General features: G+C 36.2%; 3 protein-coding genes across 3 annotated transcripts in view; 1 reads left to right on the top strand and 2 right to left on the bottom strand.

Annotated features, from left to right (window-relative positions):
- Window positions 1-9,872, top strand: part of LOC129256920 (protein rolling stone-like) — a 15,093-nt gene extending 5,221 nt beyond the window's left edge. The window contains exon 3 of the mRNA XM_054895137.2: window positions 1-9,872. This exon is cut by the window's left edge and continues 925 nt beyond it. The gene's annotated coding sequence lies outside the window, so the exon portion shown is untranslated.
- Window positions 9,873-21,088: 11,216 nt separating this feature from the next.
- LOC129256919 (transmembrane reductase CYB561D2-like) lies at window positions 21,089-39,607 on the bottom strand. The gene is made up of 3 exons (XM_054895136.2): window positions 39,419-39,607; window positions 25,269-25,306; window positions 21,089-24,836 (listed from the first exon to the last, which is right to left on the bottom strand). Exons 1-3 carry the CDS (start codon window positions 39,579-39,581, stop codon window positions 24,318-24,320), a joined length of 720 nt encoding a protein of 239 aa, XP_054751111.1. The 5' UTR covers window positions 39,582-39,607; the 3' UTR covers window positions 21,089-24,317.
- Window positions 39,608-46,944: 7,337 nt separating this feature from the next.
- Window positions 46,945-66,331, bottom strand: LOC129256921 (adhesion G-protein coupled receptor G6-like). Its single transcript, XM_054895139.2, has 11 exons — window positions 66,072-66,331; window positions 65,601-65,714; window positions 59,364-59,494; window positions 58,359-58,505; window positions 57,306-57,693; window positions 56,734-56,930; window positions 55,066-55,230; window positions 54,461-54,570; window positions 49,358-49,620; window positions 48,851-48,920; window positions 46,945-48,466 (listed from the first exon to the last, which is right to left on the bottom strand). Exons 1-11 carry the CDS (start codon window positions 66,286-66,288, stop codon window positions 47,920-47,922), a joined length of 2,349 nt encoding a protein of 782 aa, XP_054751114.2. The 5' UTR covers window positions 66,289-66,331; the 3' UTR covers window positions 46,945-47,919.
- Between the last annotated feature and the right edge of the window lie 1,074 nt (window positions 66,332-67,405).

The following is a 67,405-nucleotide window of genomic DNA, read 5'->3' as shown; positions in this document are numbered from 1 at the left end:
TGGGCGAAATGCTTGTAAATTAAGTGGATATTAGACTAGGTGGTATTAGACTAAATGGTTACCAGGATGTTGGTGGACAGAATGGCATTATACTAAATTAAGGTAGACCATGTGATGAGTGGACGAATTGGCAATAGACGAATACCATTAACCATTCAATATATAAATCTATATGGGTGTATGTATGTATGTATGAATGTAGGTATATATATATATATATATATATATGTATATATATATATGTATATATATGTATATATATGTATATATATATATATATATATATATATATACAGTGCGTCCCAGAAACTTAATCACAAATACAATAGACAAATGACCTACCAATGTAAAGCTTAGAATCTTCTCTTTCATCTGATATTACCTAGATTATTCCCCATTCACGCATGAGTGAGCAAAACAATTTGAAGAAAGGATACCAAAAACTCATTTGAATTTCAAAAAGAAAATCACATTTTAAAAAAGTTCAATATCTGCTCTTTTATTTGATACCTTAATCACAAAAATTGGTCAAAAAGTAAAAAAGTTATGTTCCCTCGAAACAATGCTTGTATTTCCATAATTTCATTAAATAAACGTGTTTTCACCGGTTTCCCACAGAAGCTATCGTATGGTCAACAAAAGACTTAATGCATGGCTGATCGTCAACAAAACGGAGTGTCAAGTGAGTTTGAACCCTAGCCTGTAGAACCTCTCAATTTTATGAAATTATTGAAATTCAAGCCTTATTTCAAATAACCAGAACTTGTAATTTCTTGACCATTTTCTGTAATTGAGGTATCAAATTAAAGAGCAGATATTGAACTTTTTAGTAATTTGGTTTTCTTTTTGAAACCCAGGTACAGCCCGACAAATGACTTTTTGGTATCCCCTCTTAAAATTGTTTTTGCTCACTCATGCGTGAATGAGAAATAATCTAAGTAATTTCAAATGAAAGAGGAGATTCTAAGCTTTATAATGGTAGGTCATTTGTCTATTGTATTTGTGATTAAGTTATGATAAATCATCGATTAATCTCGGTTTCGTTTTTTGTGGGACGCACTGTATATTATATATATATATATATATATATATATTATATATAATTATGTATATATATATGAAAGTGTCGCTATATTGAAAAACTTAAGGGAAAACAAAGTCGAAAATATCTTCTATTTAAACTTTTGTTTGAGTGTGATGTTATTATATATTATATTAGGCACATTCGTCATTGTTCTGTGCTTATATCTGTGAATTATTTCAACATGCATCTTGATAAATAAGAATTATCATAATCACTTCATATCAAGTGTGCATTTTATACATAAAACACCATCTTTTCCAATGATTGATCTTTGAATACCATTGCTCAAAGTATCATCCTTGTTTCCTTTAAGTGTAAAGCCCGAGGCCTTTAAATATCTATTATACGCTTACCCAAAGTTGGCATGGTATTTTTTCAGAAAAAAACACACACTATAACTTGAGGTGGTGGGGAGGCACACTATAGACCATTACTGACAAAGTTGATTGTATGTTATTCAGTAATACATTTTCTTTTCTTAGCAGAAGTATCCGATTAGCATAACAATGCTTGCGTGAGGAGTGTCTGAATTCCTAAACGATTCGGAATTCACTGACCGAGTTCGACACAGCACAGTACGGACGTCTTATTTCAACGCTTCTTCCACGTGTTAAACTCTATAGGCCTTATCGTAATAGATCTACGTTTGGATTCGATGTTAAATATAAAATAATGGCGAATCAAGAAATTAACCTCGGGTTATGCCACAAATTAAAGGCAGTTTCAGAAAATTTTACTCAATAATCTGGAGTCTCTTCGCCTTCTTGTAAGCAATGCTACAAAGGAAGCATTGGCTCGTTTAAAGATTGGGCTGGCTGTTTGATTATGTTGATTCTCGATACATTGCCCGGGTCAGCGGAGCTTCTACAACTAAAAAAGGGCGTCGGAGATGTCTTTCGAAAGGTAATAAGGTTCAATATGAATATAATTCTAGACGCCAGGAGGAGTTGGATAAGAAATTTGCCTTATTAGAGTAAGGTAAGCAGCGGGCGCAGCCCTTGCTTTGCTGAAGTAAGGTATTGCAGATATAATTAAAAGGAAGAAACATATCAGAAAAGCAGATGAATCTGAAGCAGGTTAGTGAGATAAAGATGAATGAAAATTCCAAACTAGGCTATTGCTTTTGAAATTTATGAACGGTTGTACATAATAGATATGGCCTTATGTTGTTAATGGAAGCTGTTCGTTTTTCAGCGGAATTACTTTATGACTTAATTATGGGAGATTAATCAAATAAATATATAGAGATCATTTTTATATTTTAGGTTGGTCCGCATTGGATGAATACTGATGAGGGAGAAAAGAATGAGGCAAGCTCAGGCTTGTGTAAATAGAAAGCGTAAGTTATTTCGTTCAACAAACAAAGGTTATATTGGGCAAGAATGTTGGAAATTTTCAAGGTTCTTTTACTACTTCCGACAACTTATTTCGTATACCCTTTGGGTCAAGAAATCGATATTCGCTTGGCAGTGTCGCCAACTTATATGTACAAAATAGTTGGCGCGGGTATGCAAGTTGCCTCAGACCACCGACGAACGTTTTGCCTGTGGTAGACATGGGCACTGGAGAAGTTGCCCAGGTATCAGGAAGCAAGATCCCAGCAAGATTCATCCTTCAGAGATAATGAGATAAATGATCCATTGATCATGGTCAAACTGAGCAAGGTAAATGTCAGTTTTGTTCTGTATTTGACGAAGTGTGGTATTTGAGAACTGAAGAGTAGAATGATCAGAAGGGCGTAGCAAAGGAATCTATTCTTGATTCTACCTAGTCCATAATTATATGTTAAGAAAAGATGTGTTATTTTGGTTGAATTCCACCTCTTACTAATGAACCTAGACATAGATATGACACAGATCAAACAATCTGGAATATATTGACTACTCCTGGTCCGTCAGCGGGCCCTTCTAAAGTAAGAAATACAGAAACAGAGCATTGTTGAATTTGTTTCGGTTGGGAAACATCGAGTAACGTTAGTGTTGATTCGACAAGATGTGCAGGGTAGGAGGAAGAATTTTATTTGAGAAATTATGAGTATGATCAATGAAATTCAGAACCTTTGGTTAAAGGTAGATTGAATGCTTCCTTACAATTTGGAAATCAACTGATGCATCTCAATTTGTTGTAGATGTCAATGAACATGGTTACAAATTACCTTACAATAAGATGATAAGTCAGCATTGACATCGATCCCGATTTCGTTTCTGAAGCCATTAACGAATTATTATTAAAAAGGGTTTGGTTGTTGAATCCACCACTGCACCCCATGATGTTACCCCCTTTCAGATTCAATTCAGAGTTCAGATATAAAAAGAGACTGATTCTTGGTTAACGTTATGTCAACTAACACTTGTGGAAGAACACTATTATACTTGAAGACTGGAATGTAGTCATGTCTTATTTAAAACAGGGAGATTTTATGCTTACCTTTGAACTTAAGCAAGGTTATCATCATTATTACATTTTTCAAGTGCATGAAAAATTGTAGGCTTTAGTTGGGATTTTGGTAGTGGTACAAGGTTTTTCTCCTTTTAGGTGTTGTCATTGGGTTGGCAACAGCTACCTTTGTTTTCATTACACGATTAAGCCTATCGTTAATCATTGGCGTATAGAAATGGTATTTTCATTTTTTTTTGTATATAGATGATTGGGTCGTGCTGCTTCCTTTGATTCGTATGATACTATGGTCAAGAAGGTGAAAAATGACTTACTTGAAGCAGGTTTGATACCAAATGTTGAGAAATATCTCAATGGACTCCTGTCCAGTGTTTGGATTGGTTAGGAATACCACGGGAAAGCAGAGTAGCTTATATAAAGATTACTGAAAGAAGGATGAAGGATCTTGAGTTATGTTCAGATTCATTTCAAGCAGAATTGCCTGAGGTTTCAGAACGAAGGATCGTAGTTATAGTTGGAAAGATACATTGTATCCAGTGTTTGGCACAGTTACTCAAATTAAAACCAGATTTATGCATCACGAAATCATCCGGAGGGTACATTGGGATAGGACATAATGTGATCAATAGTGATGAATTAATATTCGTGTTCTTCTTCTGGAGAAGAATTTGCATATTCTTAACGTAAACATTATTTCTGCTTATTCAGTTCCACAGACTTTCATCTATTCTGATGCAAGTCCATCAGGCTGCGGGGCCTGGGTTTCTGAGTGCGCAGGCATGAAATGGGATGAGATTGGTTTGAGTTTGAAATGGTTAAAAGCTCCACTTGGAGAGAACTCAAGTCAGTAAGTATGACACTGCAAACAGTTGTATCTCACATGAGACATAAAACTGTCAAGGTCCTCTGTGATAATAAAGGAGTAGGATCGATTGTAAATAAAGGAAGTATGATTGCAGAATTGCATGAGATGAGTTTACACATCTTTGATTTGTGTAAAAGAAACAACATTAGTCTTCACGTTCATTGGGCTCCCAGAGAGGAGAACCGTTTTGCAGATGCATTAAGTCGCATGATAGATTTTGATGATTGGGGTGTGTCAGATGAATTTGTCGGATTTTTGGACAAAATCTGGGGCCCTCACACTGTGGACAGACTTGCGGACGATTTTAATTTCAAAATTAAGAAGTTCAATTCTAAATATTGGTGTCCCCTAATAGATCATGTTGATCCATTCTCATGTGATTGGTCGGGCGAGAATAATTGGTTGGTTCCACCTATCGAATGTATAGCATGTATAGGGCAAGTACTTAAGCATCTGAAGGTTTTGTTCTGCTAGGGGGACTTTGGTTGTTCCCTTCTGGCCGTCTGCACCCTTCTGGCCGATTCTTTTCTCTGAACAAAGTGATTTTCGTTCCTTATTCTCTGAATACTTCAAAATTGATAATCCTCAAGGAATTTTCGTTCAAGGCAGAAATAATAATAATAAAAAAAAAAAAAAAAAAAAAAAAAAACGGTTTGTGAGAGATGGCTGACATGAATGCTGGTATGTAATAAATCCATTTGATGGAGGTTAATTCAAAATTATACTGTTGGAATGCAACATGTAATTTTTACACGGCCGCATGGCAGATAGCTGCATAGCTAGGATCCACTTATGCTGCAGAGCAAAGAAGTGGTGATGGAAATTGGAGAATGTTATGATTATGTAAAAGGATAACCATCGTAAAGGTTGATAAGGAATTGATATGAGATTTCATTCTCAAATTAGTTATAATTTACTGGCGGCGGAGCTCAGAATGAAGAAATTGGTGATGATTGAAAACATTCAAAGTCTCAAAATTACAGAATTCTTGTGAATGAAATGTTTCAGAAAGTTTTTTGCAAGTGTTTTAAGGCAAAAATAAACATTTTCGCAAAGGAAATGAATCCCAAAGCTATTGTTTTGCTAAGCCTTCAAGACGATTGAAACGAATTATGATATGGAATTGTGATCTAATGAATTTCATACTGAAATTTTAGTGAAAATATAAAACCACCTGGTTTGAGGATAGCTGCATAGTTAATGTTTAATTTTGCTGTCATGGCTGTAAAACGTATTAGAAGTGATTAAATTTTGAGAATTTGATAAGAATGACTGAACTTGAGAATTTATCACAATTTGAATATATTGTGTTGAGATAAATATATACCAGCTTATAAGTTTTGTTTAAATTTTCTTAAATCCAGAAATTCTCTCCATGAAGGATATGATATAACTTTGAACAAGGTCTTGACAGCTTCGAGAGCTGATAACACTATGAGTAAATACAACAGAGCGTTGAATACCTGGAGAGATTAGTGTAAGCAAAATAAAGTAAATTCTGACACAGCAGAACCAGAAGATATTAGTCGCTATCTTATTCATTTGTATCAAAGAGAAGCTCCTTATTCGAGGATAGAATCGGCTTTTTACGCCATTAAGTGGCATTTTGACTGCAAGCCAAGGATGAATGTTAATCCCTGTGATCGCAAGTTCATACATATTGTTTTACAATGTTTAAAGAAATTACGAAACAAACCGATCGTTAAGAAAGAAGTTATAACCCCAGACATTTTGAAAGCAGTTGTTGAGAAGTATGGATCTTCAACGAGTCTATTAGATATTCGATTATGTGCTATGGTTTTGATTTCCTACGCAGGCATTCTACGATTTGATGAAATGATACATATTCGTAAATGTGATTTAGACTTGTATTTGTCTCATGTGAATACTTTCATCATGAAAAGCTAAACCGATATTTACAGGCAAGGAGCATGGGTTCTTATAGGTGCTACAAATTCCCCACCTGCCCCGTATTAGCTTTGAGGAAATATTTGATTGCAGCGGGGCTTAACGATGCCTCTGATGAAGTATTTCTTTTTAGGCCTCTAAATTACTGTAAATCCAGTAATAGTTACAAGTTAAGACGTGGACAGTTGTCTTATACTAGATGTTTAGAATTATTGAGAGAGGCGTTGGCGAAAGTAGGGTTGAATCCAAAGAGTTTTGGCATGCATAGCCTCCGAAGTGGCGGAGCCACAGCAGCAGCGAACTTTGGTGTTCCAGACAGGTTGTTTAAGAAACAAGGTAGGTGGAGGTCGGAGACTGCTAAGGATGGATATATTAAAGACAATATGAAGGATTGTCTTTCAATTTCTATGAATTTGGGGCTTTAGAATTATTTTTATACCGGGTAAATTAGCCTCAGCCTAGTATGATTATACGTATAACTTTGTTAAAGATGGATTGTAGGCGTTCGATGAGATTGTTGAATGAGACATGTATTATTATCATTATACAATTAAAGTTGGTTAAATTGAAATGATTGCGTCGTGTAACTCATTTTCTTGTTTACCCGTTCTTTGATTGACTGAGAGGGGGAGCTATAAGTTTAGCTTGTCTTGCCGTCGAAGCTTGGTGCTCCCCTCGAAACAGGTATGTTTTTTGTAAAGTATATAAATGTTTTATATTTCAGGTGTTGATGTTGTTGCACTGGTTGTGCTTAAGGATAGTGAGGCGTGACTGAAAATAATTTATTCACGATTGAGAGTCGAATTAGGGAATAAATACATTTTCTTTTCTTAGCAGAAGTATCCGATTAGCATAACAATGCTTGCGTGAGGAGTGTCTGAATTCCTAAACGATTCGGAATTCACTGACCGAGTTCGACACAGCACAGTACGGACGTCTTATTCGGGATGGATATGTGGACGATTGACTGGATGCAAGAAGATAGAGCAAAGAGAATTCTGATGGATGAATAGGCCTTACAGCATGTAAAGTACATTGATGAGTTCTTCGAGATCTGAACTCAGAGGGAGGCCTCAGTACATTCGTCAGTAAGTACCGTTCGTGCTGTCTTGCCGTCGAAGCTTGGTGCTCCCCTCGAAACAGGTATGTTTTTTGTAAAGTATATAAATGTTTTATATTTCAGGTGTTGATGTTGTTGCACTGGTTGTGCTTAAGGATAGTGAGGCGTGACTGGAAATAATTTATTCACGATTGAGAGTCGAATTAGGGAATAAATGGACAGATATCGCCTTCACAACGAAAAGGTCTCATAACTTTGATTTATACAGTATCAAATGAAACAGGGACGAGTTAAAGAACCGGAGACCATATTACACTTCTACAAAATAATTGCAACAGTTCTAGCTTTAATGTTTGAGATTACAAAGGATTTTAACGACTAATATAATGGAAACACAAGTTTAGGAGGGTTGAAAAGAATGTTGAAGGTGCAAATATGATGACTGATTTCACCAAAGCCTTTGATTGTATTAAATATATCTTTAATAATGAGATGCCTAGAAAAGAATTTCGCAATTGGATCTTTGTACTGTGAGTTCAGTCATTGTAATTGGCAGGATAACAAAAGAGTTTCAAGTGCAAAGAGGAATACGTCAAGGCTTCCCTCGTTCGGCACTCATGTTTGTGATTGCAGCTGAATTCTTTGCAAACAAGACATGTAAAATAATTATAGAAGAGGTGTTTGTTCTGATGAAATCAATGGCCATTTTGAGTTAAAGGTATTACGGTATGCTGATGATACAACTTTTTTTTATTGGGGACGATAGATCATTTGAAATTGATTTAACTGAATTAGAAGGTTTTGGACTTTTGGTAGAGAATTAATCCTAAAATTAACAGAAATAACTGCATTAGGTAGAAAAGAAAATCGATGGGTGCTACATGACATTTATCTGACATTTACAAATGTAAAACAAATCGGGAAAATAAGTTGGAAAATGCAACGTATCCTAGATAATTGGCGTAAAAGAAACTTGACATTATTTGGTAGAGTGACGACTGTGAAATGTTTTTGCGCAAGTAGTCTATTTGTTTATGTTTAATTCAGTTCCATCAATAATTGTTAAGAAACTGAATGCCATGTTTTTCAAATTCCTTTGGAACTCACGAATAAAAAAGGTTAGGAGATGTGATGTTATCAAAGATTACAGACAAGGTTGTATGAAAATGGTTGATATACATAAAAAAGTAGTCAGTTTTAGATTAAAGTGATTAGGAAGGTTAACAAACGAGGCAAATTCTATATAGAAAACACTTGGGAATTATTGGTTTGAGCATTTTGGAAGTCTTAATCTAACCTTAAATAGTGACTTTCGGGTTCACAATGTTACCCCATTGTTTGATAAGAAAATACCGTCATTTCATGTTAAAATAATTCGAGCTCGGACTCTGATTGATAAAGAAATTCAGAAAAGAACATAGGGTAGAAAATAATATTTCATGGTTTAATCATATTGTTTTTAATGAATCGCCAATATTTTCCAGGGAATGGTACAATAATCTACATGGAAGACATTTTGAATGTGAATGTGAGGTTTTAAAGATGTATCAGAAATTTCATTTTTGTAGAAATTTATAGATCTGTTATGTTTCTGTTTTTCAAAACTGAAACAAGCTATACTTAGAAAAACTTTGATTTTAATTTTTTTTTAGAGAACCTAAACCTAAAAAAAATAAAAATAGGTACTCAGTAAAATGTCTAGATCAAGTACCTTCAAAATACTTTTTCAATAATGTTATACGTCCTTGAAGTGTCAAATTCACGTTGTTTCTTTGGGGAAAATATTTCGAAAATGATTACAGTCTGGAATATTTGTTTCGAAAGAAACTCGTTAACAGTAAAAGAAAATAAACTGAGATCAATTAATTTCAAAATACGGTATAATTTATTGCCTGTGAAAAGAAACTTATGTAAATGGCGTATAAGTGAAGATGCAAATTGTAATAGTTGCCATAGAAGAGGACATAACACATGCTTTGATCACAAGTAAATTGAATAAAAGTTTTTAGTCACATAATTTGGTTAAAGTCTTTAATAAACACATTATTATTGATGTCGATCCTTTGATAAAAAACAAGAAACAAAAAGAAGACGATGTCATTAATATAGCGTTTTGGACTGCGTATAAATCAATGTTGTTACGTAACTACAAAGGAGTAGACAATATGCCAGATTTGGGTAAGATGCTGGAAATGAACAAAAACTATAATGGGAAATATTTGTATCGTTTTCATTTTGTCTATTATTTGATTATGTTCAATGTTTTCTTTTTATGTTAAAGTGATATGTATATGCAAATAATTAAATAAATGCTTTTGAAAGAAAAAAAAAAGTTCCAAGCGCTCCATCAAAAGCCCAACACAATTTTGAATTGTATTATTATGCATGATCAGTATATTGTTTCACTTTTCCATTCAATTGTAACTTATATAACATCGAATAATACTGACCATTATGTAAGAGACAAACTCTTTGACTTAGGTGATGAGAAAATATTTTTTTAAATAATTGTAATAAAAATTACATTTTGAAATAAATACCTTTTTTAGTTTTGAGAATTTGACTTTCCTGCTTATTCATTTTTGTCTCGCCTGCCTAGCAGAGCCGCAATTCCGAAGGCGACGACGTCATCACGGGGGGGGGGGGGGGGGGGCTGTCGAATATATTGCTGTACACCTGTATGACCCCAAAACGCGTTTAAAGGACAAGTCCAACCAAACAAAAAGTTGTTTGAATAAAACGAGAAAAATCCAACAAGCATAACGCTGGAAATTTCATCAAAATCGGATGTAAAATAAGAAAATTATGACATATTCAAGTTTTGCTTAATTTTACCATAGACCTATCACAAATAATTTTACAAAACAGTGAAATTCACATCCTGGTCGGTATGCAAGTGAGGAGACTTATGACGTCATCCACTCACTATTTCTTTTGTATCAGCATCGTTTAATACTATATGGTTCAGTCAAGTTGGTCCTTACTGTCAAATATGTAAAATATTGAAAAATTGTATAATTCAAACAATAAAAAAAAGAAAAGTAGTGAGTGAAGGACATCACCGACTGTCTCATTTGCATGTTACTGAATCGTGCATATCACTGTTTTGTGAAAAATTGTGAAAATAAGCGAAACTTTAAAATGTCATATCTTTCTTATTTTACATCCGATTTTGATGAAATTTTCAACGTTATGCTAGTTTGGTTTTTCTCTATTTATTCAAATCAACATTTTTCCGGGGTGCATGGACTTGACCTTTAAAGGGGTGTTTTTTAGTTTTGGACGCTGGCCGCGCGTGCACTCGTTAAGGGATCAAAATAACTGATTTTTTTTAAAAGGTGGTTTTAAAAGACTGGTCAATGGTCAATCGCGGGGTCAAACGTATTTAGGGTATGTTTTTTTCCAAAGCTTTTTTTAAGACTAGCCAAACGTGTTTAGGGTATGTCCCCCCAGCATGCCCAGGCTTTTCCCCCAGGGCTTTTTCCTCCTCGTTTCTGAAAAGTGTTCGGGTTCTTCCCGATTGTGGTATTTTATCCCTAACTGCACGAGGGGGGGGGGGGGGGTATGCAATTCCCATGATCCAATACCCATGAATATAGCTTTGTCGATTCAAGCTTATTCTTATAAGTAGACGAAATTTGTTTGAGGGTCATATTCTGGCGACAACTTGTTTAGGGGCCAAAATGTGTAAATGATGCCCGCGAAAAACTTATTTAGGGGGTTATTTTGCACACAGAGAAAAAAATCGTTTAGGGGGTGTTTGGAAATACTTTGGTCACGCATATGTACAGCAATGCATTTGACTGACTCCCCCCCCCCCCCTGGCGTCGTCAACATTGAAATCTGGACCAAGGTTAAGTTTTTTTTTAATGTCTTCATAACTTACGAAGTATATAGACCAGCCATTCTCAATTAATTTTTTTGAAGCGCCAAATTTCTTTTTGAGAATCTGGACTGCTCCACTATCCAACACGCGACGAGCGAAATATTGTGGTATTGGGGGGATGCAGGATCACCTGAAGAGCTTAACGGTCAAGTATTCCAGAAAAATGTTGATTTGAATAAATAGAGAAAAATCAAACTAGCAAAACGCTTAAAATTTCATAAAAATCGGATGTAAAATAAGAAAGTTATTACATTTTAAAGTTTTGCTTATTTTTCACAAAACAATGATATGGCATATGCACAACTCAAAAATGAGACATTCGATGATGTCCCTCACTATTTATTTTGTTTTTTATTGTTTGAATTATACAATATTTTTATTTTTTATAGATTTGACAATAAGGACCGACTTGACTGAATCATATAGTATGAAACAATGCTCATTCCACATGTTCAGGGAGGAATTAATCGTTGTCTCGCTTGACAATGAGGAGAAAATTGAATATTCTCTATTTCATATAATGAAATACAAAAGAAATAGTGAGTGGATGACGTCATTAGTCTCCTCATTTGCATACCCACCAGGATGTGCATATAACTACTGTTTTCTGAAATTAAGCAAAATTTTAAAATGTCATACTTTCTTATTTCACATCCGATTTCGATGAAATTTTCAGTGTTATGCTTGTTGGATTTTTCCCTTTTTATTCACATCAAATTTTTGTTGGGGTGGACGTGTCCTATAAGTAGAAAGCCTTTTAAATGGCCGACAGGGGTTCTCAATCAACAGAAGATATAAAAATACCAACATACTACACAATTTATTAAAAAAAATGATAAGTGACTTGCTCAAATTAGTGTTAATTATTATGTTTCTGTATTAAATTTTCTTCTTGATGAGGGTCGTGTTTGAAAAGCAAACCGGGTATGTTGATTAGTGGTAGAGCGTCAGCCTCATGAACGGGAGGCCGTGGGTTCGATCCCCAACAGAGTCATAAAAAAAAAATATATAGGAATGGAACCTTCTGCCTTCTTGCTTGGCGCTCAGCATTTAGATTGGAGAAGGGTAGTAATAACATACATGGAAATGCAGGGCCCGCTGCAAGTCCCTAACCGAAATGGCTACCCTGAGTAAATAAAATGTAATTATGATTATTGTTATTATTAAAATCACTGTTCACAAATCTATGTTCACATATTATGTACATGCATTGGCGGCGGAAGCCAAACAATTTAGGGGGGGACCACCAAATTTTTTTGACAAGCAAAAAAAAAGATTATATATCAACCAAAATTTTATGGGGGACCGACAAAAAAATTTGACAAGCAAAAAAAAAAAGAAAAAAAAAAAGGTCATCAACGAAAAATTTAGGGGGGGGGATCGTCCCACCCACCTCAAATTTAGGGGGGGGACACGTCCCCCCCGTCCCCCCCGCTTCCGCCGCCTATTTGTACATAGTCTTTGACTCTTCGTACCAATCGTAAATGAATACATTAAATAGATCCTCCATAATAGGCGTTATCGAATGCTAGATTACACAAATCAGAGGAAATCAAATAGCATTTAGATTTCAAAAGAGCTGAGTTTTTATTTTCCCTTTGTAATTAAATGATCAAACCTCAATTCCAGATTAATAGTAGATCAACCTTTTATTTTCTAATGCTTTTTCTTTTTCTATACCGGCTCCCACGCGCCACTCCGAAAGGCTCGGTGCGCCACAAGTTCAAAAGGCATCTAGGGTCAATGATCTTAAAATATGTTGGGGGAATCAACATCGAAATCTTAACCAATGTATCGTCACAATACTTTAATAGTTTATGGATTCAGTTCATGAAACTTGGATTTAAGGGTAACGGTGTGTCACTAAACATCCTTGCTGAGTATACGGCCACATGATTGAGGTCCGCAAATGTCATTTAGGGTCAACGAACTTTTGCCACGTTGAGATATTTTTTAAATCCATATACTGAAAGTTTATGGATCTATTATATAGTCCATGAAACCTGGACATATGAGCAATCAAGTATCACCGAAAATCCTGTGCGAGTTTAAGGTCAAATATCATTTAGGGTCAATGAACATGGTATTTTATTATTACAAGAATGATGTTTTAAAAATAATTATTCAATAGTTGTTTTCAAAGTCAGGACTGCTGCTATATTGAATCGCGTAATGCAGGCGAGACTGCCAGAGACATTCCACTTGTTTAATATTTATTGTGAGAACGATGTATTAAAAAAAACGTTAAACAAATTTAAGCGAGTTGTTTAAGCCAGTCAATCTAACAAATATTGTTTAAAGTTTTGAACAAGTTGTTAAAAGTTTTGAACTAGTTGTTTAAAAGTTTTAAACAAGTTCTTGTAAAGGAAATTAAATGAAAGTTTAAGCAATTTCAAAAAGTTTAAACAATTTGTTTTTTTACCGTGAGATAGGATTGAGTAAGTGTCATTTTTCAATAAAAGCAGAGGAAAATTTCATAATATGCATGATTTGCGTAGAAAACTATTGTAGTAGAACCCCCCCCCCCCCCGATATCATTTCTTCTGATGGTAAATTCCCTGAGCAAATCTCTACTGTATGATATGGCTTGTGGAGCGTTGTGGCCCAGTGGATAAGTCTTCTTATTTTGAAACAGAGGGTCGTGGGTTCGAATCCCAGCCATGGCGTAATTTCTTTCAGCAAGAAATTTATCCACATTTTGCTGCACTCGACCCAGGTGAGGTGAATGGGTACCCGGCAGGATTAATTCCTTGAATGCATGAGCGCTGAAAGGCAGCTCGAGCTAAAGCTAGTCTACAACTGTAGACCCACATCTGCAGTGTGTGTATCACAGCTGATTCAAGGAGTCTGCATAGCAGACTAGGTCTACTAGAGCCTGCAGATCTGGCTCGCTTCGCTCGCCCTTTCAGGCTGGTTTGCTTCGCAAACCAGCTGCAGATCCCACTTCACGAGCCATTCAGAGTCTGCATAGCAGACTAAGCTAAAGCCGGGGTAATAATAATAACAACGCGCCTTGGAATAGAATGTTTCTAGATAGACGGCGCTATATAAATGCCTATTTTTATTATTATTATTATTATGGCTTTCGAAGGTCCGTCAAGTTAGCTATTTCTTTTTCCTTTTTAAAAATTATTGTGAAGGAAAGATGCAGTTTGAATCAGGAAAGACGTATTTCGAAAAAGGTAAAGTGTATTTTGATTGAGGAAAAGTGCATTTTGAATAAGGAAAAGCGTATTTTGTATATGGAAAATGATTAAGTATAGCTACCTTCACATTTTGAATAAGGAAAAGGAATAAGTAGCTAACTTCACATTTTGAATAAGGAAAAGGAAATAAGTAGCTAACTTCACATTTTGAATAAGGAATAAGTAGTCAACTTCAAGGGCCCTTTCTCCCTAGAGGAAACATACTCCTTTAATTTATTTGAAGACGACTAAAAAGACAGCTAAAACGTTGAATTAAAAAAAAGTTGAATAGCACTTGTTGGCCCTTAACCTTCGCCTTCTGGAACCAAATATTCCAAGCACAAGTCTTTGAGAATTGATTTTGAAAGGAACAAGGTGGTTCACGAGTCTCGCCTAATTTCGCGATCAATAAACATGAGCTTTTGGCCCCTAGATGACCTTTGACCTTATTATCCTCAAGAACAATGTGATATTACCCAATGATTATTTGTACCAATTATAAAACACAATTGATGCAGATATGAAGATAATGAGAGCAAGTTGAACAATACTTGAAAAACGGATGGACACAACGTCATATCTGTTGACCCCTACATGACCATTGACCACACACTGTAAAAACGCTGTTTAAACTTTTAAGCGAGTTGTTTAAAAGTTTAAACGATGTGTTGTTATAGTGACTGGCTTAAACAACGTGCTATTTTTTTCTACATGCAGCATCATCCTCATGAACACACATGTTGTATTACCAATGCAAGTATTCTAGGGGGGCCTCGGGCCAGTGCCCTTGGATAGGCGAAAATGGGACGCCAAAAAGGGGAAAAACAAAAAAGGGAGAAAAAACAGAGGGAAAGTAGAAGAGAAAGAGAAAAAAAGGGAAAGAAAAAGAGAGAGAAAAAGGAAGAGGGAATGGAAAGAAAATGAAAGAGCAATAGAGCAAGAAAAAAGGCCAGGGGGAGGGGAAAAGGAAAGGAGAGGGGGAAAGAGAGGGGAAAGGTAAACGAGCGGGACGCCAAATTGATCGACCTTTGGGGCGCCTTCATGTTTCACATGGGGGGGGGGGGGTGGCACCAAATTCATGTTTGACCTGGGTTTCCAAACTCGTGTTTCACATGGGGGGGGGGGGCGCCAAATTGACCTTAAACTCGGGAAGGGAACGCCAAATTGGTGTTTGACCGGAGCGCCAAATAATTTCTCATTAGGGGGCGAGGGTGCAAAATTCATATTCAACTTTAGGGGAGGGGGCGCCAAAATGATGTACGAATCAGAGCCGTAGCTAAAGAGGATGTATGGGCTGTGATAACCCCCCCACACACACACACAATCTGGACATCGTCGGTATATCTGCGCTCCCGTCGGGAAAAATTGGCAATAGGAAAATCGAGATAAATATGTCCGATTGTAAGTACCTATAGGTGCAATACTCGATGATAATTTGTCACATGAAAGGCACATAATATATAGATCACACTGCTAAAGATATTTCAAGATATCTACGTCGATCCGCAAAGCCATGTATCCTAGATATTTTAAACTATTCTGTAATGCTCTGATCATGCCCAAATTTGATTATTTTGACGTAATTCGGTCTAATTTGTCTCTCGGTCTCCTTGATAGACTTACTTAATTGCATAACAGAATGGAAAAAGATGGTCTTGGTGCCCACTCCACACTCACATTTTCTGTTCTAAAATGGAAAGGTTTCCAGACGGCATTTTCATCGGATGTGTGAAGTATTTACGGGTAAAGTCCACCAAGAAAAGAGTTGATTTGAATAAATAGAAAAAAAAATCAAAGAAGCATAACACTGAAAATTTCATCAAAATCGGGGCATTTTAAAGTGTTGCTTATTTTTCACAGGAGAGCTATTATTATGCACAACTCAGTGATATGCAAATGAGAGAAATCGATGACGTCCCTCACTTTCTATTTCTTTTGTTTATTGTTTAAACAATATTTCAATTTCCTTAAGACAATAAGGACCAACTTGACTAGACTATTAATGTTGAACAATGGTAATTCTACATGTTCAGGGAGGAACAAAACTTTCACAGGATGAGAAAATTTAAATATCTCATATAATAAAATACAAAAGAAATAGTGAGTGGGTGATGTCATCAGCCGCCTCATTTGCATACAACTGTGTGATTTTATGATGTCATAACTTTCATATTTTACATCCGATTTTTAAGAGATTCAGTGCAATGCTTGTTGGACTTTTCTCTCTTTATTCAAATCAACATTTTGTTGAGGTGAACTTGTCCTTTCACATCTATCTCTAAGTTGAGAAACATTATGAATGGGGTTCTATAATTACTTTTATCCATTCACTGTCTAAGTACAGGTGTTGAAAAGCTAAAAAGAATAGAAGTTCCCTGTTAATAACAATGCATTGCCAACCTAATCTCTCTTAAACTTACAATGTATGAAATGACCAAGACACAAGAGATCTTAACATAGCTTACATAACAATCCTTTGACATTTGATTTATTTCAATAAAATATCTTTGTTGGTTCTACAAAAGACAAAAAACATGGTTTTAAGTATCATAATGAACACAGAAGGCAAACAATGATAAATACAACAGTGAAACAGAAGTATAATTCTTTCTTGAAGTGTCAAAGAATTTTAACTACAGAGCCACTATACTATACGCACAGTTTGATAAAGCCAGTGATGAGGAATATTCATCACTATTTTGTGATAATCGTTGTAAAAATAACAATACATTTTTTAATGATAGCATTATAAGCTTTGAACGATCTATATGGTAATGCTGCGTATTAGGTACAAGCTATACTATGTCCAAAAGAGCATTCATGGCAAGTGTTGACAATGCACAAGGTATTTTTAAGAATCATAGATCTTCTAGCATGTTTTTTTTTTTGAATAATATTTTATTTTCTTCCTCTTTCAAATCAATAAGTTTACAATCACAATTCATATAAATCAAGATTCTGTACATGTATACGATACAAATAAATATATCAATATCAATGAGATTACAAATATTTTTAGAATGATTACAAATAAAGTTAATTGCCCAATTTCTCTTCCATAACAATGTGAAAGCAGAGGGGGAAAAACCATATCAATCGACAAATAAAAAAAACATACTTTGTAAAAGATGACTTTTTCTCTGAATAGAAATAATCCCTTTTGCACAGTCATATTAATTGTACAAGAAAAAAGATTTCAAAGGTTAATTAGAGGAAGGTTATTAGTCTAAAACGTCCCTACGCACTCACCTTACCCCCCTCCCCCTCATCTCTCTCCCCAGACACTCACACAAGCTCACTTCAACTCAACACCACCCACAGCCCCCCCCCCCCCCCGTCACAAAACTCACACATCCATCTACACACGTACACCCATACACGATACATCTTGCTCTGGCATAACTATCTGTATTTGAATGAATAAACAAAACAAAACAGAAACAAAAAGAAGCAACCAATACATCCATAGTATTAAGAAAGCTATGCATTGATTTGTTCCCATTTTGTTAAGTGCACCCCCAGCTTCCCCCTTTTAAACGCTATTTGATATTCCGTATCTCGATACTGTTTAACCAAATGTGTCACTTTCTGTACGGTTGGCAATATTCCCTGTTTTCTTGAACTAAAAACAATATACTTAAGAATATAATACAGTTTATTAAAGTTACTCTTGTATTTCCAGGCATCCCCATGACATTTTTTTTCCACCTGTCACTGCCAAGTTCATTCAGTTGAAATATTTTACTCATCTCTTCCCATAATGGCTTAACTTCAGGACAATTAAAAAAAATGTTGGTAAGACCCAACTTCTTTTTTTACAAAAGGAACACAAATTATCTGTCTCAAAACCAAATTTCAAAAGACCCCTCCCTCCAATATTGACTTGCGCCCTCTCACGACATTATCATGCAAATGTTAATCGTATTTCCGTAAATCTCACTGTACAATCATTTGTATTTAATACAAAAAATGCTTATATTTCATTACCAACATTCAGGAAAAAGCGGAATTACAAAAGAAATGCATGTACTATACAGTGCGTCCCAGAAAAAACGAAACCGAGATTTAGCGATGATTTATCATAACTTAATCATAAATCAAATAGACAAATGACCTACCAATGTAAAGCTTAGAATCTCCTCTTTCATCTGGTATTACTTCGATTATTCTTCATTCACGCATGATTGAGCAAAAACAATTCGAAGAAAGGATGCCAAAAACTCATTTGGCGGGGGGTATCTGAATTTCAAACAGAAAATCACATGACTAAAAAGTTCAATATCTTCTCTTTTCTTTGATACCTAAATCACAGAAAATGGTCAAGTAGTAAAAAAGTTATGATCCCTCGAAACAATGCTTGTATTTCCATAATTTCATTAAATAAACGTGTTTACACCGGTTTCCCACTGAAGCTATCGCACGGTAACAAAAGACTTAATGCATGGCTGATCGTCAACAAAACGGAGTGTCGAGTGAGTTTGAACGCTAACCTGTAAAACCTCTTCATTTTATGAAATTATTGAAATTCAAGCCTTATTTCAAATAATCAGAACTTTGTTATTTCTTGACCATTTTCTGTAATTGAGGTATCAAATTAAAGAGCAGATATTGAACTTTTTAAAAATGTGGTTTTCTTTTTAAAACCCAGATACGGCCCGCCAAGTGACTTTTTGGTATCCCCTTTTCAAATTGTTTTTGCTCACTCATGCTTGAATGAGAAATAATCTTATTAATTTCAGATGAAAGAGGAGATTCTAAGCTTTAAAATGGTAGGTCATTTGTCTATTGTATTTGTGATTAAGTTATGATAAATCATCGATAAATCTCGGTTTCGTTTTTTGTGGGACGCACTGTATAATAGCTTAAGGGATAAAAATAAGATTAAAATCATTAATACATTTTCCATATTTCATGATTGAATATTAGCTGGAAAATTTAATTCAGCTGGCAAGCAAATCAATAAACACTACAAAGATTGGAACTGCATTCTCATCTTTAACCAAACTTAAAGAGGAAGAGGGTCAGAAAGAATAAGGGGGGGGGGGGAGAAGGCACAATAGGAAGATAAAGGAGGGAAATGAACAGGGCCCTGGTAACGATTTTTTTACAGGGGGTGCTGATGTAAATTTGACTAGCAAAAAAAAAAAATGGGTTTCAAACACTACAAAATTAAGATCATTTTATTCCCAAGAAATTTGACCATATAAAAAAAATAATTTTCACTACAAATAAAGGACATTTGGGTTACATTAATCCACTTTGCCACAACTACCAGAATTCCAGGGGAGACTGCCTATGGAGTATAAAACACGCAGGAAAAATCTTGTGGGTGTTTTAGCAACCCCGCTTCCCAGGACCATGGAAGTGAGGAGAAATAAAAGGGAGGGGGAGAAGAGGCCAAGGGGGGAGGGGAAGCATATGATGTCGTACTGAATTTAAAACAATTGGAATGCCTCTGGCGGTCTCACCTGCAGTGCATTGATACTTGATTACCCCTATATCCACATTTTATACACTATATCTATAGGCTTTAAAAGTTATGACAGCAATCTAATAATTACCTCTAAAATGGCCAAAGTTCAATGACCTTAAATGACCTTTGACTTTCATCATGTGACCTGAAAATCGCATGAGATGTTCAGTGATAATTGATGACTCTTATGTCCAAGTTTTATGAACTAGGCCAATATACTTACAGAGTTATGATGGTAATTCAACAAATACCCCCAACATGGCCAAAGTTCATTGACCTTAAATGACCTTTGACCTTGGTCATGTGACCTGAAACTCGGACGGGATGTTTAAAAATACTTGATTACTCTTATGGCCAAGTTTTAAGAATTAGATCAATAAACGTTCGAAGTTATGATGGTAATTCAACAGATACCCCCATTATGGCCAAAGTTCATTGACCTTTGACGTTGGTCATGTGACCTGAAATTCGCACAGGATGTTTAGTGATGCCTGATTACTCTTATGTCCAAGTTTTATGAACTAGATCAATAAACTTTCAAATTTATGGTAATTCAACAAATACCCCCATTATGGCCAAAGTTTTTATTTATTTTTTTTTATTTATGTTTTTATTGAATTATGGCCAAAGTTAATTGACCTTTGACGTAGATCATGTGACCTGAAATTCGCACAGGATGTTCAGTGATACCTGATTACTATTATGTCCAAGTTTCATGAATCAGATCGATAAACTTTCAAAGTAATGATGGTAATTCAACAGATACCCCCAATTTGGCCAAAGTTCATTGACCCTAAATGACCTTTGACCCTGGTCATGTGACGTGAAACTTGGGCAGGATGTTCAGTAATACTTGATTAACCTTATGTCCAAGTTTCATGCTCCAGGTCCATATATTTTTAAGTTATGATGACATTTCAAAAACTTAACCTTAGGTTAAGATTTTGATGTTGATTCCCCCAACATTGTCTAAGTTCATTGACCCTAAATGACCTTTGACCTTGGTCATGTGACCTGAAACTAAAGCAGGATGTTTAGTAATACTTGATTAACCTTATGGCTAAGTTTCATGAACTAGGTCTATATACTTTCTAAGTTATGCTGTCATTTCAAAAACTTAACCTTCGGTTAAGATTTGGTGTTGACGCCGCCGTCGGAAAAGCGGCACCTATAGTCTCACTCTGCTTCGCAGGTGAGACAAAAACCCCAGCATATAAAGTAAAAACAGTGTACTAACTGAACAAGTGAATTAGGTGCAGTAGTTAGTTTATTTCATAAATACTTGAGTTGTAATGAAACACTCGAGGGGAGAGACAGATTCTTAACGAGTGGAATGCCTCTGGCGGTCTCACCTGCATCACGTGATTCAATATAGCAGCAGTGCTGACTTTGAAAACTACTATAAAATAATTATTAAACAAAAAACACCATTCATATAATGATACAATACTACGTTCATTGATATTTGACCTTGATCATGTGACCTAAAACTTGTTAGTGATACTTGATTACCCCTATATCCACATTTTATACACTATATCTATAGACTTTGAAAGTTATGACAGCAATCTAATAATTACCTCTAAAATGGCCAAAGTTAAATGACCTAAAATGACCTTTGACTTTTGTCATGTGACCTGAAACTCGCAAAAGATGTTCAGTGATACTTGGTTACTCTTATGTCCACGTTTTATGAACTAGACCAATACACTTACACGGATATGATGGTAATTCAACAAATACCCCCAACATGGCCAAAGTACATTGACCTTAAATGACCTTTGACCATGGTCATGTGACCTGAACCTCGGACCGGATGTTCAAAGATACTTGATTACTCTTATGTCCAAGTTTCATGTATCTGATCCATAAACTTTCGAAGTTATGATGGTAATTCAACAGATACCCCCATTATGGCCAAAGTTCATTGACCTTTGATGTTGGTCATGTGATCTGAAATTCGCACAGGATGTTCAGTGATACTTGATTACTCTTATGTCCAAGTTTTATGAACTAGACCAATAAACTTTCAAAGTTATGACGGTAATTCAACAACAAATACCCCCAACTTAGCCAAAGTTCATTGACCCTAAATGACCTTTAACCTTTAATCATGTGACCTGAAACTTGCACAGGATGTTCAGTGATACTTCATTACTATTATTTCAACGTTATGATGGTAATTCAACAGATACCCCCAATTTGGCCAAAGTTCATTGACCCTAAATGACCGTTGACCTTGGTCATGTGACGTGAAACTCAAGAAGGATGTTCAGTAATACTTGAATGTCCAAGTTTCGTGAACTAGGTCCATTTATTTTCTAAGTTATGATGACATTTCAAAAACTTAACCTTAGGTTAAGATTTGGATGTTGATTCCCCCAACATGGTCTTAATTCATTGACCCTAAATGACCTTTTGACCTTGGTCATGTGACCTGAAACTAAGGCAGGATGTTTAGTAATACTTGATTAACCTTATGGCTAAGTTTCATGAACTAGGTCCATATACTTTCTAAGTTATGCTGTCATTTCAAAAACTTAACCTTCGGTTAAGATTTGGTGTTGACGCTGCAGTCGGAAAAGCGGCGCCTATAGTCTCACTCTGCTTCGCAGGTGAGACAAAAAAATCAATTACTTCACATACATTGATAAAGAATAAATCAAATGGAAATATAGGAAAACATTGAATAATTCAGATTTCCTTCAAGTAGTGATATAAGAAATTTCAATGGTTGTACGCACATTCACATTTATCCTAAGGATTCCTAACCACTCACATCAAACCTTGTATCTTTATCTACATGTATGTGCAGAATGTTCTAACCAAGTAACTCTACTAATAATACTCTATCTTGAATAAAGATAGATTACAAGGAGAAAACTTGCCTGTTCTGAATGTCATTTATACAAGACTTAATATTTTCAATTAGAGGATTATCTTCATCCACTGATATTAGTCAGGCAGGATATGTCATCTACTTCGAAAAATTGGCTAAGTCTGATTTTTCACTTTTATGTGATTGCTGACATCACGAGGAACAACTTTCAATTTGGTGACAAATGACCATTAGAAATTTGTCACCAAGTTGAAAGTTGTTCCTTGTAATGTCACCAATCACATAAAAGTGAAAAATCAGACTTAGCCAATTTTTCGAAGTAGCCGGTAAATCATGAAATATGCTGCCTGACTATATGTTGATGATGATAATGATGGTGATGAAGATGGTGATGATGGTAATGATGATGGTAAGGATGATGATGATGATGGAGATGACGATCGTGAAGATGATGATAATCACAATGGTAACAAATGATAACAATAATCACACCTTTGCATATAGCACTTTATGTTATTTTGTCCATCTGTATTCACTTATAAGACAAAGGAATGAAAAAGCTACGTTACTGGCTTTATTTTGTTGAACATTTGAACAAAGACTCCCAAGACTCCCTAAATACAATACATTAACAGTTATTTGCTCAGTCAATTGGCACATATATATCACTTAAAAATGGCTTCAGTGATATGTACATCAAGCATTTCAGTCTACAAGAACACAGCTTCAATTACATAAATAGTTCATCTATGCAACTAAACTACTCTTTAAATGTACATGTTTTATGCATCTAACTAGGATGTAAATTTGTAGTACAACATGATCCTGTTGAATAACAAACTTGATATGATTGAGCGGGATTTTACTTCTTGCATGTGTGTTACACTCTTTTACCACATAATATTCCAGAAGATCATTTCAAAGTTAAAAGAAGGCCTAGAGGTATACAGGCTATCCTTTCAAAATGAAAAAAAAAGATTAACTATCACATCTTAATTGAAATTATAAATCATAAATGATAAAATAGGAAAACTTTGCATTTTTAAAATTTTCTTTGCTGTTACTCAAATGATACATTATTTCACAAGTGAATAAGGACTAAAATACAATCTAAACAAGGACATAATGACAACATAGGGGGCAGCTGCTCGTATATGCTCGTCACAAATCCAAATTTTCTTAATCTTTAACGGATATTCCTCAAAACTTAACCAATATTTTTTCTGCTATATTTACAACAAACTTTTCTTCAGGGTGAACTCCCCCTTTAAAGACCCTGGCTAGACCAAAACATGAAACTGAAAAAGCATATACTATCTAAAGTTATTACTAAACACGTAAGTACAAAGTTTATGCATTTTCATCGCTTCTCAGCTGACTATTTTGATTAAGAATAGATTCAATTAATAGGCTAAAAAAATAAATTATATTTTGCTTTCCACCGGACTGAAGACTGATGTCATGTAGTGAGACTGAGAACGTTGTGATTCTATAGGTTTTTACATAGAAAAACTGGGTGATACTTAGAATATGCATAAAACTTACATTGTTGTACTATGTAGCTTTCACTTTTAGCTGGATCTGGGTCTTTCAGTTAACGATATAATGCAAATCAATATATCAATATTGAGAGGAAGGCTTCTTTAATGCCCTAGGAAGGTATTCTGTCGTCACCTGGTTTGTAATAACTGTAGTCAACCACATCAGACATCCGAGTAGGAAGTACCATCCTGTTTCTCCTGCCTTCTGCTGCATCCAGTTGGAGTAAAGTGCCAGTACAAGCGTTGTTATTACAAGAATAAACAGGCAGAGACCAGATGTAGCATGATACAGTTTCAAGTCCGCCAGCTTCACAAACTTGCTGGTAAACTTGGGGAAAAGGTGGAACGCTCCGCCAAAAGCTTGTATGCACATGTAAATTATGACAATCAATCCCATGGTACCATGCCATGATTTGAAATGAGGCTTGTCATGAAGGACTTTGTTTATGAAGATGATAGCGAATCCGATCAGGGCACAGGCTATGGCTGTTGTCATGGTGATCCAATGATAGCTGACCTTACTTTTACGATTGATCTTAGGGATAAGAGTACTCTCTGATGAAAAAAACATGATGGACTCTGACATCAAGAAGGCAAACTGAAAAAAAAAATATATAAAAATGTACAAAAGCACAACTTTTAATTTAAGAAGGAAAAGGTAATTTCACCAAACTCTAAAGGATTAACAAATTATTTTTTCATTGTATAGATTTAATAAAACAGAAACACTTTATAATACTCAGCAAAGCATATTATTCATCCAACCACACCCATGTTAATTAAAGTTAAGGAATACTTTTAACAATGAAAAAAAGTTTGATCATATATGTTACAATCATCATACAATATCATATTGGCAATATGATGTAAAACATGAATATGATGTGGGTTTTTCATTATTTATTTATTTCAAGTTTCAATTTTAATGATTCTATGCAATTTTATGAGTTGATGAGTTATTTATATCTATTGTCATTCACTAATAAAATTAATATAAAAATCATAAATCAATCAAAGCATAGCTACTTACAGCGATTGACATTAAGATGGGGTGCCATGAAAAAAGATCTGAGAGAAAAAGAGAAAATTAGACAACTCGGGTTACTCAGCCTCACTCCAACATGAAAGGTGGTGCACTGCATGCGATGGTGCACTGCGGTGCTATCAATACAACAATGCATAGTCAGAGCAGTGTGGCTAGACTACTCATTTTTCAATGAAATTTCAGCTAAATTTTAATTTATAATATTGCTACAGTATTCCTGATATAGCAGATATGTAAAAAAAAGGTACATGCTGTCTTTGTTTTTAAGGGGAATTGTTTTCCAAAGATATCATTTACTTATTGATTTAAATTAAAATTACATTTAAATTTCATTTTAGAAAATCATGACAACTTCTTCTTTATTGAAAAATATAAATGTGAAGAATACTGTAATTATTCTTCCACAAGATATTTTGTAAGGCCTTTGACTGAGGCTTTGTGCCAGTGATCAGTCCCCTCTGCTCTGCTATGAATATATTTTAAGGGAGTAGCAGACTAGCAGAAAATAATTCTTTATTCATTCTAACAATATTATTACTATTTTAATTAAACAGCATTTTAGATAAGGAATTTGGCATCCCGTTTCATTCCTCCATAGACATCTAGTAGATTAGAGTGGGCAGTATGCCGGAGGATTGGAGATACAACTCCTTGAACACATTGAAACCTTTTTTAAGGGGGGGGGGGGGGTCTTATTTCGTCTCTCACTCACCCTGCCTTTGGGGAATCTACATGAAGATCTATGCAGTACACAACACACATTTTAGAATTCTTTAGAATATCAGTTTTGTAAACCAAAAATACTGATTTCCATATAGACTGGTTGTGATTCATTTTTCGTCAGTAACTTGGCCTGGGGATTATATTTTTTTAAATCACAAAAACGCTCAAAAATTGTATTTTTTTGTGTGTAGGCCCTATAATGTACTGGTGGAAAGTAAAGTTGCAAGAACATTGTCATTCAACAATCTCTTTTTCTAATTTATAAAAATATAATAAAAAAATCTTATTCACTTCAGAGCCAAGTTATATATGGTTGTACTGGTATTGGAAACTAACAGTGTAAAAAATAAAGCATTTGTCCCCAAGAACAAGAGAAAATAGACCAAACTGGCATTATCCTGGCTTAGGTCACCAGTCCATGTCCATTCACTGCAGTTTATTTCATCAGCGCTGGTCACTTGCTCACTGCAACCATCTTGCCTGTGGGGAATCGACAGGTAGAACTACGGCATGGCAATGCAGTACACATCACACACTTTAAACAATCATTAAAATATCACTTTTGTGACCAAAAATACTATATTCCATACAGTTGCAATTTATTTTTCATTAGTAATTAGGGAATATTTTTTTGTATTCACCAAAGTGCTCAAAAACTTGAATTTTGGGAATATTTTTGTGTACACCCTCTATTGGTGGAAAGTGACATGGCAAGAAAATTGTAATTTTTCAATCTCTATTTTTAATCTAGAAAAAATAATTAAAAGAATCAAATTTACTTAAGAGCCAAGCAATATGATGATCAGCTGTACAGTGCTTAAAAATCAAGCATTTGTCCAAAAGAAAAAGAGAAAATAAGCCAAACATTGCCAACCTTATTTTGCCACACATAAGGTTTATCATAACCTTGTTCATTGAATGAGTGGCACTGGTGACTTCTTTCCCCTCCCATCGGCTTTGTAGTGTACACAACGAGTGCACACATACACTGACACACACGAGAAGAGAGGTGACAAAGGGCGTGTTTATGCTTCCACTTTTCAGGCCAGAATCAGCATTTTCATTACGTGATTACTAGTCCAAAACACGGTTGCATCCATTCTTACTTTCATTTAAACGACGTTTCAGAACGCTGATCGTAAACTTTCAAAAAGGTGCGTTTCTAAACATTGTTTGACCAGAATCAGGGTTTATGGGGAAGTACTTAATAGGACCAAGATCGTAAACATGTTTAAATGACGTCAATTGATAAATGTTTCCGGTGAGATGAAAATCCACAGGCAAATACCATGATTATGAATACAGTTGCATGGTTCTATTACAGACAGGTACCTCAACTGAATTACCTCTTAACTCCTCTGGTTTTAATAATGACCAATGTACATTTGCATATGTGATACTAGGCTTATGTGATACTATCACTATCACGATGAATGTTGAGGGATTAAAACAAAACGGAACATGAGTTATGATGAGGAGACATTGCTGAGCCAGAAGCCCCAGTAGCATAAACAAATTGATGTCTCATTATTTTCTTATGTTATAAATGTTATTTTGTCTTACTATAATCTACCTCAAGTGATTCGTGCAGGCTCCACTCCACTTCACTACCGCTACACTACGCTCCACCTACCCGAACCTCAAGGTCCAAAACTCGCTCTGATACTCCGAGTGCCAAAGAGGGGAAAAAATGCATATTTGTTGTAAAGATCCTACACCGAAACTTACTTTCTTACTTTTCATCTTAATTTCACTCCATATCCATCCTCCGATTAGCCTCAAATTGGTGATTTAGAGCCAACATCGAGTTCCTCACACGTTTAAATAATTTGCTGCCGATTTCAAACCATCGCATGCGAATGCGTGAGGGTCTGAGCTCGGACCCTCGCGCATATCTCATGTCCCTGAGTAGCTGGAGTAATAATTTGAATGTAAATATACCTTCGTTACTAGTTAATAAAGTGAACCTTGCTTTATACTCTGATACTAAGTTTTTCTATGTAACCACATTTTTTTACGCATCAGCAAGAAAAAAATGTGTCGGTTACTGACGTTACGCAAAAAGGACATGCAATTTCAGGGTGTTCAGTAAAATTGAAATATCTCACGTCCCTGAGTAGATAGAGTAATAATTTGAATATAAATATACCTCTGTTACTAGGTTAAGATGTGTCAAAATATTAAATAATTTGTTTTTGTCTTTTGGGGGCTATGAAAATTTTTCCACGACCATGCTGGTAACTTACGTTACACTTAATTTCCCATAGAGATAACACATGGAAGTCAAATGTGTGGAATCATTGCATTGTATCTTCTGTGCAGGGCTTCATATGAAAGTGAGCTTGATGTGGAAGTATACCTGAGTTACTAAGAACATTTCAGTGAAATTTTTTCTTCTTTTTCTTGATTCCTTTTCTTTGACTTGAACATTTTATTATTACTTGTCGGTAACTGACATTACACATTAACATTTACCAGTGCTATATAATTTCCAAAGGCATAATTTTCTTGGTACTTATATGTAAGGCTTTTTAAAATCATAAAAGTTTCATAATACTTTACATTTTAAATTACCAAAAGAAAAGGAAATGTATGTTTTACTTAATCGGGGGGAGGGGGGGGGGGGGTCATAGCAGCTACATGTATTCCTATATAGTAATTTAATATTGCATTGACTGTACACATGGATTTTTCTGACTATACACCCATTTACATATATTCATCAATTTTATATTGACTTTTTAAACCTTTGCCTTCTTCAACCTCCCCCGCCCCTAAAAAAAAAGGCAAAAATGAATAAGGGTCACCTCCCCTAGGCTACCCCTCCCAGAATCTCATGCAGCCATGCAGTTTTATTGATTTATATTCTGGTCAGTACAAGCAATGCTTGTTCATATCTGCCGGATTTCAATTTTCTTCATAATTTGTTTAATCATTCTCTTTGCTAATTTTTTTTAAAGCTGTCAACAAAAAATAAACTCCAGCTTCTAAACTGAAACTGAACTATTTGAGAATTAGAAAAAATACACAGTTTTAGTAGATCAATGTAACATTGATCAGAACTGTCAAATTTCACTTTTCATCTATACTTGTAAACCAAAAACAAAAATTGTATCACACATCTACACTACTAACAGGTTTAAAAACCAGGAATTTACTTTTAGCGTGGCAATGCTCAAAATAATCCTAGAAACTAAACTAGGGGCCCTGGAAACTCCCATTCATTAAAATGTTATTGTTAAGCTCATCAAATGTTGCAGATTTAGGCAATAGGTTGGGAAAAGTACCCCCCCCCCCCCGAAAACCGAAAAAAAAACTTTTTGTCTGATACAAACAATTAGGTACTTGGTATTGTCCATGTGCATATGCAATTTCACAGTAATTTTTTTTTTTGCACGATGGGAATGCAACTTTCTTCATAATTTTATATGGTATTCCTTGTGGACTATAGGCCTACCTTTTAAAAGTCAATAGCAAGCTCCTTCTGGTGTGATTTAACTAAGTGAAAGACTTAAAGGGGAATCCAGTCTTGGCCACAAAATGTTGGGTTGGGAAGGAGAAAAATAAACCAAACAGAATAGTGAAAGTTTGAAAGAAATCGGACAAGCAATAAGAAAGTTATAGCTGCTTTAAAATTGAGATCACTAATACTATGTAGATTTCAAATTGGCAACTGGGTAAGTAAATTATGACAAGGGGCAAGGACAACTTTCCCATAGACCATGTACTTTATTATCAGGGATTTGTGGTTTTCTCCTAAGTACCCATTCCCCTGGGGCAGTAATCTAAATATAACCCAGGTAGTATTTTGTTTTATGTCCTCACGAAACAAAAATATAATTTGAAATAAAACTTTTGGGAAAAATGACATTTTAGCCATATTATGTATTGGAGTACATGGAAGAGTAGTCCTTGCCTAAAATCACTATGACATCCCATATGTGGCCAATTTGAAGTCTCCATGGGTATAGTGATTACCAATATAAACAACTTTTAAAAATTCATAACTTTTTTATTGTTTGTCCAATATTCTTCAAACTTTCACCTATCAACTTGTTTGATTTTTCTTTTCCTTATAAAAACAAGTTTTTATTTGGGTTGGATTCCCCTTTAAATAACAAGTATGAAATATTTCTTCACCATAAAATTGACCACATTTGCATTTCACTATTGGTAACCAACGTTTTAACTGACATTACATCTCGGTAACTGACATTATATTTTCCACTTGATAACTGACGTTACACATATTTAATGGTACCCTATGGCTTGATTGTTAATTAATTAACTTTAATTTTGGTGTAGAAGGGAGGGGTGTTAAAGGAGGAAATCTACCAAGTTTCATATAACATATCCTCTTTTCTGGGAAATGAGAAAAAAAAGTTCATGTTTTTGGTAACTGACGTTACATACCATACCACATACTTCATCAATATTTTTTTATCAGATAAATTAATTTTTTTTTTTTTACTGGTGTTTCTTTCTATGGGATTTTATAAAGTGTTATAATAGCAAGCTAAATCACAGGGGGAAACATCATGATCAAACCTGTTCTTTAACAATCTGTCAAAACAAAATATATATCAATATACCATTTTTAACACTAATTTGTATCCATACTTTGGCGGCCATTTTGAAATAAAAATGGCTGCCAGAGTCGGAAAAAAAATTGTCCCAGAAAGTTCAGGTCTTGTATTAATTAAAAAACAAAAAGCATTTGACATAAATATCAATATGACACACAAATCCTGACATCGAGGCACAGACTGGAACCTCAAACAAGTGGAATGCCTCTGGCGGTCTCACCTGCATCACGCGATTCAATATAGCAGCAGTGCTGACTTTGAAAAACAACCTTTTAATAATCATTCCCCAAAAATCCATTCATATGATGCAATACTACGTTCATTGACATTTGACCTTGATAGTGTGACCTAAAACTTGTCACTATACACTATATCTATAAACTTTGAAAGTTATGACAGCAATCTAATAATTACCTCTAAAATGGCCAAGGTTCGATGACCTTAAATGACCTTTGACTTTGGTCATGTGACCTGAAACTCGCATGAGATGTTCAGTGATACTTGGTTACTCTTATGTCCACGTTTTATGATCTAGACCAATACACTTACAGAGATATGATGGTAATTCAACAAAAAAAAACAACATGGCAAAAGTTCATTGACCCTACATGACCTTTGACCTTGATCATGTGACCTGAAACTTGCACAGGATGTTCAGTGATACTTGATTACTCTTATGTTTAAGTTTCATGAGTCAGATCCATAAACTTTCAAAGTTATGATGGTAATTCAACAAATACCCCCATTATGGCCAAAGTTAATTGACCTTTGACGTAGGTCATGTGACCTGAAACTCGCATGAGATGTTCAGTGATACTTGGTTACTCTTATGTCCACGTTTTATGATCTAGACCAATACACTTACAGAGATATGATGGTAATTCAACAAAAAACAACATGGCAAAAGTTCATTGACCCTACATGACCTTTGACCTTGATCATGTGACCTGAAACTCGCACGGGATGTTCAGTGATACTTGATTACTCTTATGTCTAAGTTTCATGAGTCAGATCCATAAACTTTCAAAGTTATGATGGTAATTCAACAAATACCCCCATTCTGGCCAAAGTTAATTGACCTTTGACGTAGGTCATGTGACCTGAAATTCGCACAGGATGTTCAGTGATACCTGATTACTATTATGTCCAAGTTTCATGAATCAGATCGATAAACTTTCAAAGTAATGATGGTAATTCAACAGATACCCCCAATTTGGCCAAAGTTCATTTACCCTAAATGACCTTTGACCTTGGTCATGTGACATGAAACTTATGCAGGATGTTCAGTAATACTTGATTAATCTTATGTCTAAGTTTCATGAACTAGGTCCATATATTTTCTTAGTTATTATGACATTTCAAAAACTTAACCTTAGGTTAAAATTTTGATGTTGATTCCCCCAACATGGTCTAAGTTCATTGACCCTAAATAACCTTTGACCTTGGTCATGTGACATGAAACTCAGGCAGGATGTTCAGTAATACTTGATTAACCTTATGGCCAAGTTTCATGAACTAGGACCATATACTTTCTAAGTTATGCTGTCATTTCAAAAACTTAACCTTATGTTAAGATTTGGTGTTGACGCCGCCGCCGCCGCTGTCGGAAAAGCGGCGCCTATAGCCTGGGGGGGGGGGGGGGGGGCACTTCCATTCACGAGTTGATACCATGCGCGACCATGGGGTCTTGAAAAGCACCCTAAACACGTAATTTCCATATTCTGAAAATGCACCCCTTAACAAGTATTGGCGTGTGAAACCCTACCCTTAACAAGTATTGGAAACAAAACGATCCTCTTGGCAAATATTCCCTGAAATGAACCCCTAAACAAGTACAGGAATGTTTTATTGTTCCTTCGGGTTCCTTCGGGTCCTTCGGTCGTCGGCTTTACCTTATTTGGTTTAGTACGACCCCACCTTCTACACCTCGCGCAAATCGGACTCTGTAAACACGAAGTGTTGGGGCAAAAAGGACATCCTTTATAAAACATTTTAATTTTGTTTTATCATCCCCGCAAATTCGACCCTAAACACGTAATTTTCTTAGCGAAATAGATACCCTTTTTTCATTATTTTTGTGTTTTTGACACCCTTATCAGCTAAAGCCCGGGTAATAAAAGCAGGGCCCGCTGGGAGAACAGTTTTCAGAACTGAAGTGGTTACCCTGGGTAAATATACATCTATTTGTTATTATTATTATTATTTTTCAGTGACAACCTTTTTTTTATTTGCCAAATTTTATGCGAGACAAAATGACCTTCAATCCTTATTATAGTTAGAACTTTTTTTTTGGGGGGGGGGGGGGGGGGCTTGCCAAATTTTATGCGGGACAAAATGAAATTCATTTTTTAGTGGAGACCTTTTTTTTTTATTTGTCAAAGTTTACGAGACAAAATGACCTTTGATCGTTATTAGTTAAAAACCATTTTCCATTTTTTTTTTTTTGGGGGGGGGGCTTGCCAAATTTTACGTGGGACAAAATTACCTTCATTTTTTTAGTGACAATCTTTTTTTTCATTTGTCAAATTTTACGCGAGACAAAATTACCTCTGATCATTGCTATAGTTAAAACCTTTTTTTTTTTTGGGGGGGGGAGGTTGCCAAATATCACGTGGACAAAATGACTTTCCCTTTTCTTATTTTTTTGTTTTTGTGGGGGGGGGGGGGGGCTTGCCGAATATTACGCAGACAAAATAACTTTCATTTTGAGTGACCATTTTTTTGTTAACTTGTCAAACTTTACGCGAGACCATAATGACCGTTTTTTTTTTTAGGAAGAACCTTTTTTGGGAGTTGTCAAATTTTACTTGAGAAAATTCACCCCGGGCCACCCCCCTCCTACTTAATTTGGAAAATCTTGGATGCGACTCTATATAGTTTGAATCATAATGAAGATTAAGATCATGCGTATCTATAGCTTACATCCACGGCAGAGGCGTAAACCGCCGGGGGCATGCAGGCTGGCCCTTGATCCCCAGTGGATTTCACCGAAAAAAAATGGGATAAGAGAAAAGGAATGAAGGAAGGAAGGAAAAGAAAGACAGAAAGAAAGAAAGAGAAAAGGAAAAGAAATAAAAGGCCATAAAAAAGCAAAAGGAAAAAAAAATGCATGCGAGAATCATCCTGAATGTTATGTCAAAATCTATCGCAAAATTGATATTTGTAAAAAAGTGACAAAAGTTTTGCTCGCTCGCCTCTTCATCTGGTAGGCGCGTAGCTAGGGGCGGTGCCCCCCGAAAAGGTCCCTCCCCCCCAAAAAAAAAAATAAGGAGGGAAAAGAGAAAAGAAAAAGCGAAATGAGAAAAGGAGGGTGTATAACTTAGTTTATAATTGTTTTTCCTTTTTTTGGGGGGAAGGGGTCAAAACCTTAACGTTATGTTTTTCTATAATTAGGTCTAATTGCTAAATATCCAGAGGTATCGAGACCCACCTGCTGATATTGCACTGGGGGTACACGATGGAAGGGTTAGGCTCAGGGGCCCCCGAATGTTCTACAACCAAGATAAAAAAGAAATGAAGGGAATTAATGAAAAGAAAAGGAAAAGTGTAAGGTAAGATATCTATCTCAAATTTAGATTTGCACGAAAAGGTTTTTTCTCGCTTGCTTCACTCGCTTGGAACATATAAATCAACTTTATTCCCACGCGCCATGTAGGCCTACATTGGCCCTCTTTCTTTCTTTTATTTTATTTTTTTTACTCATCACGCTACTGCCACACACAGGTTTGCCCTAATGATCGTGGACAATCATAAAATATATCATTTTCATACCATGTGACTGGGAAATTTTTGGCTCCACCCCCCCCCCCTCTCGATCCCTGTATCAATTTTGACTTGATAGGGGCATATACCTGATGTAATTTGCTTCAATATAAAATCATAACGGATAAGCGCCTTGAATACAGGCCAAACAGCCTAACGACATTGCCGTGTCACGTGACAACCAGTATTAAACGAGGATGTGCACAACCCTATGGCGACAAGGTTAGTCGCAAAAGTTGAGCAAGTTCTGGACAAAAAGGCTTCAATACCCCAAGAAAAGACCAGGCGAGTACTATGTATACATTATGTTCAATTAGTAATATCTAGGGTCTAATTTAAAGAAAGATTTCGTCATGGAGCTCCATGGTAAGATCTAGTAATTTAAGAAATTAAGTCCAACTTTTAATTTGCGTGCACTCACTTTTTTAACACAGGAATTAATAATACTAGGCATGGTGCCTAGATAGACCAAAAGCTTCGGTCTCTGTTATGTTGGTTGTTCAGCTGAACTCCGTTGGCTTCACTCACCAAATAGACCAAAAGCTTTGGTCTCTGTTATGTTGGTTGTTCAGCTGAACTCCGTTGGCTTCACTCACCAAATACAGAGACCGAAGTTCTAGCGCGATCTGTACAGGGGACTCAATGGCCATATGTTTATGTGTATTAAGTTCGGATAAAACAGGGCAGTGAAGTTGGGCGACAGCCGAGGTAAGTCACTGTTTTTGTTCCTTTTAACTTGATTTTCCCCGTTTTTTGGCAATTAATGCCAAGAGGGAATATTAATTTGCATTTTGGTCGCATTAATTTTCAAAAGTTTTATTCATTAAAGACAAAAATTGAAGAGCCCCGACGGGGGGATTTTGCATTGTAAGTCCCCTAATGGTGGCTGCACGATAGCGAGCCGTCTGTGTATGAGGAGAAATTTAAAAAATAAAAAAATGTTAAAAAACTCCTCGAAACAGACGGCTGCCAGCTGTACTGTCAGTAGCGGTGCCTAGACTGAGTGCACTCCTAGTACCAATGAGGTCCAAACATTACATGTATGGACCTCATAGGCGACATCTGTAGTATTTTGTGTCAGAAATCTTTGTGAAGATGATTATTTGTGTATTATAACACAAGTACGAGCTATCGTACTGTCTATTCATTAAATTTTTGTTTAAGAAAGTTAAAGCATTGTTAGCAATAAAAAAAAATTGAAAGAAATGAAGGGGAACTTACATTTTGACGACTTTTTCCAGATTTTATTGCCAGTTGCTCTTCACTTCTGACTCGCGATCGAAGCTGATATGCAGATCACGTGATACGCGTTCTCGTCAGCTGATCGGTTGGTTATTCTTTTCGCCAGACGTTGATAATTATATATTTCATAATGCTAGCATTCATCGCAAATTTAGGTAAAAGAGATTGAATTTAAACAGCGCAAGCTTTAATTTTCTCAAAAATAACATTTAATTGATTGCACAAGTTTCGCCTTGGAACAAGTAGGATCATTTGGTCCCATGTTTGCGTAACTACGGGGGGGGGGGGGGGGGGGGGGGTGGGGGCGGGGTGTCCCTACCACTATACACCCACTAGCCAGCAATTATCGTTTTTTCTCTTTTTTTTTAACCAAAATACCCCCCCCCCCCAAAAAAAAAAAAAAAAAAAAAAAAAAAATAGGGTTAAAGAGAAAGAGAATTGAGGAACACAATATGCTTTATTTTTTCCTCTTTTACTGTTTAACGAGACTTGTAATCAAATATTAAATGGGGCTTAATTAGAACAGCCTTTTTTAAGTCAATTAATAAAAAATATTCCTCCTCGGGATTTGAGCTTTCATGAAATATGAATCTTTTTCATGACTACCGAAAGCGCTAAAAATGTCCAAATTTTTAATTGGTATATAAAGCTTTAGCTCATGCGTTGCGCCCGTCTTATTTTAATGTTATACAATTTTATGCTTTTAATGAATTTCTAATTCTCAGATCTTGTCGCAATCCGATTGGTTACTATAATGAATGATTATTATGTTTCATGAATTGTTCAAAATGTGTCTCTCTATCAGTTTTGAATATTAAAAAAAATGTCAGCTCATGCTTTTTGCTCGCAATATTTTGATTAGTAAGAATTTCTTCTCTTGTATATGCGAGTTTGAGTAAATAACTAGAGAGAGAGGGGGGGGGGGTCCCTCACCTACTTGTCCTCGCTTATTCCCAATTTTTTTATATATTATACTCGTGTTCAGAGTGTTTCAAAGTCTTTTCTGATTTTTTTTAACACTTTTTATTGTCTCGGAGCTTCCCTCTATTTCTTTTAACTATGATGTAGCCCTTTTTACTTGTTTCAATTCTTTTATGTCTCATTTCATTGAAAACATAATTATTAAACTGACTGACTTTATTACAAAATTTTGATATTATTTTGTCTTGTTTGTTTGGCTTTCTTTTTTTCTTCTTATCCTTCTTCTTACTTTTTCCATTTCCTTATTTTCTCTTTTATTTCATTTCATGAGGCATCCGCCAACTTATATACAACAACAACAAACATATTTATTTGGTGGTGTGCCCCTCTAAAAAGGGAGGAAAATAGGAAGGAAAAAAAGAAGAAGGGAAGGGAAAAAAAAAGAAAAAAAAAGAAAGATGATGATGATGAAAATTATCTTGGTGATGATGATGGTGGTGGTGATGGTGGCGGTGATGATGATGATGATGATGATGATGATGATAATGATGGTGGTAGTGGTGATGATGATGAGAATGAAGTTGGTGATGATGGTGATGATGAAGACTAGATGTAATTTTGTTATTTTGTCTTTGAAAAAATTAAGTAGTGCATAGGTGAATTTATTTAAAGTTAATTATGAAAATAGCAGAAAAAATAATTTGAAAAATTGGTATGCGTTCAGGAAAAATCCATCCCCCACCAAAAAAAAATTAAAGGTGAGATTTTTTAAATAATTATTTGTGACGGCGTAGGCCTTTGCGAGCAGCTATATCGGATATAATTATGGTAAAAAGTAAATGAAATGTCAAGAAATACGTGATAATGACTTTTATTGTACATTCAGTATATCAATAGATAACTTCATACTCTCTCCAAAAAGAAAAAAGTGGGTCATTACGGACCATTAAAAATTGAAAATTTTTGCATTTTGTATTACATAGAATATTGAGCAACTGCTCGTTTATGACGTCACAAATCAAGCATTCGAAATTCTACTAACTCCATTTTTTTTTTAATAACACCTTCACCGATGTTTTGAAATTATTTTTCTTTGGCCTATATTTTCACAATCTTTTTATCAAGGTGAAATTCCCCTTTACAAAACAGTATCCGCATGATCAGTGTGTAGCAGTAAATTATTCACCTGATAACTATAGACCTATCTATAATTCATGCGGCTATGTTTAATAATATATTGCTGTGAATAGAATGAATGTCATTAAAAACATAATCTCACTGATCACTAATGCCAGCTCGACGCGCGAACTGAAAAAATATATTTTCTGCCCCGATAATTTGATAACCCTAACCTAACCCAATTTCTAAGTATTTTTATCATAAACAGGATAATTATAGACAATTAATTGAAAACTTGATATTCTTTTGCGAAAATGAATATGAAGGACAACTTTTTAATAAAGAACACAGTTTTAGAGCGTGATTTATATATACAACCGCTTAATCCTGTCACTGTCGGTATGACATGAAGCAGTTAGAACTTTCTGATTCCATCAGCTTAATAATTTTTGCAACAGGCGCCAGTCCAACAAACAGACAGACATTTGCCCAAACAGACAACATCTCAACCTCTGCTCATTTCTTTTTGCATGGACACATAAAATCTCGACCTACCCATCACTTTTCTCACTATTTTCTCCTCCCTTTTATTTTCCATTAATTTTTCTTTCGTTCACTTTTTTTCTGTCCTCTTTTTCCTTCTATTTTTTTTTCTCGTCTCACCGCTTTTCCTCATCCCCCAGCCCCCGACGCCCACGCAGATTCGCAAACAATATCAAGTGTACTGTTAGGCAAGGGCGGAAATCTCTCCCCAAAGGTAGCCGGGACCAGGGGCTGGAAAATTTGACAAGAAAAAAACAAACAAACAAAAACAAAAAAGAAGGTTTATCACCCCAAAAAGAAGGTCATCTTGACCAAAAGAAATTTGATAAGCAAACAAGCAAAAAAAAGGGCACCCCAAAAGTAAGATCGTCTCTTCCAAAATACATATTTTATTTCGATTTTGAATGAAAAGACCCAAAATAGTAGGGGGATGACATTTCATAATGTGTCCCCCTATACTATTCTAGGTGAGGGGGACATGTCCCCTGGAATTTGCGCCCCTGTGGGTGGGGGGTGTTGCGCCTCCCTTTCGGAATCATTATGGAAGAGTGTAAATACTCGCTGTGATTTCGATCTCATACCTATAAAAAAAAAATAGAACAGCTACGCCTTGAACACAGGCCAAAATGCCTAACGATTTCTCCGCGGCATTAACAACTATCGTAAAGGGCGCTCCATTTATCAATAAAGATGGATGTTAAGCTGTCTATGGCGACAAAATTTGCCGCAAATATTTACGAAGAATTGTGAGAAATGGTCTGAAAATGCAACAAAAGAACCGGTGAGTACCGATTAAACATTATCAATTTATTTAATAGAACATATTTCATGACTACAATTCAACAATTTCTAGATAATATTGCTTAGTTCTAAGCTAGGGCGGCCCAAATGCGCGTGAGTGGAGTCCCAGTTTATTAGCACGGGTAAGTACTATTGGGGTGTCGCCTAGAGTGGACTGAGTGGTGGGGGGTGCATATGGAACTCTTGGCTTGCCGTAATTTTGGTCACAAAAATGATATTTACGGTAATGATTTTTAAAGTGTGTGCTATGTACAGCATTGGCATACCATAGTCCTACCTGTAGATTCCCCACACCAAAGCCAAAGGCAAAGCCAGGCAGGATGGTTGCAGTGAGCAGCATAGGTCAATAGCCAACATGAATCTCAACGTGTGGGTCTGAAATTTTGAAAAGTCAGTTGAGTTATCTGCGACTTTTTAATTAACTATAGTAATACTCACTTGTCAAGGGCCACGCTAGGTATATCATAAACCCTGTAAATGAAATTGCAACTAGATGGGAAACCATGCCTATTATCTCACAAAATCTGCCCCAACAACTCCGTTTTCGATCCAAAATGATTGGTGGCAGTCGCTGTGACGTGTTCTTACTTCGATCTTCCATTTGTAATCACAAGTGGCCGAGGCCGGCGCGGCCGTGCGCTAGTGCGCGCTCTTAGCATGCTTAGTCCGTCCGGTGTAATTTCGTACAACCCACACCACCACAGAAAAGATTTGACACCACATTAGTCATATGGACCATAGAGATATATACTAAGCGTAATTAGTATACATCTCTATGATACTAATATATCTCTATGGTATGGACCCTCTAGATCACCATTCCATTCCTTGTTTTTATTTGGCAATAAGTCATGATTGACTATTATTGCCACACACTGTATGAAAAGTACCGTATATAGGGTAGCAATTTTATTTAGTAGTATATTGGGTTTTTTTCTTTTATATTCATTCCTTTTTTTTTTCTATGAAAGAAAGAAAAAAAAATTGAATACATATAAAACAAAATATTGAGGAATAAGATATCAGCAAACAATAGGGGGATTAATTCCCCAAAACGATAGGGCTGTTGATCGAAGATCTATGAGATACATGATATAAAAGTTCCTAGATAAGTGTAATATTTTGGGTATAGCTATCAGCACTAGCGTACCTACGGGGGGGGGGGGGGGGGGGGGGGGGGGGCAGGGGGGGGGGGGGCACTCTGCCCCCCCCCTGACGAGTCACAACCCATGCAAAAACGTATCTTTGCCCCCCCCCCCCCCCTGACGGGCTTGAGAAACATTTTTTTTTTTTTTTTTTTTTTTTTGCTTGTCAATTTTTTTTCTGGTACGAAATCCTTTATTTGTGATCGAAGACAAATATTCAACAAGTATGGCTCTATATCGTAAACAAGATTGTAGACGCGTTTGAACGTAATTCTTTTCTTGTTGGTGTTTTTGTTGATTTGTCAAAGGCTTTTGACACTATAAATCATGAGATCATGTTATCTAAATTAAAGCACTACGGGATTCGAGGAATAGCACATAGTTGGTTTACTAGCTACCTCTCCAATCGGTTTCAATATACTAAATATAATTCCTGCTTGTCAGAACCTAAGAAATTAGTGTGTGGAGTTCCGCAAGGGTCCTTGTTAGGGCCTTTGTTAATTATATTGTACATAAATGATATTGCAAATGTGTCAAATATCCCATCATTCATACTATATGCTGATGATACAAATATACTGTTTAGTGGTTAAGATCTAACTTCCTTGCAAGAACAAGTAAATGATAATCTCTCTAAAATGTGCATGTTGTTCCAGGCAAATAGGCTATCTGTCAACCCCCGTAAGTGTAACTTCATTGTTTTCAGTAATCGTAACAAGCAATATGACACTGATTGTTTTAAATTACATTTGAATAGCATTGAGATTCCTAAGGTTGAAAAAACAAAAATTCTTGGTGTAATCATTGATTCAAAATTAACTTGGAAATTTCACATACAAAATATAGAGAAGAAAATATCAAAGAATATTGGTATTATATCAAAATTACGTTACTTTTTACCAGCTTATGTATTGCGAATGTTGTATTCCACACTCATATTGCCATATTTGTCTTATTGTAACTTAGTTTTGGGTAGTACTTTTCCGTCTAACCTAAAGAAACTAGTTACAAAACAAAATAAAATAGTTAGAATCATAGCTGGAGCAAGCCCAAGATCTAAATTTAGCACATTATACTCTGAGTTTAAACTGCTTACTTTAGAAGAAATTACAACCTACCAGCAATGTATTTTTATTTATCAGTGTATCAATTGGCTTATGCCTGTTAATTTTTCTGAATTGTTTGATACAAATCACAATTTATATGAATACAATACACGCTCCACTTCTTTAATTCATTTGCCAAGACACAGGACCTATCTGTTCTTATCAGCATAATATTCGTTTTATAGGTCCAAAAAAGTGGAACAATTTACCTGCAGACATCAGAAATGCATCAACTTTAAATAACTCTAAGACAAATCTTAAGAAAAAACTTACGTCTGGTCCCTAAATTTTGTGATTGGCTTTATATATTTAGTTGTGGGATTATTGGTTTGACGATTTATTTTCTGTTTCAAATGACATACTAGTATTTTATATAAAGTTGCCCTGACCCCCCTTTTCCCCCTTGTTTTGTATTGTACTCTGTTTAGATAAGTTTCTTTCATGTACTATGTGTATTTATTGTTTATGTCACGGTGCACTCATCACCAGCTGTGCTTTCTGAGTTGCTACCTCCATTTTTTTTTCAAATTCATAAAATGTATTGTTGCTTTTATTCTTTGGAAATAAATGTACTTCATTCATTCAAAGAAAACATTCTATCTTGGGGGGATAACGTTTTAACAATTTTTTTCGGTACTAAGTGTCAGTTAAGCACCATTTGTGGTAAATTCAGCATTTTATTATTTTTTTATAGATTAGTTACAATTCCAATAATCTCAGTGGCCTAAGATATATTATCTGGGGTTATATTGACCAGTAAAGTAAGACAGAGAGAGAAAGGATTTATATGATCAAGAAGTAATAAGATGAAAAAAAAATGCTATAGGTAGTAGTCTCCAATTGTGGTCTTACTTTTTTCTACCGTTGAATTTAAAGAATAAAAAAATAGCAAAAATTGAAGAAGAAGAAATCATCTGTAAGGGGAAGGTGAAATGTAAGTTGCCATATCTCCTCTTGTCTATGTCATAAATACGTCATTCGTATATGGGTGACAGCTCTAATGTTATACAGCAACATTCAAAAGTGAAATTTAGATATCGAACCTTCAAAATAGGACACTATAGGCCAGTGTCCATTTCCATCTCAAGTAGAAACGATTGAGACGATAAATGGATTTATTGTGTTTAAATATGTGGCGCTCTATAAAACTATACTTGGATTAAACAAGAAATTCTAATTGATTCATGCAGGGTTGGATCTCAAACTAATAGCACTACAATATTATGAATAGTAGCCCATATATGGGAATTAAAACAGATCTTAAATGTGTAAAAATATTGCCAAAATATTCTATTGTTATGAATAACGCATATTTAATCCCACTGTAGTTTTAGAGAGCGCCTCTTATTTAACAACCCAAAATCACTTTATCATATCAATTTTTTCATATCTACTTGAGATGAAAGTGGATATTGGCCACGAGTGTATTCCTATTTTGAAGGTTTGATATCTAAATTTCGCTTTTCAATGTTACTGTAACTTTAGAGCTATCCCCCAGCAACATTTTGATACATCAAGGGTTTTTTTATGATACAAGCGGAGATATGGCAACTTAATCTCACCATATCCTTAAAGGTTATTGATTTTTTTCCATTTTTTTACTATTAAATCGCTCTTTAAATTCGTCTGTAGAACAAAAAATGATACCACAATTTTCTATACCTACCTAGCAGTGATCCAGAGGGTCCATACTACCCCCCTATGGTGTCAAACCTTTTCTGTGGTATGGGTTGTACGAACCCCTTAAAAAGGGCATATATGAGATTTTGCTCCCAGACTATATAGGGGTGCTATGCTACTGTTAATGTTGTTGTTTTTGTTTATTTTAACGGCGCACCTTGAATCTGATCGCAACTCGGGTCGCAACTCTTTCTGCAACTGGTTTAATAATATTGTTTATTTTAGGGAAAATGTGCTTTACAAACAAGCAAGTGAGCAAAAAAAACCAACAAACAAACAACTTCACAATATATCTATAATGGCAGAACTTGAACACTTAATATGTTTATTTTTTGGTGGAATTCGCTAACTTTGTATAGTACTACTGTTTCTCTTATTCTGGAGTATCTAATAACAAAAACAAAACAAATGTAAAAAATATAGTAATTTTTTAAATGAAAATTTTACAGGCCCATCAGAGCGTTTGAGCTAAATAAAAAACAAATAAATACCAAATAAAACAAACAAACAGAAGAAAACAGTCCCTGGAGTAGTCATAAGTTTACGTGCGTTCCTACAAACCTCCAAAACCAAACCCAGAGCTAATGTGCGTAACAGGCGGGGGGGGGGGGGCAGGCCTGGCCCCCTGGCGGAAGTTCACGGTGGCCATAAAACACTAAAAACGGGAAAAAGAGAAAAGGGAAAAAGAAAAACAAAGGGAAAGAAAGGAAGGATAAGAGGAGAGAATTTAAAGGGGAAAAGAAAGGAAAAAGAGAAAAAAAGAGACAAAAGAAGGAAAACGGGAAAAGGAAGGAAAGAAGAACATAGGCGGATCCAGGGGGCCCGATCGAGCTCCCCTCCCTATTGGCGGAGCAAAACAAGAAAAAAGAAAGAAAAAAAGAAAAAGAAGGAAAACAGAGAGGAGAAAAAGAAGGGAAAACATACAAGGAGGAAGACAAGTGAATAAAATAAGATGAGGGGAAGTCTTAATTGGAAAATGATGATTTAAAACAAAATTCATGTCACAATGTAAAATTTTTGCTCGCGCTTCGTGCTCGCAGGCCTTTTAGGTGATTAACATGGAGCTTAAAATATAATATACAAAACATATTTCAGCTCAAAAATCGTACTTTCATTATTTTGTTGATTTACAAATTGATTTTTGAAGTGCTCGGTAAAAATTTCTGTTCTATGGTCTGAATATTAAAACTTTCTGCTCGTGCTGCGCGCTCGCAAAATTTGATTTGTCAGTTACCTATTGTTTTCCTGTATTTCATAAAGTTCTTAAAATTTCCCTTTTCATGCAGGTCAGATTGTCAAAACGTATCAACTAGCGCTGCACGCTCGCATTTTGATTGGTGAGTTATGTATATCTCAATATTATTTCTATAACAAACTACTTACATCCCCACAGACCCCACTCAGTTTATCAAAGATTTCGGCTCGCGATTTGCGCTCACAATGATTGTTAAAATTATTAACTCATGCATCCTATTCATAATTACAAAAGTGCTTTAAATGTCCAGTTTTCAGGCCATAATATAAACAGATTTCGTGCTCTCATTAGATAGTAATTTAATAATCAAATTGTCCTTGTTTCAGAATGGAAAATTGAAAAGTTTCATCTCGCGGTTGGGAAGATAAATAGGAAGACGGTCATCATTTCATATGACGACACAATGTCCATAGGATGTAACAAAGTTTCAACATCTCGAAATCTTAGATCTTCTTCTTCTATACACACTTGTCCCTTTCTCCTTCTCCTCGTACATTTACTCGCTATGGTCAACGTGTTTTTGCAGTCAGTGCTCCCACTCTTTGGAATAGCCTCTTTACATATCGATCAGTCCACCTCTCTTGAATCATTCAAATCTCTCCTCAAAACACATCTCTTCCTGCATGTCCTAATTCATCAACTATTATCAAGTATTAATTGTAATTGTTTGTGATTGTGATCGATTTCTATTATTGCCTTTACTTGACTTGCCGCCTTTTCACGCGGTAAAAAAAATCGTAATTTCAATGATTCCGGTGAAAATAAGGCTAATGACGAATTTTTAGCACGTATGCAGGGGCGGATCCAGCTCCCGCCAATAAAGGGGGGGGGGGGGCCCGAAATTTTTTTCACCCGAATTTTCCCCGATCGACCGCTCAAAGTTGATTTTTGTTAGTTTCAGGGGTTGTCTCAGTGGCGTAATGAGCCACAATTTTTGAGGGGGGCTTGATACGGCATATTGCGTAAAATTAATAGGAAGTTGCTTTTTTTTTTGGGGGGGGGGCAAAAACCGATGTCCTAGCAGTCATTTCTTTGTTTTATTCTTATAAAACAACATAAAAAATGTAATAATCTCATAAGCCTTATTTGAATAGTGCGAGCGCGAAGCGCGAGCTGAAATATTTTTGAATTTCATGTATTTTGTCCTGAAAATTGAATATTCTGGGCAGTGTTTGTGAACCTGAACAAGATGCGTATGTAATTATATAAATAATTACTGCGAGCGCGAAGCACGAGCAGAAATGTTTAATATGGGTTCTGGCTTGATAAAAAAGGGACATGTTAAGGACGATTTGCAGTTAGCCATTAAAACGATACATAATTGTGTCAAAGGCTGCGGACAGATCCAGGATGATTTTGACTGCTTTCTTGTTGTCAACCGCTCTCAATATCCTAAGAGCTGTCTCGACACTGTGGAGTCGTTTATAGGCAGATTGAATGGTCTCGCGAAGGTCGTCGTCCTGCAGGTTTACTTCAAAATTTGTCAAATGCCAACTCGTCTACTATCATTCAGTCTACGATCAGTTCGTCCACTATCCACATGGTCTAATTGCCAATTCGTCCACTCACCATCTCGTCTAATAACCAGTTGGTCCAAAAGCCATTTAGTCCATATACCATTTGGTCTAATTGGACTAAGTGTTAATTGTGCAAAATGAATGAAAACGAAATGGATATTAGACCAACTGGTTATAGACGAAATGGTGATTAGAAGAAGTGGTGATTGGACCAAATGGTTATTGGACGAAATGGATTTTAGACGAAATATTGATGGACGGAGTGGCATTAAACTAAGTGAAAGTAGACCATGTGGTGAGTGGACGAGTTGGCAGGAGACGAATTGGCAATTTTACCGTCCCCCAGATGTGTCGTTATATATAGTCTCTTTGCAACAACATTCTCAACAACTCAACGGACAACGGTACCAGTCAAATTAAATGACGGGATACGTACAGCGAGTACAACCATGATATTAAAGGAGAATGAAACCCTTGAAACCAGCTGAATCCATATCAAAGAGAAAAATCAAAGGAACACATTGTTGAAAGTTTGAGGAAGATTGAATGAATAATAAGAAAGTTATGAGCATTTGAATATTGAGATCACTAGTGCCATGTAGATCCTCTCATTGGCAATGCGACCAAGATCTGTGATGTCACACACGTACAACTCTCCCATTTGGACACTGAAAATATACCCCAAAACATTTCTTTTTGCTCATTCTAATCATATGACAAACGATTCATCAATGATATAATGTTGTGAAACCTCTGTACTTGTCATCTCATAAAGAGAACACCTCACCTTGTGATAGACTCTATAAAAGTGAGAATATAAGTGAAATAAGTACTAAAGTAATGAGGGAGTTGTACGTGTGTGATATCACAGATCTTGGTCGCATTGCCGATGGGAGGATCTACATGGCACTAGTGATCTCAATATTCAAATGCTCATAACTTTCTTATTATTCATTCAATCTTCCTCAAACTTTCAACAATGTGTTCCTTTGATTTTTCTCTTTGATATGGATTCAGCTGGTTTCAAGGGTTTCATTCTCCTTTAATAATGGGAGCATCAGCAAATAGCAGGGCTTTCTATTCGAACGAATTACTTGATGGGAAAAATATTAAAATATAAAATAAAATTACTAAGTTTGAGGGGGAACCAGAAAATTCGGGTAGAGTATGAGATTCTTCATAAATATGGGAGGATTGAAAGCCCTATTACACGTACAATGCGACAAATACCATAAAAAGAAACTGCTTTTGACAAATTAACTTAAGAATCATGTACATTTATTAAGATAAAACAATCATTTACAATAACATACTATCAACTGGACAACAATAACAAATTCCTCTGCACAACAGATAACAAATTAATCAATAGAATATACTATCAAAGACATAATAATAAATGGAGTAGGATAACGTCAATTAAGTATTAGGACGTTAAAAAAATTCCTGTATTATCATTAATCATCGTTAATGATTAACGATTTTGTATGGCGCTTAATACGTCGGAACGACGTGTCTAAGCGCCAAGTGTTAAATGTTTACTAAAATAATGCGTAACACATACGTTCAAAATGAAAGTTAATACGATCATGACCCATAATATTCTGTCATTAATATGATTTAACGTATAGATATACAGTGGTGCTAGAAATTTAGTGAACCCCACCACAAAATGCACTCCCTCATCTGGAGTGTTGAATGTAGACAAGAACGCTACAATGTCGGGTGAGCCCAGAGAAACAAACATTATTGAACGTAATATTTTATCATCTGCCTTCACAATATATCTATAATGGCAGAACTTGAACACTTAATATGTTTATTTTTTGGTGGGATTCGCTAACTTTGTAGTACTACTGTTTCTCTGATTCTGGAGTATCTAATAACAAAAACAAAACAAATGTAAAAAATAGAGTAATTTTTAATGAAAATTTTACAGGCCCATCAGACTTAAAGCGTTTGAGCTAAATAAAAAAAATGTTCGGAGATACAAAAGTTGACAAATAAACGCAGCATCGTCATGATCATTACAGTATGATTGAAAAGCCACATAATTATTCTTGGTAGTAGGGGACTTACGAGCTGGATTAAGTTCATTCACTTTCTGCTCATGTTTAGCCCTCTCAGAGTCTCAGTACACCGTAAAGTTCGTTCAAAATGTCACATGAGAAAGTGTGATATTTGAGATCGCCAGATAAATTTTTATAGCTTAAAATTTGGCAAATCTATAAATCGTTTATGGAAGTTGTCTGCTTGTAGTTGAAGACAAACCGCGCCCATCCAAAGGAATAGCGGATCCGTGAATGCCGGCACTTGAGCTTTCCGTTTGTCCTGAAGATTTACCCCCTGTTAATGGCCTTGACTTCATGTAGTTTCTTGAACGTCGACTTTTCTCGTCTTCACAACATTGACAACGGAAGAAACGGAGCCACTCATCCCGCACTGGTTTCTGCCTAAGACCGAACATGATGAAGATGAATAGTCCTTGGAGGGAGTTAAAGACCAGGAATAGGACATTAAAAACGAAGCGAGCACCACCGATAGCGAGAAACCCGAATGCCCACGTCAGTCCAAGGAGAATAGTGAAAGCCACCAGATTTTGTAGCCGGCGCCATGTTTCGCTTCGCTTATCTTCACCTGTGCTTTTGTTTGCCGAAATCGTCCACCGCCCACAAGTTAAGCGATATGCGACGAGGATAAATATGATAGTATTGATGAGGACAATGGCGGCAACAGGGAGGAGCACGGAGTAATAGAGAACTGGTCCTGGTTGCACAAAACAACTGCAATGAAATAAGGGAGAGTATTATCTTCATAAGTTTGTATAAGGAATATATAGTATTTAATTTTGTTTTGCAGTTATTTCTATTGGTATTTCCATCTGTTTACGCTGTTTTTTTCAACGTTCATGGAAGTATCTTTCTAAAATAAATTTTCCTAAAGGAGTCAAGAGAACGAGGCGCTTCAATTATAAATAATCTTCCTAATCAGTGTCGTTAATGTGAAAAGATAGGAATAACAAATATACCCTTTCCGTGTATATCGAATTAGTATCATCACTCAATAAGGTGACACTTTTAAGGATCTCCTATCCAACGAGTAGTATAAGGTATTGAAAAAAATCCATATCAAATGATTTTAGTGGTGCTATACAGGCATATACGTACTATGTGTTATCTCCAAGATAGAATTCTCTGTCGATACAAACTATGATGATACAAACTATTAACGGAGAACCTGTGGAAATACAAAGGGATATACATTATGCACCCACTATACCCTTTCTATAGAAATCAAATGTGATTGCATCAAATAAAAAAAGAATGACATTACGAGGTTCGAGGTTTTATTTTTCTCATCATCATGCTGAACAACTAATGAAAGTTTGAAAAATATAGAGAATTCATAAACTTCTTAAAGTAGTGTGTCCTCTGATGATCTGAAATAGGAATGTTAAATAAAAGCGTTGTATCACAACATGTTCACACTAAAACAAACATTCTATCAGGCCAATAACGTGTCAAAATTATTTGCAAAATTGTATATTGATAACTTTAAATTTGGGAGTACTGAAATGAATTTAAAATCATAATTACGTCTTCGACAACATGGTCTTTGACAATCCTCTTTGAGGAAGCACTGCGAGGACCTAGATAAGAAAGAGTTAAACTTACCCCATGCCAAGACACTTGATGTCCTTATGTACTTGGAGACAGTACCACTGTGCACGTTGACGAATAGGATATACATGTAGACAGCTTCTACTAACATCCATGCCATGGATGAGAGCAAGAAGAAATGAAGAATGAACCCTGCAATCACACAGCCAATGGTTGGGTATCGGAGATCGATTCCCACCAGGAAGTCTAGGTATAGACCAAGTAAAGCCAAACATAGGTTTATATGGATCCGTTGAGGTTGACTGCTTCGAAGTTTTCTGTTTCAAAGTTGATAAATGAACAATGAAAATTGACCTGATTTGACAATGCAATCATAATAATAATAATGATGATGATAATAATAATAATAATAACGATAACGATAATAATAATTACTGCAGTAGTAGTAATAATTATGACAATAGCTGCATTTATATAGCGCTTTATGTAAAATATATGATCAGGTCTTATGACCCCAAAGAACACAGTCTTTAACATAATTATCTGTCAGTTGATTGTATTTTTGTACGGTAAATTTACGTTAAATTGCGCGTATAAAGGGGTTGTTACAACCGATAATGTCGCACCAACGCATAATGTCGCAGATTGCGACATTATGCCAAGACGTCCGACGCCTAATGTCGCAGTCAACGCATAATGTCGTAGTTTTTCTAACGCATAACGTCACATGTCGCAACGCATAATGTCGCAGCAAATTGTCAACGCATAATGTCACATGTCGCAACGCATAATGTCACAGCGGTATTTTCTTCAGGACTCGAGCTACAGATAAGATATAAAATATGCTTTCACTAAGTATTTTGAGACACGAGAAAGAGAATTAAGTGATTTGGAAATCAGGATTACTCTTTGTATGGATATTTATCGGTTTATTGCCATTTCGTCTACTGCCTTTTTCCCCACTATCGCATGGTCTGATATCATTTCGTCTACCATTAGTTAGTCAACTATCAACATAGTCCAATAACCATTTCGTCTAATTACAATCTCGTCTAATAGCCAGTTGGTCTAATAGCCGTTTTGTTTATTATCATTTAGTCTAATTTTTTTTCTTCAATTGGTCCAATATCCACTTTGTCCAATATCATTACGTCTATTACCTTTTGGCCTAATAGCAGTGGCGTAGCTACGGGGGGGGGGGGGGGGGCCTGGGGGGGCACGTGCCCCCCCTGAGATTTGGTGTGCCCCCCAGAAAGAATTGGTAGAGCAAAAAAAAAAGGAAAGAAAAAAGGGAGAAGAAAAGAAAAAAAGAAAAAGGAAAAGAAGAAGAAAGACAGAAGAAAAAAAGAAGAAGAAAATAAGAGGAAGGCGAGTGAATGAAATAATGTAATTAAAAAAAACAAATCTTTTTATGTTACTATATAATTTTTTTGCTGGCGCTTCGCGCCAGAATTGCCTGTTCGATGAGATTCATATCTTGCTCAATAGGCTGATATAGAGCAAGTTTTGAAGTCAATATGCAAAACATATTTTAGCTCGACATCGAGCTTTCATTATTTTTTTTTCATTTACAAATTTAAGTGCTCTGTAAAATATATCAGCATTTTAAGCTCACGCTGCGTGGTCACATTGTTTGATTTGCGAAGTTCATATTGTCTACGTGTATTCCATAATGTTCCATTAAACAAATGTATTCAGAATGCCCAGATTCTAGGTCTACATCTACAACACGCGCGATAGCCTGCATGTTCTTTATTTAAAATGTACATGTACTTGAATTCTCCAGTATCACATCAGAATACCAATAATTGTCTGCTCACGCTTCACGATCGCATTATTAATGATACCCAATTGACTATATCCTATTTATGATTTACAAAATATGAATAGAATGTCCCGCTTTTAGGTCTAAAATCTCAATTTTCTTCCTCTCGCGCTTTGCGCTTGCATCAATTGTTTAGTTACATACCTATTCCATTTATTAATACAAAAAGTGCTTAGAATGACCATTTTTTAGGTCGGAATGTTAAAAAAAAAAAAAAATCGCTCGCGCTTCGCGCTCGCACTTTTTATCAGGCTTATAAGATTATTTCATGTTTATGTTGTTTTATAAGAATAAAACTAAGAAGTGACTGATATAGGTGAAGATAATTTCGGGCCCCGTCCCCTATTGGCGAAAGTCGGATCCGCCCTTGTGACACATACACACACACACCGGAAAAATGGTCGGTGCCCCCCCCTGAAAAAGCAAGGACCCCCAAGTGCCCCCCCGGGAAAAAAATCCTAGCTACGCCACTGCCTAATAGCCAATTGGTCTAATAACCACTTGGTCTACTCTCATTTCGTCCATGTTCCATTTGGTCTAACTTCAGTTGGTTCGCTATCACTTTGTCTAAACCCATTTCGGCTAACAATCATTTGGTATCGTTGCCGCGGGTCCAATCACCAATAAGTCCAATCACCGGTATTTTCTTCAGGACTCGAGTTACATTACTAAACAATTGACGGCAGTGCGAGCCGAAAAATAGATTTTGGATCTAAAAACAGGACATTCTTTTAATGTTTTGTAAATTGTAAAATGGATGGGTAACTAGGTATCTTCCTACATTAATGTTAATAATGCGAGCAGAAGTTATTTGATATTCTGATCTGAAACTGGATAATTCAAGCACGTTATAAATATATAGAACAAGCTGCGTATCTCAAACTTGAGTGCGCGTTTTTTTTAAAGATTTAGACCTAGAATTTAGGCATTTTGAATACATGTTTTAAACATTTCATTTTATTTACTGTTTTCCGTTTCACAATGTTGTATATAATAAACATATCATAAAATAAAGAATATAACAAAACATAGCGATAGCTCAGTCGGTAGAGCGGGGGTTTCGGATTCCGGTGACCCGGGTTCGATTCCCAAGTGGTGCGCTAGTGCCCTTTGGTAAAGCATTTATCCTCATTACCAGGTCCCTCGGAGAGGACCTTAAGCCGTTGGTCCCCTGGTTGCTTGCTCACAGGTATTCGTGCTTTCTTAGCAGTCAGGTAAAACCTCGGTATAACATAACATATAACATAACATCTTATAAAACATAATAAGGCCTATAGATTTGATAAACACAATTAATGACATTAAGCTGCCTTAAATGATTTTTTTGGGGCAGTTTAGAGTGAAACGGAGGGGCTGCCGAAAAATAAGCAATGCTTGTATGTGAGGCCAGCCCCAAAACTTAGTTTCATTACCTAATTTTACACACATGCATAAATATAACTTCGTAATAGTAAAAACAATAATAGTAATAATTATCGATGTACACTTTGCAAAGCAAATCAGAACTGAAAAAGCATAGAAATATAAAGCGAGAGCGAAGCGCGAGCTAAAAATACTTCATATTCCAGTCCGAAAAGGGGTAAATTTAAGCACTTTTTCAAGAACTATGCATGAAAATTCTGAAGTAGGTGTGGATGCGAGTGCGAAAATTTTAGCCTATATAGTACATGGTGATTTTTTTACCTGGTTGCTAAGAAAGCATGAATGCTTGTAAGTAAGCAACCAGAGGACCGACCGCTTAAGGTCCTCTCCAAGGGACCAGGTAGGCATAATGACTATTATGCCTTACCAAGGGTCACTAACGCACCAATTAGGAATCGAATCCGGGTCACCGGAATCAGAAACCCCCGCTTTACCGACTGAGCTATCGCGCCTCTTTTGAGACATGAAAGATTTTTTTTTCAAAGTCTTCACCCTATTTTATTCACTCTTCTGTCTCCTCTTATTTTTCCTCATTTTCCCCTCCTCTCTTTCCCCTTCTTTTCCCTTTTCTTTCGGTCCCCTCCCTTTTTTATGCGGGAGGGGGGGGGGGTGGGCCTTTCCCTGGATCCGCCTATGCCCTGTCGGCGGATGGTAAAGGGTTTTTTTGCGCTCGCGGCGTCAACAAGTCGGCAATGATACATATAATCACCGTAGAGGTCTAGTGCCAATAGACCATTATGGTTATAAGATGAAATGAATATGCCTATTGGACGAAATGATGATTAGACGAGATGGTGATTGCCCCTATTGGTGATTGGACCCATGGCAAATCTACCAAATGACTGTTAGCCGAAATGGGTTTAGACAAAGTGATAGTGAACCAACTGAAGTTAGACCAAATGGAACGTGGACGAAATGAGAGTAGACCAAGTGGTTATTAGACCAATTGGCTATTAGACCAAAATGTAATAGAAGTACTGATATTGGACAAAGTGGATATTGGACCAATTGAAAAAAAATGCAATTAGACTAAATGATAATAAACAAAACGGCTATTAGACCAACTGGCGAGATGGTATAATTAGACGAAATGGTTATTGGACTATGTTGATAGTTGACTAATGGTAGACGGAATGATATCAGACCATGCGATAGTGGGGGAAAAGGCAGTAGACGAAATGGCAATAAACCGATAAATATCCATACAAAGAGTAATCCTGATTTCCAAATCACTTAATTCTCTTTCTCGTGTCTCAAAATACTTAGTGAAAGCATATTTTATATCTCATCTGTAGCTCGAGTCCTGAAGAAAATACCGCTGTGACATTATGCGTTGCGTTGACAATTTGCTGCGACATTATGCGTTGCGACATGTGACGTTAGGCGTTAGAAAAACTACGACATTTTGCGTTGACTGCGACATTATGCGTCGGACGCTCTTGGCATAATGTCGCAATCTGCGACATTATGCGTTGGTGCGACATTATCGGTTCTAACAGGGGTTCCTTCAGCCTTACATTTCAATGTATACATTACATTGATAATTATCAGGTTGTATGAAGTTGGGTTATTCTCATCAAAGTAAAAAAGTGAAATTACATTGTTCTAAGTAAATTGGACCCCAACAAATATTCATAATAAGGATTCATTATATTTGAACATCTAAGCTAGTCAAATCTCCAAACCAAAACCTTTCTCATTTCCTGCATGGTCATCTTGGTCTTTGACTATTATAGTAGCTGTTGGTGGGAGCGTTCATGGCGTCAGTCCCCTTTTTCTTTATTATGTTCTATGTCTTCATTAGTATCTGTCATCGCTTTTTCCCTCTCCCGTATTTGTTTAAACATCCACCAAAAAGTGCGTGATTTACATCAAGATATTCTGACTAACATGAGAAGGGTTACACTTACTTAACACATATAAAGGTGATCAGTAGGATGACGAGACATAGAGAAGAGATACCACAGCCGATCATGCTCAGAATATCCAAAACAAAAATATCAATGTCACCAGATACGTCCTGTCAATAAATAATTCATATCATGAACAATAAATAACTATACCATTTTCGATTAACAAATGTATAGAATGAATATAACGAGAAAGCAATGCTCCAGCATTATCAATATCAACGAATAATGTTAATATGTTATCACGGTTATAGTTATATATTAATTCTTTTCGCAGTTCAGGAAATAACGTTGAACGAAAAAGTTACTGCGATGTTGATTAAATTCAACGTTTTTTCACCCCCATATTCGTGGAAATGAAAAGGGTACATGTGGAGAATAACATCTGAATAAATCGTATAGATAAAAGACAAGATTACGCTCTCGAATTCATAATACAATTCAAAATCTTATCAAAAACTAAATGTGATAAACACTAAAGACCTATTTATTGAAAGTTTATAAGCCCTCGTGTCAATTGTGTTAATAATGTACACACACTGGGATGACCTAATGGCACTACACACATTTTGAATCAAGCGGAAAAACCCGTCGAATACCCATACCAATAGAACAGCAAAACTCGTAAGATGATCGCAAAGACATCGTATTCTATCGACCTCAGGTAAATCTTCCCGTCGACACCCTCTCGTCGACCACTGACCACCAATAGTGGTCTTTTCCCAGAATACACACGACCTATTATCAACTGTTTCATCGTCATCCGTGACCTGTCATAACAAACAATATGTAGAAAGATGTAATACTCATTAGTTTAGACTTAAATATTGGCATATTATTGGACTTGGACAATTGTTGTTCAACAACCCTAGTGTCCTCTTAGCGCTCTCTCATTCTTTTTAAAAATTTCTATACTGTCCATTCAAATTATCCTTTGATTTCAACACTTTCCTCATTTTCTTGTCGATTCAATATGGTGTTGGGTCTTCTTAACGTAAATGTGACACACGAGCATCAATACACCAATGTATCACTTTCCCAAGCTTAGTTCCAGTGCAAGTGCAAATATTCAGCGGTACGTTTTGAAAAAAGGCGGTAACTTTCAGATCAGCGGTCCGCTGCCTTACCAAACTAATTTCTGGACTTGAGCGGTAATTATTAAGATCAACGGTAAGATTACTGCTCCTCACTGACCTTGTACTGTAGTAACACTATTATACCGTAATCATGGTATGGTAACTATGAACATGATTCTGGTTGTTTGTTTCTGAGAGATCAAGGACTTACTTATCTTTACCCATAAGTCATCCATATTGTTTTATATTATCTTTATCACATATTGTTTTCAATCACTCATGCCGCATGCTATATCACGAGTAATTTATTATTGTTTAGTTATTAATATATATTGTAAATCAACCACTGGAATTGGGACAGGAGGCTTCATGCCACAGTTATTCAATTAACCTTTTCTGTCCCTGGCGTTCCAATGGTTGATATTTCTTATTTTGTATTTTTTGTACTGAAATGTATTTTTGTATTATTTGCCGAATAAATAATAATGATAATAATAATGATAATTAATGATAATCTTTATATATCACAGCCAGAAACTGAAACAAGAGGAGCAGCGCCAGGATATTTTGAGAGAGGGCCAGAACTTTTTGGTTCTTTTCCCACTTGGTTTGCTAGTGCCCTTTGGTAACGCATGAGCTCCTTCGGAGAGGACCTTAAGCCATCGATCCTCCGGTTGCTTGCTTACAAGCATTCATGTTTTCTTAGCAATCAGGTCTAAAATCACCACCATTTACCATTTATTAAAAATTGCAACATTGTTTACATTATATTTTATTGCAAAGTACTTTACATTACGTCTGATGATAGTTACCATATATCAGCATTTGCGCTTACTATTATGGTAATTCGAATGATATGCAAAGGGAACCTGACTTTTCTAAGGATTATCTCGTTGCTAACTCTGTCAATCAAATTTGGATTATAATTTACTTTCTTTTCTCAAATTATGGAGAGAAAGTCGAGGAAATAGATGGGGGAATTTCATCGGAAGTAAATAACAATTTGACTCCTACTTTAAAAAACGAAGAAATCATGACCTGAAAACTTTTCAGTAAGTCCTCTGTACAATCATTTTAGGCTAAGTTGCAGGAGATGCATCTTGCTTTGTCCTTTCTGTTTATTTAGAGACAAAGCAGTATTTGACATGTAATTACTTTCTCGACCTTTTCAAAGATTGACAGGAATTAGGAATTTACATTAAGTTCCAGGAAGGCGGTCTCGATTTCCTCTCCCATCGGTAAAGTCTGGACATCGAATCCCTCAATGGTTGCCGAGATGACTCGAGAACCAACGGCTTGTCGACGACCAGGTTCTAAGGTGTTCTGTTGGTTGCCACTCTGGAACAGTCGGCTGTTCTGGAATACGAAGAAAGTAATTGGTACCATGCTCTCGCCTGGTGATTGAAAAAAAAGGCTAGTTCAAATCACAAGAAAATCATGTTAATTCATCTTGGTGCTAATATTATGAGAATTCATAGTGGATTCTGTCTACGTTTTGTCCTTTCCCTGCTTTAAGCAAACGAAACGCATGGCAGTGAGGGCATTTTCCATTCAAAGCATGTATACTTTATCTTCTTCATCTGGTATATATCGTGTTATAGTACTACTTTATTACTTTATGGGGTCCAATCAATGATTTGAAGCTCTTTAGTTTTTAATAACATATAAATATATATAAGTTGCTAATGTAATTTTCAAATCTTTGAATGTTCTTCGATTACTAATCCAGTTCCAGAACCTCACTATATCAATTTATCTTCAATCAATACCTGAAGATATGGAATCCAGAATGCCGCTAGGGAGGATAACAACAGCTTCAAACTCGTTAATGGGCATCGCATCCAAATCGAAAAACACCATAGTACTGTTTTCTCCAAGGACTTCATTGTAAACATTGTTTCCTGATCCAACAGCACTTTGACTTCCAAACCCGATACCTCCCTGTACTGTTGTTCTTGGAATATTCAGAGCCGCTACGGCAATGCTATCATCAACCACAGTCAGGTTTGAACCATCACCCTGGGTTTGGAAGAGGGTTAGTTGATCTTCCAAAGAATCGAGGATGCGAGTAGGTGCTTCGGCATCGATAGCGATTACGAAATCCTCGTCACTAACCTGCAGAACATTGTTGATAGTGTTGATCACGTTCACTGTTACCTGAAATTTAAAAAAGCGGTAGCAAATCTCAATGCACTTAAGCCATCTATGAACAGACTAAACGATAGTCTGAATTTGAAGATATAGCATGACAGAAATTTCGAGTTTCCAGATATGAACGTGTAAACTATTAAACCTAAACTATTAAAAAATGTATTACGCTTTTGAGATTCGCTAGGTTGTCCTTAGATAGGCCCTAACTTATTTCCTGAAGGTGTAGTGAAAATAAAAATAAAACGACAGTCCAATAGACTAGCTACCACGTTATCCTTACTAAACGACATGTCCTTCATAAGGACCAGACAGGGTCGCATATTGACGTATGCCTATAAGATCTGTCCAGAGCCAAAGGAGATCTAATTCTGTCTATTCACGAAAGCCTCAGATTGAAATAGAAATGGTACTCTTGGAATAATCCCGAAAGCAAATTCGGACAAGATCTGTGCATTTAACTTAATGAAGTTAGCTCGTACACGTAGGGCTAAGATCTAACGAATTGCAAATTCGGACAAAAGATTCTACTTTCCTAATAGTAGCCGATGCTACCAACATAGTCGATCAGAAAGTTCGGTGTAAGCATGGACCCACAGGTCCCCATAGATAGCAGGTCCAGAAGGCCTACAAGGGAAGGGGGTGGGGGTATCTGAATATTCTATTATACCAACCTCCATTGACGAGTCCTGTACCCTGACAATGTTTTCCAGTGATGTCGCAATGGATTCAAGTCCATCTGCTGTGATCGAGGAAGTGTCATTGGTGACTTTGGCGAGGTCACTTGAGTATTCCGTTACGTTGTCTCGTGAAATGGGTGCCTTTGAAACGAAAAAAATATAAATTTTTAATTTTATATCACTTTTGTTTTATTATTGCTTCTTCATTCTTAATCAAATACCTCCAAATGGCGTCATTAACCTTTAATCAAATTTCATACATCATTTTTGTTCTTACAATATAACTTGTATTGCTCGTAATATAAAAAAAACCTGATGACAAATCTTCGAAGTGTAATAGTGAATCGTAAACCATATCATGAATCATAACATTCTATATTTTCAATAGTCTCATTTAGCCACGTATATATCAGTTGTCGCCAACTAAATTATGATTATCAGTCACGTCCGAGTACTGAATGGTTCATTAAAGTGATTGGTTAACATTGGTTTGACTTTAAAAAAATCTGAGCTAGAAGGTCACACTTGTCACCTGTGTCTGTGATATGTTACAAAAATGAAGCCCAGAAAAAATTGCGTTCGAAAATAATTATTTAGTGCTTCAAAAATTGATATATAAAGTGACCGAAAACACCATCTTAATTTCATCCCATACACTTATGTGTACTATTTAGGCGTCTATAAGACGCCTATTTACAAAATCGGGGTTTGCCTTGTAGTTTTAGCTTTTCATTCTCAATAATGGTTGTTTTCAGGGTTTATTAGTTCTAATACATGCACTTGTACACATGTTTCATCTTGGTTTGATAATTTTTTTAATCGGCTGCTCACAAAGTTAAACAATACCTTTAAGAATTCTGACATGGATAACCTCATTATCCAAATCTGTCAGATCCTTCTCAGCAATGCACGGTAATGAATTATTGATACAAGCAATGATATTTTGCGTCCTAATCATATAGAGATTAAATCAATGTAGGAAATGCTGTCATAACTCACATTCGCTATGTCATCAAGGACTTGATTAGTATTATCATTTTCGTCGAAGCATTCAGAGGGGACAGGGTCAGCCCAGTAAGCTTGGGTAATGAAATCACCCAAGCAAGTCCTTCTGGCTCGAGGTACAGGAGCTGAAGAGAAAACAACATGAAATGTAGGTTTTATGTTGCAAAAAGGAATACAGATATAATTATAGTAATTAGAGAGAGAGAGAGAGAGAGAGAGAGGGGGAGAGAGAGAGAATGTGTGTGTGTTTGTGGGGTGTTGGTGCATGTATGTAGGTTTTGTATTGCAAAAAAAAGAAAGTACATTGAGCGAGAGGGATGGGCCGGTGTGTGTGTGGGGAAGGGTGTGTGTACATCGCGTCTGAGCGATATATACATCGCTCAGATCCGGATCAGCATTAGCCTCTTGTCGAGGCCCTGGCGGCTGCTTCCCGAGCGAAGCGAGGGATTCCCTAATTCGCGAAGCGAATTAAGCAGCCGACAGGGCCTCGACAAGAGGCTAGATCAGCATTTGAAGAGGGGATACCAAAAAGTCATTTGGCGGGCTGTATCTGGGTTTCAAAAAGAAATCCACATTCTTAAAAAGTTCAATATCTGCTCTTTAATTTGATACCTCAATTACAGAAAATGGTCAAGAAATAACAAAGTTCTGGTTATTTGAAATAAGGCTTGAATTTCAATAATTTCAAAAATGAAGAGGTTTTACAGGCTAGCGTTCAAACTCACTCGACACTCCGTTTTGTTGACGATCAGCCATGCATTAAGTCCTTTGTTAAAGGGGAATGAAACCTTTGGAACAAGTAGGCTTGTGTCGAAACAGAAAAATCAAAGAATACGAACAAAAAAAGTTTGAGAAAAATCGGACAAATAATGAGAAAGTTATGAGCATTTGAATAATGCAATCACTAATGCTATGGAGATCCTCCCATCGGCAAAGCGACAAGGATGTGTGATGTCACATGTGAACAACTTTCCCTTTGATGGACTATAAAATACCCTCAAAATGTCTCTTTTTGCTTTTTCTGACGCTGATACAAATTCTTTATCCATGATGTACTCTTTAAAAATCTGTATTACATGCCCTCCTATAGAAAAAACACATGATCTACAGATAGATGTGATATAAAAGAGGCAATTTAAGTGAAATATATACTAAAGTAATGGGGAGAGTTGTTCATAAGTGACATCACACGTATTTGTCGCATTGCCAATTTGAGGATCTCCATAGCATTAGTGATCACAATATTAAAATGCTGATAATCTTCTTATTATTTGTCTGATTTTTCTCAAACTTTCGTTGATCTGTTTCTTTGATTTTTCAATTTTCACACAAGCTATCTTGTTCTAAAGGTTTCATTCTCCTTTAATCATGCGATAGCTTCTGTGGGAAACCGGTGAAAACATGTTTATTTAATGAAATTATGGAAATACAAGCATTGTTTCGAGGGAACATAACTTTTTTACTTCTTGACCATTTTTTGTGATTAAGGTATCAAATAAAAGAGCAGATATTGAACTTTTTAGGCATGTGATTTTCTTTTTGAAATTCAGATACCCCCGCCAAATGAATTTTTGGTATCCTTTCTTCAAATTGTTTTTGCTCACTCATGCGTGAATGAGGAATAATCTAAGTAATACCAGATGGAAGAGGAGATTCTAAGCTTTACATTGGTAGGTCATTTGTCTATTGTATTTGTGATTAAGTTATGATAAATCATCGCTTAATCTCGGTATCGTTTTTTCTGGGACGCACTGTATATATATATATATATATATATATATATATATATATATATACACATATATATATATATTTATATATATATATATATATATATACATATATTTATATATATATATATCTCCCACTTCTACTTCTCCCTCTTCTTTTCTTCTTTTTCGTCTTCCTCTTATTCTTCATCTCCATCTTCTTCTCCTCCTCCTTCTTTTTCTTTTCTTCTTCTTTTTCTTCTTCTTCTTCCTCCACTTCTTTGTCTTAATTATGGGTGTGTTTTACATTACTCTTCTTGTTATTCTTCTTCAACTTTTTTTTCTTTTTCATTGTCTTCTTCTCCATCTTCTCTTTCTACTTCTTTTCTCCTCCTCCTTCTTCTCCCCTTCTCACTCTTCTTCTTCTTCCTCTTCTTCTTCTTCTTCCCCTTCTCCTTCTCCTCCTTCTTTTTCTACCTCTTTTCTTCTTCTTTTTTTCCCTTCTTGTTCTTCTTCTTTTTCTTATTCTTCTTCTTCCTCCTCCTACATTACATTACTCTTTTATCGTAAATAATATCTATAGTTTAATACGCAGTAGTATGTTATTTATTGCTTTCAGTCTGTGATATATGTGTACTTTTTAATAATGTAAATAATTCCACTGTTTTGAGACTGTACATTTCCAATATTGTATATCCACGTGCAATTCAGTCTTTGTAACTGCGATGCATGATTTAATAAATACCATACAATTAATAATGCGACCCGGATTCTGGGTATTCTAAATACATTTCTTTTATGATGAATGTCAATAATGCGAGCGCGAAGCGCGAGCTGAAAAAAAATTAAATTCCGATCTGAAGAAGGGTCAATTTATGCACTATTTCAAGCACTGTGTATATAGGGAAAAAAATGTGAAGTGGATATGGATCGCAATGAATAAATGGTGCGAGCGCGAGCTTAAATATTATTAGTGTCATTTTGATTTAGGACCGGGATATTTTAAAGACATAATGTCATCATAAATTTGTATAACAATGACTATCTTCCCATTTCCTCTTCCTAAGCTCGAGATGAAACTTGTCGATATTCCAATCTGAAAAAATGACAGTTTGATAATTAGGAATTCGTGGATATATTATAATCTTATTTATTAATCTAATAAGCCTAATTAGAGAGCGAATATTTTTTATATTGCGGCCTGAAAACTGGACATTTTAAGCACTTTTATAACTGAATAGGATGCATGGATAAATACATTCTTAACAACCGATGCGAGCGCAAATCGGCGGGCCGAAATTTTTTATCATGGAAAGGGGTTTTTAAAGTATTTTCTTAGAATTAATTTAGAGATAAACACAACTCACCTGGATCGCCTATAAAAAAAAGGGGTTTGCCATTTTCCTGTTTATTCATTGGCAGGCAGAAAATAATACTTTACCAATATGATGAACTTCCTGCGTAACAAAAGTTGCAATGACAGATGGAATCATTTCCCGCGCGGAGAAATCATGATTTTGTACTGTACTATAGATGTAAAAACTAAATTTTACATTTGGTTTGGTTAATTTGCTGATTTCTGTGTAACATTACAATTTTATTTTATTTTTACACTTACACAGACTTATTGAGGGCAAAACGATATGCTTGCCACCCCAATATTTTTATTGGTGCCCCCCCCAGGATCGACGCCTCTGTAGGGTGTGTGTGTGTGTGTGGGAATTGAAAGCGATTACACGTAATGGCCAGAAAAGGAGAGTTCATGAGGTTCCATTCTTTGACACAATTGAAATTCGTGTAGAGTTGTAAAGATGAATAAGACAAGGCAAAAGCAATTTTGTGTCTCGCCCACATATGAAAATAACCAGAAATATCGTGATTTGCGAGGGCACGCAAGAGAATTATATCGAAACTTCATTGTGAAATGACTGGGATGGAATAACACTTGTCATAAGAGCCTTGCACGTAAACTTTAATGTTGACCTGAAAATGACCTTTGACCTTACCATGTGACCTCCGACTGCAGCATAACATGCAGGTCGCCTAAGTACATCTACCATCCAAGTTTTGTTGAAAAATAATTTACGGTTGCGGAGTTAGGTGTCATAAGAGAGTCTTGCATGCAAACTTTAACGTTGACCTGAAAATGACCTTTGACCTAACCATGTGACCTCCAACTGCAGCATAACCTGCAGGTCCCCGAAGTCCATCTACCATCCAAGTTTGGTTGAAAAGTGACTTACGGTTGCGGAGTTGGGTGTCATAAGAGAGTCTTGCATGTAAACTTTAACGTTGACCTGAAAATGACCTTTGACCTTACCATGTGACCTCAGACTGCAGCATAACATGCAGGTCCCCCAAGTCCATCTACCATCCAAGTTTGGTTGAAAAGCGACTTACGCTTGCGGAGTTAGGTGTCATAAGAGAGTCTTGCATGTAAACTTTAACGTTGACCTGAAAATGACCTTTGACCTTACCATGTGACCTCAGACTGCAGCATAACATGCAGGTCCCCCAAGTCCATCTACCATACAAGTTTGGTTGAAAAGCGACATACGGTTGCGGAGTTAGGTGTCATAAGAGAGTCTTGCATGTAAACTTTAACGTTGACCTGAAAATGACCTTTGACATTACCATGTGACCTCAGACTGCAGCATAACATGCAGGTCCCCCAAGTCCATCTACCATCCAAGTTTGGTTGAAAAGCGACTTACGGTTGCGGAGTTAGGTGTCATAAGAGAGTCTTGCATGTAAACTTTAACGTTGACCTGAAAATGACCTTTGACCTTACCATGTGACCTCAGACTGCAGCATAACATGCAGGTCCCCCAAGTCCATCTACCATCCAAGTTTGGTTGAAAAGCGACATACGGTTGCGGAGTTAGGTGTCATGATTTAGAGTCTTGCATGTAAACTTTAACGTTGACCTGAAAATGACCTTTGACCTTACCATGTGACCTCAGACTGCAGCAAAACATGCAGGTCCCCCAAGTCCATCTACCATCCAAGTTTGGTTGAAAAGTGACTTACGGTTGTGGAGTTATGTGTCATTCCCGACCTTTCGTTTGAGGACGCGCACGCTTATTTACGACGGTAGTTGATTTTGGAAGAGACTTTTTGGGCCCGTCATCATGGTCGTAAAACTCTGTCCTGCAATGCAAATTGTGTGACATGAGATTATTTTTTTCGTTTCGCATCTGCGACGGAAACATTCAATATGCGTTTCGTGTGCAAAATTCTGGTTGCTACTATGGTAACAGCGATATATCCGATTGAGGACGACTTTCCAAAGCCACATTTGACTCCTCCTAGAGCTCGAGAGGCCGCCCGGGGGGCCCACTTCCATTGATTAGTGGATACCAGGAGCGAACACGCGTTAAAGGGGACAGAGTGGGCAGGTACGTTACTTATAGGCCTATGTAACGTAATTAGGGTGTCAAAACGATGTTTGAAATGCTGAAAAAAGGGATATATATCCAATACTTGTAGGGTTTCACAAGCCAAATACTTGTTAAGAGATGTATTTTCATAATCTGGAAAAGAATTGCTTCCCTTGTTTAGGGTACTTTTTGAAACCTCATGGTCGTGCCTGGTATCCACTCATCAATGGAAGTGGTCCCCCCGGAAGTTGAATCTAATCCCCCATTTCTGGGGAAAGTAAAACATAATGCCCATTACATCGTGTGCGAGAGGCATATCGTTTGTGTAGAAGGAGTAAACAAAAGAAACAAAAGAAACAAAAGAAACGAGTTCAAACGTAATGCGTATGCTGTGCACCTATCAACGCGTGCCAAATTTTCGGCTGGAGAGGTTGATCTGACCCATGAAATCAATTGCCAGTGATCCACCAATAATCCACATTAAATGTACTATCGATTCGATGGACTGTAATGATCTATATCTAAGCCTTCATTCAGTAAGTTTTTCCTCACTCAATATGTACTCAATTTGTTTGAAAAACCACTTTTTTATCCATGTCATAATCTATTTTAGGTCCTGCATTTCGAATATCTCCAGCCATCAGTCGCAATATACATGCATGTATGGTGGGTGTCGCGGAAAAGGATTTTGCACACGAAAAGCAGAACTGGAGGGCCTGTAACCCCCCTGTAACACAAATCTTAGCATTGATTGTAGAACAGTTTTCTACGTTTGATTTTATTGACGATAATGCACAACCAATCTTAAAAATCAAGTGTATGATTAAGCGTTAACTTTTGTGTTAGGGGACCCTAATATTAGCGTCCGTGAGGACTGCGAAAGGTCCCAATTATAAGTTTGTGACGGACGGACGTACGACGGACGGACGACGGACGACATTTGGATCCCTAAGTCTCGCCTTCACCTCTGGTGGGCGAGACAAAAAAGAGTGAGAGACATGACTGGTTTCTCCATTGGCGCACGAGTTTTCATATTGGTGCTTTGTCTCAGTCGTGAATTTTACATTCGTTAAATCATGACACACTGAAGTCGGACAATCACTGGATAGCAGGATCAACACAATTGTATTCAGTATACTCACTATTTCCAGTATATACAGGGCAATGTTCCACGCTCTCCGATATCTGTCCTAAACCGACTGATGGGAAAGTAAATGTACCTTCACTTCCAACGTAGACTGATTCAGGACACGCGGCTAAAGGAAACAATACAATGGAAACGAATCAGTTTTCTAATCTATACCATCCTTCATCCAATCCTAAAAGGCAAGTGGAAAATTTGTGAACTTAGAGGCGCGCAAAAACTACTTTTTGGAAACAGTCATCATTCTGGCGCATTTGTATTGTAGCGACTACTGAGGGACACATGAGAGAATGTGTCTAGCCCACATTTTGCTGTTTGAAATAATTTCAAATAAAATGGAAAAATACATATTATATTACTTTACAAATTAAATATCATAATACTGCGGGGGTTCTTTTAATTTGATATTAGAAGATGTGAAATACATGGACAGTCAATATTTATGATTTTATATTAAAATTGCACTTACAAACACTTCCAACAGTGATGGAATCGAGAATAAGATCACGAGGAGTCGCGTCAGAACCATCAAGATTATCCCTCAAAGCTGTCGTTACTCCCTCAATAAGATCAGTTCCATTTGCATTGGAAAAAGTAGCCTGATAGTCAACGATCATACTACCATTTCGAGTATTGATGATAGTTGGTACGTCCCCACCTAAGCCTAATCCACCACCTACGAGCATTTGCCAGATCGTTGAATCACGAAACAGTGCAATGCGAACCTAAGAAAGATAAAAACCGCAGCAAGATAAGCGATCAGGCACGTATGGGGGGGGGCGGCTGGGCGTGCCTAGAGTCACCCCTTAAAAATATGTGAAAACTGTGGGAAAGGACTATGAAAAACTGGTTAAAAAGTTGCTCTCCCCTGTTTGTCAGAGAATTTTGAAGGCCAGATCAACATTTTCTTTCATGCTTGTCAGAATTTTTGAAGAAAAGTGGGTCCCTCTTGCCCCCTCAGACAATCCTGGATCCGCATCTTTAATAAAGCGGTAATACCACTCTTCTCGTTTAATTTTTATTTTCCACATGTCTGGTGTTCAGTAATGGATCATGCTCCAGGACTGAGAGGAGTAGGCCTATACAGTGCGTATCAAAAACAAGTGGAATGCCTCTGGTGGTCTCACCTGCATCACGCGATTCAATATAGCAGCAGTGCTGACTTTGAAAACTACTATAACTCGCATAAGATATTCAGTGATACTTGGTTACTCTTATGTCCAAGTTTTATGAACTAGACCAATACAATGATGGTAATTCAACAAATACCCCAAACATGGCCAATGTTCATAGACTAGCTTACTTGACTTTTGACCTTGAACATGTGACCTAAAACTCGCACAGGATGTTCAGTGATACTTGATTACTCTTATGTCCAAGTTTTATGAACTAGACCAATATACTTTCAAAGTTATGATGGTAATTCAACAAATACCCCCAATTTGGCCAAAGTTCATTGACCCTAAATGACCTTTGACCTTAAACTTGCACAGGATGTTTAGTGATACTTGATTACTATTATGTCCAAGTTTCATGAATCAGATCTATAAACTTTCAAAGTTATGATGGTAATTCAACAGATACCCCCAATTCGGCCAAAGTTCATTGACCCTAAATGGCCTTTTCTCTTGGTCATGTGACGTGAAACTCATGCAGGATGTTCAGTGATACTTGATTAACCTTATGTCCAAGTTTCATGAACTAGGTCCATATATTTTCTAAGTTATGATGACATTTCAAAAACTTAACCTTAGGTTAAGATTTTGATGTTGATTCCCCCAACATGGTCTAAGTTCATTGACC

This window comes from Lytechinus pictus, chromosome 3 (assembly GCF_037042905.1).
Source record: "Lytechinus pictus isolate F3 Inbred chromosome 3, Lp3.0, whole genome shotgun sequence".
In the NCBI taxonomy this organism is placed as follows: domain Eukaryota; kingdom Metazoa; phylum Echinodermata; class Echinoidea; order Temnopleuroida; family Toxopneustidae; genus Lytechinus; species Lytechinus pictus.
Note: the sequence above shows the minus strand (reverse complement) of the source record. Positions and strands in the feature narration are given on the sequence as shown.

What these genes read in the sequence shown, in the direction of transcription:
- LOC129256919 (XM_054895136.2), bottom strand. Translation starts at nt 39,581, where the DNA reads ATGGAAGATCGAAGTAAGAACACGTCACAGCGACTGCCACCAATCATT. An exon ending in CCTAGCGTGGCCCTTGACAA is followed by an intron (nt 25,307 to 39,418) that starts GTGAGTATTACT and finishes TTTTTCTCTCAG; the next exon opens with ATCTTTTTTCATGGCACCCC. An exon ending in CCATCTTAATGTCAATCGCT is followed by an intron (nt 24,837 to 25,268) that starts GTAAGTAGCTAT and finishes TTTTTTTTTCAG; the next exon opens with TTTGCCTTCTTGATGTCAGA.
- LOC129256921 (XM_054895139.2), bottom strand. Translation starts at nt 66,288, where the DNA reads ATGCTCGTAGGTGGTGGATTAGGCTTAGGTGGGGACGTACCAACTATC. An exon ending in TCCTTGATGACATAGCGAAT is followed by an intron (nt 58,506 to 59,363) that starts GTGAGTTATGAC and finishes TTCGTTTCAAAG; the next exon opens with GCACCCATTTCACGAGACAA. An exon ending in CCGCCTTCCTGGAACTTAAT is followed by an intron (nt 55,231 to 56,733) that starts GTAAATTCCTAA and finishes TTGTTATGACAG; the next exon opens with GTCACGGATGACGATGAAAC.